This window comes from Culex pipiens, chromosome 2 (genome assembly GCF_016801865.2).
Source record: "Culex pipiens pallens isolate TS chromosome 2, TS_CPP_V2, whole genome shotgun sequence".
NCBI lineage: Eukaryota > Metazoa > Arthropoda > Insecta > Diptera > Culicidae > Culex > Culex pipiens.
The window spans coordinates 168,242,619-168,313,532 of NC_068938.1; the positions used below are offsets into that span (position 1 = coordinate 168,242,619).

Below are 70,914 nucleotides of genomic sequence, written 5' to 3' on the forward strand. Positions count from 1 at the left end.
AAACATAAAACATAAAACACTTAAAGTAAAACCTCTGAAAGAAAAACAAATACAAAAATGAGGTTTTCTGAGTGAAACCAAAATAACGTCAAATATTCATCTGACGGTTCGATTTTTTGGTGCCCAAAAATTAAAACGTTGATTTTTTTCAATTTTTTTTTTAATTTAAGCCTTATTCATCGAAAGATCCATAAACATTTCATTTGGCCTTTCGAAATGTTATTCAAGCTTTAAATGATCAGAATTTAAATTAAACAATATCCAATTTCTAAAAATAAATGGATGTTCAGAAAATTTTACGAATGTTTCACTTTTGACATTGTGGATGACGTGATCATGAGCTTGACCAAAAAACTGGTATGAATTATTTGCCTTCTTTTCAATTTCCAAATTTTACAAGTCGTGACTTAGTTACTTGGCTCACTATCACTACGGTCCCTAACTGTTTAATGAAATGGAAAAGGGTTATTCATTGTTATCGCAAAATCTTGTAACTTTATATTGAGCTTATTTTGATGACATGATAATCGCAATGTTCCTGTTGTTTTTGTGTGGAAACCGTGAATTACTTTAAAATTAGTCAAAATTGATATTTATAAATGTTTGATTTCTATGTTTTCTGTTTAAACCAATCAGTACTTTAGTTCGTATTTGAATGTTGTCGAATTAGTAATTAACGTAGTCATAATCTATCATAATACTAAGTGTTTTCACAAAGAATCTATTGAATAGAAAAATAATGGAGACGCACGGTAATTTTGTATCTGCAGACTATTACAAATGATAAGAAAAGAAATTCCCAAAACTACAACCCAGTTTCCCCCTCCTCATTACACAACACCCATCACAACGTTTGGACACCGACAAAAACATTTCACTTTCTCTACGCTAACTACACCACACATTTACTCCCTCCCATCCATGGAAAACGCCGCGGACACCTGAGCGAGCAAAACATGCGCAGCTGGGCAGGCACTTTTCCACAATTTCCCTCCTGCTGCTGGTGCGCACATTTGGCGCGAGTGTGGAAATATTAAACGTTATGTGTTTATGAGTTTGTGTCTGTGTCGGAACACGATTTCGTGCGGTTCGGGAATGCCTGGCCACGACTTGGACGGCTATTACGCGGTCAGCCCGCCGTTGGGCCAGGTCGGTGGTCGTTCGGACGATGAAAATTAACGCCCCCGCGCGTTCATAGCAGAGTGCAAGTGTTAAGCGAGCGAGAGCGGTCCAGGCGCGCCGAAAGAAGATTGTGATCAAATAGTGAGTGGAAAAGACGTGGCAAATGTGGTAAAAGATGGCGCGATTTGAGGAAAATTATGAGATTCTGGAGTCGGATCGGCTGGGCAGGTGAGTCTTCCTAAATCTTCGGTGGGTCAGGAAACGGCGATTTACGAGAGGGTGATTCAGGTCGTCGATGATGGACACCTGTCAGCCGAGTCAACGGGTGGCCTAATTAGTACATGTTTACTTCCTTCCTCGTGGGGGCGGCTAATTTTAAATTTTCTCGTCTTTTGTTGCACTTTTTTGGAGAAAGTCAGGTATTTTTTTTCTTGTCTTGAAATTGTTTAAACCAATAATATGAGACAACGCGTGGAAAAAATTATCATAGTTTTTGGGTAAGGCTAGTGGTGTCAACTGGGCCGAATTTGGGACTTTATTCTGAATAGGGACAGCAGTTTTTATCTTCACAGAAAAATGATGGTAATATTAATCAGGGAATGGTGCCAGATTTTGTGTTAAAAAATTGTGGTTCACATATTCACACATTTTTTAGGTTAATTTACTAAAAAAGGTAATATAATTCAACCAACCAAATTTTCAACCTTCCAAAATTCAACATTTTTTCTGTGTAGAAATTTGATAGGTTCCAAAAAACATTTGAAAACAACACGGCTCAGATAGGTTTTCAAATCGACGTGATGCTTTTTGACATTGCGAGAAAAACACATTTCAATGTTTGGCCTTGAATAAACGAATAATAGATGAGGCAATGTATACCATTCTGTACATTGTCTCGAACTTTGGTTGAAGTTGGATACCGGAGTCCCGAGTTATAATTGAAAATGTTTACTGTAGTTGTGCATGTACGTGTGTCAAACGCGTTCTGACTAAAATCCCTTTGGTCAGCTGTCGCACATGCTGTATTTTCATTTCAAAAGAGCCAAACATTCAATATTACGCCCTTTTGAAATGTTAGTCTATATTCAAGAAAATTAAAAATATGGTTTTCGAAAAAATTGAAAAATTTCACAAATTTTAACATTAAACATCGGACGAAATCGAAAACATCAATTTTCATGTTTTTAAATCTTTGCATGGTAATATCTCAGCAACTAAAGGTCGAATCAACAAAATTAAAAAAAGCAAAACATAGAGAACTTTCCCAGTTTTTTTTTTAAATATTTTTTTCAAAAGTGGGCAAACTTGTGCATTAATAAAAAAAAACTGCGACTATTTTCAAAAAAGGTACCTAATAATGGCTATAACTTGAAATAGGTGAGCTTTATCAAAATTTCTCTAGAGTGCTTTTTGATGGCAAATTCGATTTTACATCGAAAAATAAAGTTGAAAAATGTTTCGATTTTTTGAAAAAATCAGTAATGATTCAAAAATTCATAACTCGGTCAAAATTTTTTTCACAACCTGGAAATTTCAGAAAAGTTGGCATTTAATGTCCCCAAAAATATTTAAAAAAAGAAAAATAAACACAGTGTTTTTTTTTGCAAATCAAGTTTTAGTGACACAAAGTGAAATTAAAAATGACCAAAAAATTTACCAAAAAAAATCCAAGATGGCGACCAAAATGGCGGTGATTAAATATTGAAAAAATGCATTTAGTAATTTAATAGGCAATCAACCACTCAATTTTGACAAAAAAGGGTCGCAGAACTCGAATTTTATGTTAAAAGTAAGAAAATAAAAAATTATATGGACAAACTAATGATGCAAAATGGCTTCTTTGGGAATACCGAAGGCACCAAAAAAGTTTCAGCCAGATTAAAAAATACAAAATTAATTTCGTAGAGAATTGTTCCAAAGAAAAAAGTAGATATTGTTTGGCATAAATTGTAAATGTGTTAAGAATTAAACAAGTTGAAAAATATGTGTTAAATACATTTAAATACTATCAACGTCATCCAAGTTTACGATATTCCATAAATTTAATGACCTTGAAAAAATCTATGTTCATAAAAAACAGAGTTGTGCTGTACTTCTTGGTTTAACAAAGTTTAATGATAGACATTTAATTGAAGATGAAGCTAACAAAATGCTACGCTATTCCTTTTGCAAATTCCGAAACAACAAGTCACTAGTAAAAAAAATAACTGCGTACGTTTTTTTTTTATTTAAAATATAGGAAATATTTCAAAAAAAAAAAGAATGACAAAGCCAAAGTTGACCCATACCCATTTTCAAAAACATTGGCAAAGTCACAAAAAAGAAGTCAAAAATTAGTTGGATGGTTTTTTGGTGAATTTGTAGGTCAAAGTCCGTTGGGTTGTAGAGGGTTAAACAATATAAGGCTTGATATTTTGTATTTGCAACGAAAAAAATACAATTGTAATTGGCTGACAGCAAACATCGCTTTGTGTCAAATTGTTTCATAACTTGTGCAAATTATTATTTATGATCATTATTCAGGTACCTGGTGGCAAAACGCGACTTGGCACGCGGCGAGCTGATCCTGGTAGAACGTCCAACCGTCGTCGGGCCACACTGGGACTCAGACGTTTGCTGCCTGAACTGCTTTCGTAACTCTTGCACCATTTGCCGGTACGTCGACGTCGATTGACGGTCGCATGAATTGCTCACCTCAGTTTACTAATTAAAATTTGCTTCATTTATTAATAGTCTGTGTCGACGGGCCCCCCTCTGCTACGACTGCACCGGCCATGACGAGGCCGAGTGTCGCTTCTACCGCGAGTCCAACTTGGACATCAACTTCCTGTTCAACCACTTCAATGTCGTCACGTCGGTTCGGTGTTTGCTGCTGTACCGTACTGATCGGGATAGGTTCTGGGAGATGCGACGGATGGAGGCACATTTGGAGGAGCGGCGTGGTTCGGAGATTTGGGACATTCTAAGCAAGTATGTCGTTGAACCGCTGCTTCAAAACGGGGCATTTGACCGGGTTGGGGACGGTGAAGGCGAAAAAATGACCGTAGATGAAGACCTGATTCAGCACTGCTGTGGCGTGTTTGACGTAAACGCATTTGAAATTCGTGGCAACGGAACCAACCAGAGCGTCCAACAGAACTGCTTTGTCCGCGGGTTGTACCCGCGGGCAGCCCTAATGGCCCACGATTGTGTGCCGAACGCGTTCATTTCCGTTGACGGTGAGTCCAACCTGCGGGTGTACGCCGCGGTTCCGATCGTGAAAGGCCAAATGGTGCTCTTCAACTACACCAGATGTTTGTTTGTAAGTGTTGCGATTATTGATATTTTCCCGCGCGGAGTAAACAAACGAGCATTGATTTCTTCTTTTCAGGGCACCTTCGAGCGGCGTGCGCATCTGCGCAAGGGGAAGTACTTCCTGTGTACGTGCGCCCGCTGTGAAGATCCAACCGAGTTGGGCACCCACCTTTGCTCGGTGCGGTGCACCAATTGCTCCGCGGGACTGTGCTCGTACTACAGCAAAGAGTGAGTCATTCGTGGGCGGGATTGGTTTGTCGGAACAGTTTATGATTTTTCTGTTTCTCCTTTTGGATAGAACGAAATGGAAGTGTGACAAGTGTCTACACGAGTTAACGCGGGAGTACGTAAAACAGGTGTTTACTAATGCCAGAAACGATGCCATGGCGCGATGTAAGTATTTATTTGACATAAATTAAATTTTTAAGAGTGAACAACCAAGCTGCTCCATCAAAATTTGATTAACTGAAAACGATTTGGTGGAGACGCCCCTTGTTACTAAACAATTTTAGATTACCATACCTAAATCAACTTTGATCTAACATGAGTTCTCTAATCCTAAAGCTTAATGTTAACTCTATATCCTTCTATTTCAGCTTTTGAGATCCCCGAGCTTGAAGAAGCCATCACAAGACACTCGGCCACGCTGAATCCCCGAAACTCCCTCGTCCTAGAGCTCAAACAAACCCTGGCCGGTGAGCTGCGCAATCTGTGCCTGGCATCTCATCCAGCCAACGTCCCACGACATCTGCTCCAGCGCAAGCTTGAACTCTGCGCCGAACTGCTGGACGTTCTGCGCGTTCTCGAACCCGGAATCTCCCGGCTGACCGCCATCGGTCTGTACGAGTACAACGTCTCGCTGTGGAATGTGGCCAGGAAGAAATTTGAAACAAAGGAGATTTCGGCGAAGGAATTGCTGGTACGAATCAAATTGTTCGGTTTTCAACATTTTATTTACTTGAGTTTATTTATTTAGGATAATCTTATCAAAGGAGAATCAGGTCTGAAGCAGTCCATCAGCATGTTACTGTTCGAGCATCCCACAACTCCAGAAGGTCATCTGACCAAACGGGCGATGCAGGACTTGAAGGAGCTAAGGGAAGAGATCGCGCAAGTTCGAGCACTTGTTGGTTCAAATCTAAAATCTCCGGCGGAGGATAAACCGAGCATCATCGACTAGGTGAGTTTTTCGTTAATCTAGCTTAAAATAAACAACTAGGATTCAACTAAAATGGCGTTGATAATCTCCCGGACCTGTTGAAGAAGCCCTTGGCGGTCCCGACAGTCCGGTGGAACGCAGTACACGCAATGGTGCAAATGCCGTCGAATCTCGCTCAGTCCGGGCTGCGAATCATCATTCGGTTGAATGTGAAGGAAGCCTCCCTCTCTATCGCCGTTCAAGTTTTCGTACAACAGCTGGCAAATGGCGAACTGGTTAATATCACTGCGCTGGTACGAGCAGAGATCTTCCTGAACGTAGGCGAAGCATCCATCGCAGTCGATTCGCGAGTGGATGTGTCGAGCTTTGGATCGGCTATCAAGTTGGTTGCTTTGGCTATCGAGTATTATCACATTGTCGAGATCGATGAAGGACACTTGGAAGGATCCGCTGGGCTGCGCCTGGACGGCTATGTTGTCTGGGTTGATGTCGGTGAGGTAGAACCTGTAATGACGAAAATGGTTTATATGTTAAATTTAATTACAATCGCTGTATGTATCGCTACAGTTATTACCAAATTTAGATGCAACCAAACTTTTACAACAAAAACTCAATTTCTACACATGGGTCGTGCTTAATATTTTAATAGTTCTGAACTCAAACTTTAGCAGTCTACACTCGAGAAAAGGTTGCCAGATCTTCAAACTCGATTACCGATTCAGCGATGAGTCGAAGGATGGGTGCGGACCTAAATTCTGTACAGATCTACGAAAAAAAAGTACATAAATATGACTTAAGTGGTCATAAATTCATACATGGTTTCCAGGTCATTAAACTTTTGATTTTTTTTTGTAAGGTCTTTCAATTACCTTTAGTACCAAAAATCTTCAATTTTTATAATATGATGGTATTAAAGTTGATTCCTGGCAACTTCTCCCAGTCACGAAATATTCTAGCAGGGCTGGTTCTGCCAGAATCCTGCTAGAACGGTGGAACATTTCTGCTAGAATGCTGTAAGAATTTCCAGCTCTGTGGGAACTCTGCTGGAATCCTGCTAGAACGTCGAGACTGGGCTCTTGTGTTGTGTTCAGCAACGGAAGGCAACCTTGGGTTGGTCCATCATGCTCATTTTAATTTGGAACGAAGTTTGAGAAAGTTCTATTTATTTGTAATTTGTATTTATTTTTTATTTGTAAAAATGCCCGAACAACAAAAAAAACAGGAATTTACCGAAAATCTGAATAACATTTTTAGACATTTGAAGGAAATATCTAAGTCAACGTTTCAAAAAGCCACATTAACAAACAAAGCGCAGTTTGGATTGTTAGTGTTTTATAGTTTTGGCCAAATTAAAAAATATAAAAAAGTTATCTTTTCACAAATATAAACCTGTTTCTGATAATGACGAAAAATAGCTAAAGTTCATTTTGTTTTTTTGGAAACTAATTTAAAAGGTTGAATTATGCCTAAAAAGTGAAAAAAGAAGTTTTTATGTTATAGGAACTTCTTTGTAATTTTTCATATTGGATCAGTTATTGAAGTCCGCCGGCTGAAAAACTCTATAAATAAAGAATAAAAATGGAAGTTAAAAAAACGAAGTTGACTTTATAGCTGTCGGCCACCATTGCTAGTACCAACCACTAGTGTCTTCTTTTCTATCTACAAGGACTTCGCCGCCCTGGGCTCCTAAGTATATGAAAGTATGGCACGGAGCGACGGCGCCGAATACCCATATTTACACAAAGAATTTTAGAGCGCCCGCCGCGGGATTCGAACCGGCGACCTCTGAATTGTGAGTCCAGTGCGCGGTCCGATTGATCCACACGGGCGGGACAAAAAACAAATGGAAGTTAGTTTCAATAAAAATATCTTTTTTTAGATGTAGGCAAAATCGCTCATTTTTAGGAGCCGCTCATTTTCGCTCGCACATTAAAATGAGCGGCTCTTTTGAACGGCTCTTTCGCTCTTTTTTCAAAATTTTGATTAAAAGTCTATTTTAATGTATGGAGTGGCTTTCATGTATTTTAAATTAGATTTTTATAAATAAGGAGGGCCTCGCGGCGCGGTGGTTAGCGGCTTCGGCTGCCGATCCCTAAGTTGGTATGGGGCGCGGGTTCGATTCCCGCCTTATCCTCCTGGCCTTCTATCGGATGGTGAAGTAAAACGTCGGTCCTTTTTGCGTATAAAAGGTTTGGGTGACTCACCACACATAACCTTCGGACGCCTAGAAATGAGCAGATACTTGCAACAGAGCCCACAAAAGACCCGGGGGTCGTTAAAGTGGATTACTTTGCTTTTTTTAATAATAAAAAAAAGAAATTCTGATATTTTATTTTGAGAAAATATTATGCGAACTATTGAATCGGGCAAGAGGTATTTATTCTTCCAAAATCTCATGGGCTTTTTAATAGTTTTTGATGAAATTTTTAAATATATACATTTTGAAATGCTCAAATTTGTATTCAGCTAATATTTTAATGTGTCTTTAAGCAGGTATTAGACTATGACAAACAAACGAACAAACTCGCAAACAAACATTTTAAGGTTGGTCGATTTAGTTCTCCAAATGTTAGGAAATAGCCCCACTTATACCTGCATTTTTTTATTTTACAGTACTCGGAAAAGTACATCGTGGGACAATTTTTCACAACTTTGTCATTGAATAATAACGATCAAGTGGGACATGAAGTCGTGATTATGCAGGTTATTTTTTTTGTGTGCTTTTGTGTCGCTGTCCGTATGGGGTGAGTGATTGTGGTAATTGAAAAATAGCATCATTGGAAGTGGGGACGCGAAGTCGTGATTATGCAGGTTTATTTTTTTGTGTGCTTTTGTGTCGCTGTCCGTATGGGATGAGCGATTGTGGTAATCGAATAATAGCATCATTGGTGCGCTGGAAATGGGGACGCTCCAACAAGTGGTATCTGTTTTTTCCTGTTTCTCGTTATATTTTATTCTCTATTTATCTTTGTTTTCATGTTTGTTTATTGTTTGGTCCAACTGGTGGAAGTGGTGGTGGTAATTGTGGTGGTTATGGTGGTGGAATCTTTGGTGGTGGGACATTTGGTGGTGGTACAGATTGTGAACTTATCAATTTACTAACATTGAGTCCAAAACCTCCCTACAAACATCTATACCACTACGTGACGTAGAGATCTCTGCGCATTCTAGATAGATGTTTACTAACATACCTTCCCATCCCCGAGGTTAGCAAGGTACCGGCCAGGAGCCCCTTATCTTACTGGATTGTATTACACACTCATCTAAAGATGAAAACATGGTAACTCCCGTGTTGGAATATTATAACCGGATGAGAGTCTAGTGCTATCATACGTTTAATTACAGTTAAACAGCAAGATAAGCGTTGTGCAGCCATCCGGAATTGTGCGACCTTTACTGCTAATGCTAATGCTAATGCTAAACTTTGTCATTGAATAATAACATTATCAACAAATAGAATACTACAATTTGTTGGAAATTCGAGGAAATATATTTATATAAAAAATACACAAGTTTAAAAGTCAACCCGTCTTATAACGGTTCTTTCAAAAGATCGGAGTTTAAAAAAGAATTGCGGCTCTTTTTTTGTGAGCCATGGTTCGTTCGCTCTTTTTAGTGAACATATCGTGATGAACCGTATGTAACAAAATCAACTATTTGATAATTCAATTAACAATAAAATGTTTACATTTATTTTTTTATTGTTGAATTTCTTAAACTCATTTGCAAACATTTTTTAAAATATTTTGAATGATTTGATGTTGATTTAGAGAGTCATCCTGACGCCGGTGACCATAAAATATTTCTGATTAGTTGTATCACAGACAAATTGACGTAAATCATTGAACATATTTTACCAAAATTCATCAATCACTAAAAAAATTGAATCAAAAAACAACTAGCTCAATCTAGTGGTCAACAAAAGAAACGAACATTGCGACATACAAGAGTTGTGTATCACTTCCTATAAAGCCATTTAACTCTTGTTTTCATTGAAATCCTTACCTAAATCCATTGATTCCTTCTGTAAATCGAAAACTAGCTTGAATCAACTCTTTGGCTATTCTCAGTCTTGTGTTCAGCAAACTGTCGTAGAAATTGACGAGCGCATTCCCATCGAAGCTCTCCAATAGCTGGAACCCTCCTTGGAAAATCACTGTTGGAACGGGAAAACCATGACCATCGAATAGCTACAAAATAAAAATAAATGAAAATTTTAAAGAAAGAAACCGCACGGTTGTTCATTACCTCTAGCAGCAACGGCTGCACGTTAACCTGCAGCAATATCAGTTTCAACAGCTCTGTACCCTTAAACCAATCCAAGATACGATTTAAAGCTTTCTCATCTTTGGAGGGACAAATTATGCACCCTTCCAACTCTTGCGCGAGCACTTTTCGCCGAAGAACTTTAAGAATATTTTCATCACTTTTGAATTTACAATTAGAGTGACTTATTCCAAGCTCGTCACAAACGGCATCCCGCAATGCTTCAATGGCTCGATTTTTGTAGAGTTTCTTGATTACCGCCTTCTTCCCACTACTCAGCAGACCGTAGCTGACTCCATGTGGGTTATACCTACAGGTTAGCTGGTTCCACGGATTGCTGGGGTCGATGGTGACGAGGTTCGCCAAGTGACCACAGTTGACCGCGGAGCTGGCAAAGCATTCTGGACAGAGGTGCTGGGTGTCGAACTCGCACTGGTTGACCAGAAGTTCGGTGAGAGATTCGGGTTCTCTGGGTTGAAACTCAAAAATTACACAAAAGAGTAGGGCCAGAATGTGCAGGTTGACGAGTATTCGCTGGTATCCGGAAGACATATCTCCTCAAAAGGGGTCACATGACAGCAATCTGAAAAGAAATTAGAAAACGTCATGAAGAGTTGTCATGATTGATTGGTATCACTGGATCACTGCCCAAAACCTAATGACCTATTCCGTGGCACCTTTGGACGCCAAGAAACCGTCAATCAGCGGTGGTTAAGCCGCCCCCAAACAGGTTTCAAATTTCACAGAAATAGAAGACTAATGATCTCCTGAGTGTTTCTGCGATACAGATAGGATCGCGTGCTCTCCGTCAGGCCAAGCAAAAGACTCACCTGTCCGGACCAGTTAAGATTGAGTTATGGCCGGCCGGCTTTTCAACGATCAGTCACAAACACACATGTGCAGTGTCTCTCGCTGGGGGCACGCTCGATTGGTGTGAATCATTAGAAGAGCAAAGTGGCTGCGAAGAAACAGTTGGTTCAGCGTAAGCGCGAAAAATGCCGGCTTAGGCGCATGGAAATGACAAACGAAAACAAACATTGCCTTGAACTTAAACGTTGCGATGCAATTAAATTGCAGAATTTCGCAATCTGACCGAAAATGGCAACCTTCAAAAATTGCCCTGATAAGCTTGATAAACTCAGCCGCCAACCAAAATGAAAAAAAAATCGTACCAACAATAACAATTGATTCCAGCCACTGTTGGTCTAGATAAAAATAACGTCTATCGACGCTGGTGATATAAAAATCAAATCACATTTATATGGGCTCGGAATGCCCGAAGAAAATAACAGGCTGAAAACAAAGCGTGAGTTCGCCATGACCAAAATGGATTAGCGCTTTAATCTTTACGGTTTTAAGGCTGAAATGGAAACACAAAGGCTGGCAAAGAGTGTGTTTTTGCGCGTGATTACGCTATGACTTTTTGCGTCCATGGTTTAAGATTTGGTCTTTATCTTTTTCAATTTTAGTAAAATTTAAAAATTTCAATTGCAATTCATTATTTAATGTATTTTAAAATTAATTATTTGTTCTCAGTCAAATTTTGCTAATACTTTAGAAAAAAATTAAGTACGTATTTCTATCGAGCACCTAATGTTGACATATCAGCAATTTGGTGTTTGATAATATGTCAATTAAAAATGAAAATGAAAATAGTAAATAGTTAAAATAGCAAGTTAAAAAATAAATAGTTGAGCGTTTAGTAAATCTCAATTGTGTAGTAGTTTTGAATCGTAATGTGGGGTGAATCGGGACTACAGTCTGAATAGGGACAGCAGGTTTTATAGCACTTAAAGCAGGGGTGCTCAAAGTTTTTGGATGCCGGGCCAAATTTGAAGCTCAAATGAGCTTGCGGGCCATATGTACAAAAATTTTTTTTTATATAATGAAAAAAAAAGATTTATAAATTTGAAAGACTAAAAATACATTTATTCTTTAAATTTCTCTTTTTTTAACATTTCCGTAATTTAAAAATAATAGCAAACGGAAAATGACAGTTTTCCTTCAGTTTTGTTAATATTATTATTGTATTCGGTATTTGAAAAAAGGCATTTAGTTGTATGTACTTGTGTTTTCATTGAAATTTAAAGTTTTTTTTTCTATATTTTGAAAATGGGAACATTAAATTGGAACAATTTATGGTAAGGCATAATTTTATCTTTAAATTGACTGTAACAAATGAAAAGAGTTTGGATTTTTTTCAACAATTAGGCCGATGCAAACATTTAAAAAAAGATTTTGTTCCTCAACGAGGAGAGGCAAAAAAATAAAAGAAAAATACATAAAATTGATTGATGCCAGGATATTCAATATTTCAATGAAAAAATGTTGAAAAATGATAATAAAACACATTTGGATTTGCAACCATAATTTTTAAAATATGTAAGATTCGACGAAAAAAAAAAACATTTTAGCGAAAAACACTTTTTGTTGTTCATTCAGAGTTCACTAAAATTCACAGCTTTTTTCAATAAACCCTAAGCATGCCCAAAATTATTTTAAACGCAGAGGATTAGCATAAGCATAAGCATAAGCATAGGTACTTATTTTAAACGCAGAGGATTGTATTTAAAATGGATTTCAGCTGATTGCACTTAAATAACAAAAGCTTTGAACTATATTTGCAACCGCTTTTTTCCTCCGATTTCAAAATTTAGTCTGCCTGAATGAGATGGTAGTCAATCAGATTCGTTATCCAACTGTCATGAGTTCGAATCCCAAGGTGGAATGTTTCTAAGTGCAAAGTGAGTTTGAAGCCCAGTTTATTGATCATAATAACTTTTAAATTAATATGGAATGCTAATATTTTTGCTTTTATTACAGTTTTATACCTTAGTTAAATTTGAAAGTTTCATAAACATTTCCAAAATGTTTAAGCATTTTGACAATATTTACTAGTTTCACTCACATTGAAACGTGTGAAAATGTTTCAATTAGAAAGATTTTTGAACAACATATTTGTATCGTAAAATAAGAAAAAAAAAATAAATTATTAGTTTTATATTAACAAAAACAAAAAAAAAAAGATTCGCATTACAATTTTAAAATAAAGTTTCATTTTGAAAAAAAAATGAAATCATTTTACAAATGGTCAACGGGCCATTTTACTTGATCATTCAAAATGAGTCCGCGGGCCACAAAATATCACTTCGCGGGCCACGTTTGGCCCGCGGGCCATACTTTGGTCACCCCTGACTTAAAGCTTTAAAATTCGAAAATGGATGTACACATTTTGTTGGTCTGAGTCTGTTCTAACCGAAACCAACCAGAAAAATCAAAATATTGTGCTCCAACATGGTTAAAACTGCTGTCCCAATTCGCCCCATGTGTCCCGATTGACCCCAGTTTACGGAAGTTGATAAGTTTTTCAAACGATTCATGCAAATTCTTTGGAAAATGACCTCATGATTTTGAAGATGTGTAACAAATGTTTACGAGGTTCAATTATTTTCAAACAACATGTTTTAAACCTTATGCATTTTTAAAAAGAACATAAAAGAGAGAAAGACACAAGTGCAAACTGATGAATTGTTGAGCATTTATTAATAAATGTTTAAAATGTATGTCATTTAACAACTATTTTTGCCTTCCTCACTGAGGTATCATCCTGCTCTAAAAAAAAACTTTTTATTAAAAGCTCGAACACCCACCTTCGTGTATATCAGGAGTTTGGAAGAGTACTTGAAGAGAGTTTTATCCTACCGCGGTCCAAACTGCTATGCTGTAGCTATCTTGAAGAGCTCTTGTAGAACTCCTGGAAAAAAAGTTACTTGGGATGTATGTGACCAAAACTCGCACTGAGCTTTCTCAGCACTGGCTGAACCGATTTTGACCAAACCAGTTGCAATCGACTTGGTATACTATATATAGGGCCCCATACATCGCTATTGAATTGTTTGAAGTGCCGGTAACTAGTTCTATTTATATGCATATAAACGATGTCCGAATCATCGTTGGTTAGGTAATCGAAAGACCTTTTCAATGAGTCCACAACATTGATAATCTGGCAACCCTGTCTGGATCTAAAAAAATAGCTGTAATATGTGTCCAAACCACTCATATTACCCATTGTTGGTAAAAAGTGAGGAAAGCATCAACCACATAGGTGGATTAAGTTAATTTTTTATTGTAAAAATGCTACATAAAATCACAGCCAACAACAAAAACAAAAACTGGAAAACTGTTCTATGTAATTTCTAACGGAAATTATTTCGATTTCAAATAAAGTTTTTGACTGAAATGTAAACTTAAAGCAGTACTTCATTGACATTGACATTGATAGGATTTCAATTTATTTTTCAAATTTTACACAAACAGTATGACTTGTCTCAAGATTTATTTTTTTAATGCATGTTCTGGGTTAGTTTTCACAGGTATTTAAAAAACGAAGCTACTAACAATTCTTACAAATGTTTGCCTGAAAGTGTACAAATTGCATTGTCCACGTCAAATTGACCAGTTGACAGGCATCTATTAATGTTCCATGTGAAATTTACAACTTAATGTTTGTTTAACCTAAGTTTATTAACTTTTAATAAAATGTTCATACATGTTTGGTTAAGTAGATGAAATGCTTCAAGTTTGATCAAAATAAATGAGTTTTTTTTCATGAAAATAATAAAAATATTGGCACCAAAATCATTTTGTAGCTTTTTCCAAATTTACTAAGAATGTTGTTGTACTGAAAATGCCTTTAATTCTGAAGATATTACTGAATTCTGTTTCTGGGGTTACATACGTGAAATGATCGACAAAAATTTCACGAGTCGGTATGAGCGCACAATTAAACTTTGTTTTAATCAGTTTTCAAGGCATTAAAATATACATTTTCAACTATGAACAAAATAAATTTGAAGACATTTGGATGCATTATTGCCAAGATATAGCTATTTGAAGTGAGCAGTTAAAAAAAACTGGTGTCGCGATATCTCAACACTTCTTTAATCACACCGGCTTAAAATGTTGGTAGAAACTCGTTAAACTGCCCCCCCCCCCCACTAAATTTTAAAATCGGGCTTCGTCATGCACACGGAATAGGTCTGGAGAGTCTTCACCCTAAAATTTCAGCCAAAAAACATTTTTTCTTTCGTATTGATTGCTCCCCTTTTAACTTGAAGAAGTCAAAATATGTTTTAAGATTTTTATTTTCTTTTATTTCGGAGTATAATAAACCATCAATAACAAAAAAACGAATTGACTTTATAGCTGTCGGCCACCATTGCTAGTACCAACCACTAGTGTCTTCCTTTTATCTACAAGGACTTCGCCGCCCTGGGCTCCTAAGTGTATGAAAGTATGACACGGAGCAAAGGCGCCGAATACCCATATTTACACAAAGAATTTTAGAGCGCCCGCCGTGGGATTCAAACCGGCGACCTCTGGATTGTGAGTCCAGTGCGCAGTCCGATTGATCCACACGGGCGGGACGATATAACCACAGATAATAATTTTCCCAGAATTTTAGTCTAATGCGTAGAAAGATTATATCAAATTATAATAGTACAGTCCAGACTCGATTATCCGAAGGCCTCGGAAAAAAGGACCCTTAAATTAAGGTAAAGTGATTTTTTTTTAATTCAAGACGGCGGCCAATATGGCGGTGACAAAATATTGAAAAAATGCATTTATTATTTAATAGGCAATACACTATTCAAATTTGACTAAAATGGGGACGCAGAACTCGAATGTAATGTTAAAAACAAGAAAATGAAAAAAGGAAAAAAATATTGTTCGTGATTCGATTATCCAAAGTCCCATATAAACCTTCGGATAATCGAAACTTTGGATAATCGATGCTTCGGATAATCGAGTCTGGACTGTAATGCTTCTGAAAATAATTATTTGTCTCTTTAATTTCAACATAATCCTTATGACGGAGCTTTTAAAATACAGTTTAATATCCCTCAAAAACCCCACAAACTTTGTCTTGTTTTTTTCGTTTGTTGACGTTTTTAGCTTGTTTGCTTATTCAGCCTCCTGTGATCAAAATATGATTTTACGTAATTTTTCCCATGCAATCTGCAAATTTTCCGGAATCGGTTCTAGAGTGGCCAACGTTGTCACTTTTTGGCGTAAGAACCTTCCTTGGACTTATACGAACCCAATGCAACAAAGAGCTCCACGATCCGACGTTCCGTATTGAACTGATTCGCGTTCGAACAAAACCGTCGAAATTTTATATATATATAGAAGATGAAATAAAAATAAAAATTAAGTCTTAAAAATAAAAAAGGTAGATATTTAATTTCCAAATAATCTTTATGATGGAATATTCTTCAAACAATTTAACACAATGTTAATCAAAGAATTTGAAAAAAAATGTTTCAATTTTCATAAAATTGTTTTGTTTTGTTTATTAATTCATATATGTATAACGGATAACCCAACGCGAAAAAACGTACTCCATCCAAAAATTCTTATTCCGTGTTGATCTCATCGTCACTGTCAAAGCCGCGTTCAAAATTGTAGCCTGCGACCGTCCAAGGAATATTGAACCCTGCAAAACGTTAACAAGCACAAATTTTAATGAGCACTTACCGCTTGCCGCCGCGTACTGCTTGTTGCAAATCGTTTATCCGGAAGAGTTCTCGCGCGGCACACAGAATCGATCACAAAACAATAAGTAACGTTTTGTCAAGGTTCACCAACAAAAAAAAAGTGTTTCGCGACTCCGTCGAACGTTCCAAATGTGTGTAGAATCAAAACAGAACTTGGACGCGATCGCGACGCACCGTCGGACGTAAATAGAATGAGATTCTGATGAGAACATCAAATTAGCGCGAAACATTTGACTCGCGCGGTTCTCGCGGGACGGAACGAGTGCGAGAGAGAGTTATCGGAAATGATTCGCTCTTTGTAACTAGAGAGAAGTTGTGTGGGAACTGGAAGTTGTTCACGCAAACTTTGAAAAATCGTAAACTTGATTTAAAACAGCAGTGATTCGGTGCATGTAGTTGTGTTATCGTGACTAATGTTTTGGTTTTGAAACAGACTTAGAATAGAGTTAGTACATTGAAAAGTTTTGAGTCATGAAAATTACATGAATTAAACAAGACCCAAATTATTCATTCAATCACCATGCGTTTCCATTTTATTTTATCCTCTGCTCATTTTTACAAGGAGATGCATGGTACTTTACAAAAATTATGTGTAATGTATGATTAATTTTTTTTAAATAGGTGTCTGAGAATAACTTGTAATAATCGTCAATTGGATCGAAATAGGACTCAAGGTCTAACTCCTCACAAACGTGGAAAGAGAAATTCTATTTTTATGTCTTGCTTCCCTAACATCTTAGAATAGAATCTCTGGAAATTCTGAATTGCGAAAAAATGATTAAGAACCCGAAGCTATACAATTATTCCAAGTTCGAATTATTCGATGATGTTCGATTACCCGAAGAGTTTAAGAAAAACTTCGGGAAATCATTAGGAAAAACGTCGCCTTTTTTCATTTTTTATTCTTGAGATTAAATTCGTCTTAATCGACGAACACATATTAGTCAAAATAAAATGTTTTAATATTACCAATATCGCGATCTTGCATTGGGACCATCCATAAACCACGTGGACACTTTAGGGGGGGGGGGGGGTATGGCGATTGTCCACGCTCCATACAAAAAAGTTTTTTTTGTATGGACAGTTGTCCACGAGGGGGTGGGAGGGGGGGGGGTTGAGATTTCCAAAAAAGTGTCCACGTGGTTTGTGGATGGTCCCATTACATACTCCCAGAGATTTTTTGGGGTCATCATGCCTAAAGTCAATGACCTCATCAATTACTCAAATAAGATAACAATTACATTCCAGTCTTGATTATGCGAAGACTTTAAAAAAAGTGACTTTGGATAGCTAAATCTTCGTATTCGGTTTTTTTTTTTTCTTTGCCTTATTTTTGTTTGTCAAGTCTAAGTTTGACCCCTAAACTACACAGAAAAAAATGATGGTATTATTCATCAGGAAATGGTGACGGATTTTGTGGCAAAAAAAGAAGTGTAATATTACATCAGAAAATGATGAATTTTCATCAGTTTCTGGTGAATATTCATCAGATTCACATTTTTACACATTTTTTAGGTAATATTACTCAAAAAAGAGTTAATATTCAACTTACCAAATTTTCAACACGCCAAAATTCATTTTTTTTTGCTGTGTACTCTTAAGCGATTTTTAATTTTTTAATCCAAGATGGCGGCTTAAATGGCGGTGAATCGCGATAAGGGTAATGAAAAATGGAAAAAAATCATTTTGTAATTGAAAATTGACTCGATTATCCGAAGCTTCGATTATCTGAAGGTTTGTATGAGACTTTGGATAAACGAATCAACAATTTTTTTTTTCTTGCTTTAAACATCAAATTTGAGTTTTGCTACCTCATTTTAGTCAAACTTGAATGGTTGATTGCCTATAAAAAAAATAAAAAAAAATACAGTTTTTCAATATTTTATCATCGCAATAAAAAACAAAATATAAATATAGAAATAACAATCCATAGTTTCAGCATTTGCATGGAAAAAGTGTTATAAAATGCATTTTTGCAATTCCGTCGTGAAACTACTTACTTTTCCTGTCATTCTTGAACGACGAAATAGCCTACTTTTCTGTACCAAAAATAACAGAATCGAATAGCAACACTTTTCAAAATAAATGCTGAAAAGTTCTACTTTTCAGCACTCAAATGGATGCTGAAAAGTTGAACTTTTCAGCACTTGTTTCGAAAAGTAACACTTTTCAACATTTTTTTTATTTAAACGATTTATTGACAAAATACATGAAAACTTGACATAAAATTTCACTCAGTGTGTGTTTTTTGGAATTGCAAAAAAAATTGTATGGAACTCGTTGCAAAGCTTGATTTTTTCAGCACTCTTCGTATTTATCCAACTCGGTGAACCTCGTTGGATAAATGTACGGCTCGTGCTGAAAAAATCCTCTTTTTGCAACTTGTTGCATAAACTACTATTTTGCAATTCCGTCGTGAAACTACTTACTTTTCCTGTCATTCTTGAACGACGAAATAGCCTACTTTTCTGTACCAAAAATAACAGAATCGAATAGCAACACTTTTCAAAATAAATGCTGAAAAGTAACACTTTTCAACATTTTTTTGATTTAAACGATTTATTGACAAAATACATGAAAATTTGACATAAAATTTCACTCAGTGTGTGTTTTTTGGAATTGCAAAAAATGTTGTATGGAACTCGTTGCAAAACTTGATTTTTCAGCACTCTTCGTATTTATCCAACTCGGTGAACCTTGTTGGATTGATGTACGACTCGTGCTGAAAAAAATCCTCTTTTTGCAACATGTTGCATGTACTACTATTTGCACTAGTTCAGTTGTTTTGCAATTATTAATTTAAAAAAAATGAAAGAACGAAAACCAGAATTTTAGCGAAAAAAAAAACTTAAACATCGAAAATTTTCAAAAATTCAACGCAGGAAAAAACATCATAAATTGATTTTAGCTGATTGTACTTAAATTTCCATTGAAATTTTGAAGTTTGCTTGAAAAAATATTTTTCCCCTCGATTTTTCGGGCCAATTTCAAATAAAATTTGTACTAGCCTAATCGAACTTCGAATAATCGTGTCTGAACTGTATTGAAATATGGTATCTGTTGCTCTAACAAAATCAAGAACTCTTTCTTACAATAATATGTGGCAATGCGTGGCCGAATGGTTACGCTGTCCGCTTTGTAAGCGGATGATTCTGGGTTCGATTCCCATCTGCTCCAACCTTCCATCGGATGAGGAAGTAAAATGTCGGTCCCGGCCTTGGTTGTTAGGCCGTTAAGTCATTCCAGGTGTAGGAGTCGTCTCCATGCCATAAGTACAAACAACACACCAAACCAAGCCTACTCCGATGGAATCGCTGGCGGCGGTTGGACTCACAATCCAAAGGTCGTCAGTTCAAACACTGGGGTTGTAGGTTCCTTGGAGTAAAAAGAAGTTTGGGTGCTCTCCCCATTCAAGCCTTCGGACTCCTAGGTTCGAGCAGAAACTTGCAATAGAGACCACAAAAGACCCGGGGGTCGTTAATGTGGGTGGTTTGTTTTTGTTGTACAATAATATAGAAAGAATGTAGAAAATAGAACTCTTTCGTACAATAATATAGAATGCTTCAAATTCTTCCACACCTAGACAGGCGACATATCTTAAAATCAGCTTTTACCTTACTTCAAAACACGTTTTTCTACATTAAACTTTCTCTGTTTTTTGTCACTAATATCTACAATAAGGCAGGCAGTCACAAACCACTCTATAGCCAAAACATTGCGTTCCCAAAAATTTCTCCGACTATTTCACAACCACACTAACCCGATATGAAACACATAAAAAAGTTAATATCAGCCGTCCTATCACGAATAGCACCAACTTTGAAGTAAATACATACAGTCAAGTTCAAAAGAGAGGGAGAGCACCCAGCTGAGAGACGAGAATCAACCATGGTGAGAAGCAACGAAACGCGAATCCCCTTGCTTAGTTTCAGAACTCGTTCCCTTCGGACAACACACTTCTCCTGCGCCGCTGTGTCGCGATATCCGAAACTTGCGGCACCTCGGATTCTCCAGAGAGCCTCAGCAGCAGCAGGTCCGAATTTCTCCTGAAAACATTTCGGAGCACAGTCGAAAAAGGAATTCGAGCCGTCTTTGTCTGAAGTTCTTGGTGTTTGAAGAATCGACTTTTTGCGTCGTTGGTTTCAAATTGTGGGATTTTCGAGCGTAAATGTGAAGAAACTGCTAGCACAAGCCAATTGACCTAGTGAAAAGTTGAGAGAATCGTAGTACATGATAGCCGCAGTCGACACGACGCGATTGATTAGTGAATACATTTGCGTATGTGATTGACCAAGTCTAGTGCCAGAGTTGTTCCAGTTTGCTGCTGTGTATGCAAAAGAGTGTGTGTACCCCGTTACGTAAGTGTGACTCGTCCTCAACTAAAGGAACGTGAGGAACAGTGCAAAAAAAAACGAACAGCCGCAGACAACTACGACAGGTCAAGAAACAGTACCCACAGTAGAAGAAGCAACAACAAAAAATCGAAGAAGACAAGCGAAAATTATCTGTGGAGCGAACGAGACTTCGAACAAAAAAAAAAGCAGAATGAGCAATAAAGTAAGTCAACAAAAAGCTTGAACAGCCTCCTCCTCCGCAGTAGAACGAAACAAACCAAAACAACACACATCATCCGAAGTCGTCGTCATCAGCCGTCAGGTCATAAGCAAGGTGTTGTTGTTGTGCAAATCAACACCACCGCCACGGCAAATTCTCGCGAGTTATCCAACTTTACGACTGTGTTGGTAAAGTGGGTTTACTTTTAGGCTGATTCAAATTCAAAGAACATCGTCGCAAAATTCGACTTTACCGAAGATCACCAAACAATACTACCTCATCCTGCAAACAAAAATCAACAACACCTCGAACCAGCCTACCACGGCATCAACGAAACAACAACACTGAATCAACCCAGTCAGCTCCGGCAACCTCGCCGCAGCTTTGAATGGAGTTCAAGTTCAAGTTGGTCAGGTTTTTGCCAGGCAGGCCAGCCAGCAGCTGTGGCTGGGTGCTGTTCGTGCCTCCTTCTCGCTGCTGAGGCGCGTTTGATTGTGTGAGGTGAGGGGCTACTTCTCTTCTGTCAGATGTTGACTTGACTCGACTGTTTCTTCCGATTGGGTGGTGTTTGTTGTTGTTTATCTGCGCAAGGGAGAGGCGTGGAAAAATGGGAAAATTATCTATTAAACATATTTCGATAAAATTTTATCTATTTTTTTTTTTTTTTTGCATGATGAGAACACTTAAAATGTCATGCGTCTCCTTGACAACTCAACTCAATTAATAACTTGATAATTCATGGAAATTCTGGAGTTTTTTGTTAGATTTTCACAAAAAAGTGGATATTCTCCGGTTTTTTAGAACATAGTACTAAATTTTATAGGTTTTCCGATAGTTTACATGATTTTGAACCGAACTGCATCATTACCTAAAATTGGCGAAATAACATTTGGGACGGACTAGCTTCGAGCGGCAGTATTATTAAAGTGCAATTTTAGGGTGTTTTGTGTCAGTAAAAAAGATGGTATTAGTTCTATACCAAAAGTTATCGCTTAAATCTTTAAATTTTACCTTTGAATTTTAAAGATTTATTTTGGCAAGTACTTCTTTTACAGTGTTGTTTCTCAAATGCCTTTGTTGAATTCCCGATTTTATCCCGTCAAAAACAATGTAAATGGGCCAACGCCGAAGTGTAAACAAAGAGCCTGTCCTGCTCGTTCCTAATGTAAACATCCACTGACGTAAGCAGGACAGACTGTTTGTTTACACTTCGGCTTTGGCCCATTTACATAGTTTTGCTTGAAATATAGGCATTTCTTACTCAAAGAACAATTGCAAATCAAAAACTGTTTGTGAAAAGTTAATACTAACAATTGAACATTTAAAAAAAAGCTTGTAAAATTTAAACTAAATAAAATAAAATTTTAGTAAAAATAGAAACTCAATTTTTTTCCAATTTCAATTAGTGTTTATTAGAATTTAACAGTCCTGCTCCAAGATGTTACATTTGCAATTCAGAAATTTAGAGAACCTTTCAACTGAGAACAATGCATAAGCCTTAACAGGGAGGATACATGTTTCTAAGTTTAGATTTTGCTAGCTGCGTTGTTTTTTAGGGAAAATAATTTTTTGAGAAAAAACCCTAGATCTAGATAGAAACTTTATATTACAAAAATACATTAAAATTAATTTCCAAACAAAGTTTTTGTTCATCGGTTTTAACTGAAAAATAGAGGAATGATAAAGAGCTCGTGTGGATCAATCGGACCGCGCACTGGACTCACAATCCAGAGGTTGCTGGTTCGAATTCCGCGGCGGGCGCTCTAAAAATTCTTTGTGTAAATATGGGTATCCGGCGCCGTCGCTCCGTGCCGTACTCAAACACCTAGGAGTCCAGGACGGCGAAGTCCTTGTAGTTAAAAAGGAAGACACTAGTGGTTGGTACTAGCAATGGTGGCCGACAGCTATAAAGTCAACTTCGTTTTTAAAGAGCAAAAAATGACTTAATTATAAATTTGATTCCTTTTTTATTAAAACGCGCCTTAGTATGTTGACAATCCATACTAGTAAAACCATATTGTAAACGGATTTCTTTAAAATTTTGTGATTTTTTATATTTAATTCTGCACAATAATGATGATTTACCATGTTTCCGTTTTTCAATGTTTTCAATTATTATTTTAATTTAATTTCCAGTTTAATGAAATGTTATGCTTTATTTTTCGACATTTTTCAAGAGGCAGCTTTTTGGATTTATGTGTGGATCAATCGGACTGCGCACTGGACTCACAATCCAGAGATTGCTGGTCCGAATCCCGCGGCGGGCGCTCCAAAAATTTTAATGTAAATATGACTATCCGGAAGACAAAAGTGGTTGATACTAGCAATAGTGGCCGAAAGCCTTCGTTGTTTGGTCGTTGCTGAAATTAAGCTCTAGTTTCAAATAGGTTTGTCAACGACTGTTTAATGTTATTTTTTCTTTTGATAAATTTCTATTTATTTATCAAACACATAACATTATGTTTAGTGCTTCGCGATATTTGCTAAACTGGAAAATAATAGCTTTTTTTCAAATATATTAAAATAATTGATTTTATTTCATGTGCTCAAAACGCATTGAATGCGATTGAATTGAAAATAGTACAAAATATTATAAAATTATTCAACAATTACCAGGGATGGAATAATCGAAAAAAATCGCTTGCAAACTTTCTTCACCCGTGAAAGAGAGAGGAGGCAAATCACGCAAAATAAAATCGCCCCCGAACTTCTCCAAGAAAATCAATCTGTTGATGATTTTTTGTTAATTTCCTTGTCAGCACAACTTAAAAATATTTATTTCACTTTGTTTACAGATATTGCCCATCTACAAAATGTGACAGGTCATATTTCGACGTGTGACGTTACACTTACAAGTGTAGTAGTGAAAAAGATGTTCCGCCGAATAATCAAGATGATGATTTTTTTTAGATTGCTTTTACCGATCTTTCGTGCGCGAGAGAGAAGAGCCATGCTCCCTTCGGATTTTTTCTCTTGATGAACGTCCAATGATTTTCTTTTGATGATGATTATTCCATCGCTGGAAGTTACAAATTATTTTTCATGCAAGCATGCTTGAGATTCCTGATATTTCCCTACTTTTTGTGAAACAATTTATAGATTTTATGGCTTTAATGATAATCATTCAGTCTACAATTCCCGTTTAAGTTTGCATGAAAAAAAAAATTATATAAGTTTGTAACAGAAATATCAGCCAGGAAATCTCAGAAACGCCGTTTTCCAACCGGACACCGAATTCTTGTTGAACTTGTTCCAAATATCCAAATCATCTCGCAATACACAACAACAAGTGGAGATGTGTCATGTCCAGTTTACCGACCACAACCTGACGAATAAATAGCAAAACGAGATAAAATTCCTCAAGATACCCTACACTTTTCTGCACTTGCATGTTATAAAATGCCCATCAATTACGCGTTCTCCCCTTTTAGGGCTGCAGGTTACGAAACCGTTTCATCCTACATGGAGAAGAACGCAGCATCCCCACCGGTGATGCCTACCTGTTCTGGGACAGAAATTACGACGCAAAAAACCGGGTTGTCCGCGCTGAAACGAGACGCGTCCGAAGAGTTCAATGTGCTCTCTGGTCAGTCCGCAGTGAAGCTAAAACTTGATTTTTGTTTCTCTACGCTGGATGCCATCGAAGACGCGAAGGAAGGAAGAATCGATAACCGTAAATTGAACTTTTTTTTTGGTTAGCAACCTGCCCTGTGAACGATAAATAAAGATGAGGGATTTGGTTTGAAGAAAACGACAAGCGCGTTGAAAACTGTGCCAATTCGATCGAAAATAGAAATTTTTAACGACTTTCGGACAGAAGGCACCGGCTTTCGAATGTGGCTGCGAATTTGGCCAAGATTTTAATCGAAAATGTAAACAAAAAAAAAACGGCGCTCACGTTTATGAAGTCACCAATAAAACAGGTTTTAATTTGTCGTCAGAGCCAGACCGGGCGGGTCGTGGTTGAGCTCCATCAGCTGATTTCAAGCATAATACAGTCTGGGCAGTGTATATCTTCCGAACTGAGTCATGACCATACCTGAGGTTGGCTTCGTCGGTGTCAATAGCCGGTGCTCGGATGGCCGTGGGCTATTGGTTGGGCTTGTGCGCGTGCGTGCTGAGCCGGTTTATTATCATCTGAGGATGACCCGTTATATTGTTTTGTTTGTTATGAAAACGTGATCTGTGGAGACTAAATATAAATCATTTGGAGAATATTTTTTTATCTCATTTGTGCAATTGATTTATTATTTCTGATTATTAACAATAATGTTAGAGTGTATTAAACTTTATTAAATACACTAAATTCTAAAGCTTCCATTTTCAGTACAACGTACAATTTCCCGGAGTTACAAAATTCCCGAGAAACGGGAAATTTTCAACAAATTTCCCGGGAAATCCCGGGAAATTTGAAATTAAAAAAAAAAATATTCTGATCCTGATTCTGATTAATATTTTGCAACAGAATTGTACAGAACAGCAACTTTAATGGTCAAAATGAGTGTGAGGATTTTTTTTATGGTGAACGCTAGTAAAAAATCATGCAACTTTGAGGAAATATTATGAATTTTCTAATTTTTATGCTGTCTTTCAAATTGTAGGGGAGATGGGGGTGAGGGGAGAAGTCTCATAAAATTTACACAACAGATAATTTTGATCTCAAATTACGTACATATTGTTCTACCAGTAGTCCGTTACAGAAATGACATAAATTAGTAGGTCTAAAAACCAATTTTCAATACTTTTCAGCAATTTAAAAAAAAAATTGAAATCGTATATATATGAAATACGCGGGGTAAGACGGCCACCCATGTGGGGTAAGACGGTCCGTGCTATAAATTAACTTAATAACTTTGCTAAATCCACCCAAATACTTACAGGGTTGGTTGAACAGACTTCTCTGAACATCATAACTATTTTGGTTGGAAAAATAAAATTTCAAATGTGAAAAAATGCTGTTTAAAAAATTCCATATTTTGGCTCAGTGAATTTCATATTATTGCGACCACATTTTATGAAAAACTGTGAGTTTTTACTACAAAACAAACACAATTTGATGCAAAATAATTAGTTTGTGTATTTCGATTAGAATAAGTAAATCATAATTATGTGAACAATATTAAATTAGCGATTTTTATGAAAAGTTGGGTAGGATTTCATACTATTCAATGAGTTTTGCTATATCACAGCAAAGAATTTTGTCGAACCGGTAGTTAACGGCATTTTGATAAAAAATGGATAGTTTTATTGAAAATGCTATTCCTTATCTACAATTATGTTTCAAATTACGGGTGGCTGTCTAACCCCCGGAGGAGGTGGCCGTCTTGCCCCCAAATAACTTATTTAAAAAAAAATTAATAGCTCATCGCATTTTTAAAACTTTTCCGAGGGACATAATCTAGGGAAAACTTCAATTTAACATGAAAAAATATTTGAAGACAGCTAAACATATTTTTAACTAACAAAAATGCCTAAGTTGTTATTTAATGAAAATTACATCCAATTTCTAGTTCAAAAATTATTTGTTTATTTTGAGCTATTTTTATACTATTTCAAACAATATGTTTGGCAAAGGTGACTCCATATACATTATTTAGAATGAGGATCAGTATTGCTACACATTTTAGTAATATTCATTGGTTTACTTATTAAAACAGTGGGGAGGCCGTCTTACCCCCAGCTCCCCTGCCAAATCGAAACAAAATATTAGTCATTTTTGTTAAGAAATATTTTTTAAATCAAAGTGTTTGTGTGTGTGTGTGTGTGTGTGCAGCCAACCAAACGGGACCACGCGGTCGCTTCTTAAAAATTGAGTTGTTTCCATGTATTTTAGATTTTAAATTCTATACATGCAAATAACTCGCATAGGCATTTGGTAGGTGTTAGCTCTGCCGAGCTTCGGTGACCCATTTCTACGCAGGCTAGCCGTGCGCGAGGTACTTCAGCTTGAATCGACAAGCCCCGCCCTAAAGAACGTTTGCATCAATCGGATTCAAACGTTATTTAGCACTTCCGAGTCCTTGTCAAATGGACAAAGACCCAGCACGTATATAGTTTGTAGTAGTAGTATTCCTAATTCTACCAATCCAAAGGACGGGGGATCGAACCCCGGTTCGAGCGACTTTCATGTTTCGTTCATGTTAAGAGTTTCAAAAATTCATATTTCCTGATCTTTCTCGTTTGGAGCAGATGGGAATCGAACCCAGGATCATTCGCTTTCAAAGCGAACACCGTAACCAGTCAGTCACGGCTGCTCCATATTTCCAATTGGAAGTTTCTCACCCGAAAAGCAGCATCATCCGTCAAACCGGCAGCGATTTCATTCACTATTTCGTCACGAATCCGGCGACTTCTCGAGCCGCCTGCATTTTGAGCCGCTCAGAAATCGAGCCGCCAATCTCAGCAAACGTTGCCTACTCCCGCCCCCTTCACACACTACTCAACTCCTTAACATTTTCCTCAGCAATTTTCACAACTTTACAACAATACAAACTTGGAAAATCCACCCATTTTCTCTTGAAGGCCACCTCCTGTATCGGCAGAAATTTCTGACCAAAATATAACAAATGGAGCATGAGCATGAGCATGAGCATGGTTGACTGCCAATGAGCTGCTACTCCGTTATTGACAGATCAGCTGAAGTTACACAATGAACCAACAGATGAGTAGTGGGAGCTAATCATCCTCACTGTATAACCCCTGAAGATCTCTGCTTTAAGTCAATACCGGCGCCCCCCCAAGGAGATGCAGTTCAACAAAGGTAGGAATGTTAGTCCGATAGTTGAAGTTGCAGACTCATCAGACACAGAATTTGTCGCTCTATACCTGTTGACACCGCATGAGACCGTTGAATCCACAGCATCTCCTTCAAGCATCACGGGAAGTGGGGGAATTGTGTTAGTAGGGGAAGGAAAGGGAAGGTCAGGATTCATCTTGGTAGATGATATGACCAGAATGTGAACTGTGAACCATAATCGTTGCCTTCTGAGCTACGACGCTATGAGAAGGACTTATCATTCGCGTATTTTTTTACTTTTTACCGCCGGCGTGCCATCCGAGCAACGATGCTTTGGGATGGGCTTTCAACACGAAATGAAATTTGAATTAACGCATTATTCGGTAACGTACAATTTAAAATAGATCCGTCGTCGTGCCATCCGAGCCACGATGCTAAGGGATGGGCTTTCAAAACAAAATTAAATTTTTAGCAACGTATTATTCGTTATCATGTAAACCTCAAATAGTGCTGATACACCGAACTGTTTCAATCGATTTAATGAAATTCTTCGCGCATGACTTCTTTGCAACAAACTTCCCCACGAATTTACCCAGTCCGGACCGCGAACAACCGGCTCAACAACAGAAAGAAAATATATACACGACGACGCGAAGCCTTCTATCAATAAATTCAAGAATTTTCTATCACTTTCTCGCGGATTCTCGCGCGTCGGTTCTTTAACCGATCCCCCCCACGAACACCACACGACTGAGGGCCAAACTCCCAAGGCCACCACGCGACACTTTTTCAATGAATTCCAGAATCTTCTATCACTTTCTCGCGGATTCTCGCGCGTCGATTCTTCAACCGATCCCCCCGACGAACACCACTCGACTGAGGACCAAACTCCCAAGGCCACCACGCGACACTTTTTCAATGAATTCCAGAATCTTCTATCACTTTCTCGCGGATTCTCGCGCGTCGATTCTTCAACCGATCCCCCCGACGAACACCACGCGACTGAGGACCAAACTCCCAAGGCCACCACGCGACACTTTTTCAATGAATTCCAGAATCTTCTATCACTTTCTCGCGGATTCTCGCGCGTCGATTCTTCAACCGATCCCCCCGACGAACACCACTCGACTGAGAACCAAACTCTCAAGGCCACCACGCGACACTTTTTCAATGAATTCCAGAATCTTCTATCACTTTCTCGCGGATTCTCGCGCGTCGATTCTTCAACCGATCCCCCCGACGAACACCACGCGACTGAGGGCCAAACTCCCAAGGCCACCACGCGACACTTTTTCAATGAATTCCAGAATCTTCTATCACTTTCTCGCGGATTCTCGCGCGTCGATTCTTCAACCGATCCCCCCGACGAACACCACGCGACTGAGGGCCAAACTCCCAAGGCCACCACGCGACACTTTTTCAATGAATTCCAGAATCTTCTATCACTTTCTCGCGGATTCTCGCACGTCGATTCTTCAACCGATCCCCCCGACGAACACCACGCGACTGAGGGCCAAACTCCCAAGGCCACCACGCGACACTTTTTCAATGAATTCCAGAATCTTCTATCACTTTCTCGCGGATTCTCGCGCGTCGATTCTTCAACCGATCCCCCCGACGAACACCACGCGACTGAGGACCAAACTCCCAAGGCCACCACGCGACACTTTTTCAATGAATTCCAGAATCTTCTATCACTTTCTCGCGGATTCTCGCGCGTCGATTCTTCAACCGATCCCCCCGACGAACACCACTCGACTCAGAAATTTCTGACCAAAATATAACAAATGGATTCAAAAAACTCCGTTCGGTGACCGAGATTTCTCCTCAAAGTGTCACTTCTTCACAACACCCAAATCACATGAAAACCTGCAAAAATCCGTCAGAATTCTTGTACCACTCAAAACACTACACTACCGAAAGAACTTCTCGCGGAACTGTCCCGCCGGAAAGTCTAAAAATGGCGAACCGTAAAACGTCACGATGAAAAATTCTAAACGAAGAGAAACCAAAAAACGCGGAGCGCAAATACTTGTCAACCAACGGCGACCAAGGATTGCTGCGATCCTTCTTTTTTAAATCAAAGTGTTTGGACAGTGAAAATCTATGATTCACAACAATAAAATTTCTTTAAAATTTGTCTCAGTGACCATAAAGTTGAAATCATGCAGAAATAATGTTTTTCATGGCAAATTACTCATTTCAGAACAAGTATTTTCAATGAAATATCACTTTTCATGAAAGCACAACTCAAAGTTTTACAATATTTGAAGCGAGTTTTTGAAATATGGTTGCATTCTTTAGGTTTCATATGATACGAAGTTCATTTTTTAATGATGTTCCATGGTTCCATTTATGATATGATTTTAGTTATTTTATAAACAAAACTAGTTTAAACGAATTTCAGCCTAAATTCTGACTTTTTAACAATTTTACCTTAAATTTATATGTATTTTTTAAATAAAACTTATAAAGCTTAGTTAATTAAATACAAACATTGTTTTTTTTCTTTAAAATTTTATCAGCAACCATGATTAATTTGACGTAAAAAAAATTTGAACACCCTTTATCTGATTTTAAAAAGAAAAACTATGACCAGTCACCCCGGAATTGAAACTATGAATTTTTATCGTAACATTTTTTTTAAACACTGTTGATTTTTTTTTTTCCAAAAACAGTGCATGGACTTTGTGTGGCCTACCCAAGTACATGCTTTGAAAATTATAATGTTTATAAAAACCGTACCAGTAGGAAAATATTCTAAAAATAAATTGAAATCCTATCAATGTCACCCCGGTTTACGCTATGTAAAATTGAGGTGAATAGTCACCGATTGTGAATCGACACTCAATAATATGTTAACTGAATAAAAGTTCATAGAAAAAAAAACTGAATAAACAAATTTAAAAAAAAAATCGTTGAATACCAATGTCCAAAAGCCCAAAAACGTAGACAGTTTTCAGCTTCTAATTCATTGTTATAGAGAAAACCTGGACATGTTGTGAGCATTGAAGTTGCTTGTCACCCATGTTTACGGAAGTTTTCCAAAACTTTTTGCGATTGACATCGAATGAATTCTAAACTAGTTTAAATCCTACAAATAGTTTATCTTCAACTAAAATTACAAAAGCTTGAAAATCTAGGTAACCCAACAAAAAAAAAAATATTTAAGTGTGACAGCTGTTTTAGTCAGTTTGTTGCACTATATTTTGATATTTTTGATTGATTTCGGTTAGAACAGACACAAATCAACTGAATACTTACATCGATGTGTATATTTTAAGGCTTTTTCAGGGCTTTGAAAACTGCTGACTGTATTCCCGATTCGTCCAAGTTGACGGAACTAAATGTTAAAAAATGCTGTCACCTCACATTTCAAATTATCAATCTTGGTACGTATGATAAGAAAGCAAACAGTCTTTAAATTGAAGCATAATTTAAAATTCATGAATTTCAAATTCAGTCCTTGAAGACGCCGTTAGTTCAACCTCCCTTCCAGCCTCGTCTGTTGATTTTCAGTACAAAAATCCCATTGATTGTTCACATCCACCTACTCGAGCGCCAATACCTGCGGAAGCGTGCTTCAAGAAGGTAAACAAAGCCGCTCCAATGTGTACATTCGTCATATGGTTTCGAGCTGGTGTTATCACCTCGACGATCGCCAGCAGCCGGCCGTTCTGACGCTCGTCAGGCACGTACTTCAATCGGCCAACCCTGGCAGAGGTATACCGCGTTGTGTGAACAGATTCTCTGTTGTACACAGTGAAAATTGATTTGTCAGAATTAATTTGATTCCGAAATTTTTCCACGGCTGATTCTGTGTGTTTCTGTTAAATGAAACTCTGCTAAATAACTCGATTTTTGTAACAGATAAACCGACTCCTTATTCTCTGATCGTACTCCAGAAGCAGTTTGATTCCTCGTTACGTGTTTGCGATAAGGACGGTTAGCTGCTTGTGTTTGTTCCAATAGATGTTTACTCGCGCAGGTTGTTTGAACAATTAGAAGAGCACTGATGCTACTCAGCAGGTGGATGAGGGTGCTTGATTAGAAGCACGTGTTCAGAACGCACGTGGGCTTCGCTGTAGAGATGTTAGATGTGGTATCTTCAAAGTTTTCAGTCGAGTAAATTTTGTGATACGATTTGAGCAGAATCCCAAGAATGTGCTAATCATGTTGTTTACAGAACAATTCGTCTAATCCAAATAGCACGTTGACGGGGGGTCCAATATAGATTATTTTTACAACTTTTAGAGGCTTGTCTAGCACGCGACAGAAGTTAGTTACTACGCTGATAGAAACTCATTCGATCTTGCTGTTATCAGCCGAACAACAATAAACATTGTACCAATTATCTGCGACCATCTTTGTTTTCGCACAGTGACATACATATTGGAGCTTCCATTTTTAGACGTGTTTTTGTTTTATTTAAAGATAACAGCAGTTTACTAAGAAAAAGGTTTCTTTGAATCATACTTTATCTTCTCAATCTCTCCTTCATTTTTTAAATGTTTGTTATGGGCAGCCTCGCGTCTCCATCATTTTAATTTAATTTAAATAAAACAATGGAGACGCATGGTTGTTTGATTAAATCAAAACGATGGAGACGCTTGATTGTTTATTCTCTTTCTTTTATCCAACTTTCATTCCAGGTCGAGATAACCGGCGGCGACAAGATGGACGAGGAAATTATGGCCGACTTTAGCCAGCGGTTCAACGAGATGCGCCTGCGGAGTCACCTGGTCGATTGCACCTTCAAAGTGAACGGCGGGGACAAGCTGTACAACTGCCACAAGCTGATCCTGGCCGCCGCCAGTCCGGTGTTTGAGGCCATGTTCTACGGGGCACTGGCCGAAAAGCAGACGGTCAAGATTGCCGACATTCGGCCGTGCGTGTTCGAGCGGATGCTGGACTTTATCTACGTGGGGACGGTGGACTTTGACGCGATTGCCAACATTGAGGAAACGCTTGAGCTGTACTATTGCGCCCAGAAGTACATGATCGACAGTTTACACAAGCAGTGCGTCAATTACTTTGGCAACAACATCAAGCCGAACAACGTGCTGAAGATTCTGGACATCGCTTACAGTATGAATCTGGAGGACATTATCTTCTCGTGTTTGTGCGTGCTGAAGCACTTTCTCTCGTCCGGCATGAGTCTCAGCAATATCATCCTGGAGAGTAGCCATCACTTGTCCAAAAGCTGCGTTGATTTAATCCTCGAAGACAACTACGAAGTGAAAGACAACATAATCTGCATGATTCGTGCCTGGTGCATCACCGAGTGCGAGCAGAATCGTCTCGAAATGTGCAGCGACAGTTTGAAGACCGTCCTCCAAGACATCGAGCTCCCAGATAAGCTCAAAGACACCATCGTAGACTGCAGCTTCACCAGCTTCCAGCCGATCACCACCGGCGATAAGTACAGCTGGACGCCGATCCAGCGAATCCACTACAAAGCCGTCCGGCCTCTCATCATCGGTGATGAGATGAGCTTCGAGGCGAGTCTCACCTGCAATCGCTTCATCGTACTCAAATCCCTCTCGGCCAACACCCGGCTAACGCCCCAACTACTCACCCTAGATCTTCAGCGTCGCGACACCTACACCGAAAACGTTACCGTTGAGATTTGCTCCAAGTTCAACAACAAGGTCGAAACGATCTATCAGGAGCAGCACCTGATCTGTGATGTACCCTTCAACACCAGCATGGAAGTCAAGCTGGAGCATCAAATTGTCCTCTTTCCGGACATTGCCTACCTGGTGCGCATCAAGTGGGGACCGGAAAGCCTCGGCTACGAGTACCCGCGCAGTATTCTGTCGTCGTACGGCAAGAGCAAAAACTTCCGGGTCAATTTTAGCGAGAACATCTATCTCGAAACCGATGGTAGCATTTTGAACGGAATCGTTTGCGATCTGTACAAGTGAGGAGGGCTTTCAAATTCTAGCTAGAAGACGAACGCGGGGTGATGTTTCCGATCATCCTGATAAACTATTCTTAAACTACACTATACTGAGATATTCGTTCATCCTATGATTAAAACTTTTAAAGTGAATGCTAACTATAGATATCAATTCTAATAAATTTCAAATTACCTGTATCAGATAATTGACTAAACACATGCTGTGCAGATGTGAAATAAACTCTATGAAAAGTTTGTGAGTGTTTTGGCGTTTTATTTTTAAAATTTTATGTATTAATATCACATTCCTCAAACCATGTTTTTGATACCTAGCTGAGTATTTCAATAATTATGATAATTTTAGTGCCCAAAAAAGTATAGGAGCAATTCCCTGAGGTTTCGGTCATTCGATATTTTGTTGTATTTTTTATTCCGGCTAAAGGCTAGTACGCTGATCGGAAGGAAAGGGGTCAAGAAATGGCTTTACGAACAGCAGAACAAAGGAGAGGGAGCGATTTCTTGAGGCTTTTCTTCACCCTCTCTGACTTGCTTGCGCTGACGCTGATTTTATTCTTGCCCGGTTCCTTCCGAAGTGCGTATACCGCTTAAAACTGTTTTGATGCTTTCGGTATGCCCAAAGAAGCCATTTTGCATCATTATTATGTCCATATAATTTTCCATATAAATTTGGCAGCTGTCCATACAAAAATGAAAATTCGAAAATCTGTATCTTTTGAAGGAATTTTTTTATCGATTTGGCGTCTTCGGCAAAGTTGTAGGTATGGTTAAGGAATACACTTAAAAAAATTATACACGGTAAAAAATTGTGATTTTAAATTTCATTTTTTGTCACTTAAACTTGATTTTCAAAACAAAAACCTTTTTTTTTAATTTTTATTTATTAATTTTTTAATCAGTGTCCATGATGCCCATGATAAAACATTTAATATTATGCCTTTTTGAAAAATAAGTCTTGTTTTAAATATTCTGAAACTATGTATTGTTTTCAAAAGGATCCGAAAATTTCACGAATGTTTCATATTTCAACATCGACATTAAAAAATGATATGGGTTGTTTGGGTGAGACTTAGAAAACATCAATTCTTTTCATGGCAATATCTCAGCAACTAAGGGTCGTATCAACAAAGTTCGAAAAAGCAAACTTTAATTTTCTCAGCTTTTCTAAAATAAACAAAGAAAAGTACAATAATTATTAATTAAATTAATTAAATGAATTATTAATTATTCTTATTATTTTGGGCAAGGAATACCCATACCAAGTTTGAGCCAAATCGAAGATTTTTTGACTGGATCCCGCTAATTTGTCGTGGAATCGCTGTACATAATTATTAATAATTAATACAAATATTTAGGGTACGTTATCCATTAGTGGACCCCTTTCCTATAGTGGACCCTCTGAAGGGGTTTTGATGAAAAATTCAATAAAATCACAATTGCAAGCGTGTTTTTGTCTACAAATCTTTTATTTGGCAAGATCAGCATCATTTAAAACAATGTTGGCTGACATTGACGTGTCCTTTCAGCCAAAATAAGTGTTTTGAGTTCGACATCTGAAATCAGCCATGGCCACTAGCATTTTCACAACAAAACTGCATTTATATTTTATGATTGAATTAACTATCCAATCATTTTTTGACTGATTATTCAACTTCAGCAGGTCGAAATAATGTAAGTTTAAGTAACTTTACTAAAATAAAACGAAGAACTGTTCATTTTCGAGCAAAAATTAGGGGGGTCCAATATAGGACAACGAAAATCCAAACTTTTCCAAAAGTGGACCCCTGTTAATTTAACTTACAAAAATAAAGAAAACTGTGTATTTAAGCAAAAGTTTCTCTTAAACATACAAAGAATGCTTGTTGTAATCAACTTAAACGCATATTTTTTCAATTATGAGTATAAATATAGCTGTTTTTATGTTAAAAGTACCAATATGCTGAAGCCGAAAGAATTTATAATTAATCAAAACTTTAGTTAATGGTACTTAACTAAAGCATCATAGTTGCAGTTTGAAATGATATTTTATAATAATAAATCAATAACAAAACATTATTTTTAAATAAACATGAGTGGTTTTATCAGCAACTGTAAACAAAACTATTTTTTAGTTTCGGTCAATCATTTATGTAATTAATATGGAAAAAAATGCATCAAGATTACTTTTTTTTAAATTATTTTTATGTTTACAGTGGTTTTTGAAACGTTTTCTCGGATCTTTTTCGGAAATAAATGTGTTTAAATGTCCGTTAGGTTTTTTTGTTGTTTAAAGCCAAATTTGTTAACAAAACATATTTGTTCATGATGAAAAGTGAGCAAAATCCAACTTTTATTCATTATATCTATGATTAGACCTACACCATGCATCAAAACATCAAATATCGGTTAAATTTGGTATAAAAATAACAGCTTGCCTATAGTGGACCCGGGTCCACAATCGGATTATGGACCCGGGTCCACTATAAGAAAAGGGGGTCCATAACAGGCAAAAAAAAACTTTTTTTTCAAATGGCTATTTTTCTTCTCAAAAACAAAAAACTGATAAAACAAATAACTACTCAAAATTGTTCAAAACACTCCAGATTCCATTATTTTGTACAAAGGGTTATGAAAAAGTGCTTAAAATATAGAAAAATTGTGAAATATGTGCTTCGGCTCTACTAGGGGGTCCACTAATAGTTAAAATACTAATGGTTAAAATGTCAACAAAGGTCGCAGTTGGGCTCGCAATCCAAAAGTGGTAAGTTCGAACCCTGGGTGGATAGTTTTTTTTTCATAATTTTTTTTTATTAGGTCCTTTTTGGTACTGCATGGGACCTGGTTCAGTGTTGCCACATGCTCGTCTGTATCAGAGGGTCCAAAAATCTGTCTTATCTGCACTAAGCATGGCGAATATCTGTACCATTATCTGTACGGCATAATTTTTTTCCAAAAAACTTGTTTTTAACATGCATTTCGAACAATCTTATGACAACACTAAATGCTGATATGCAACTCGGAAGGAACGCAAAACTCCATATAAAAAAAACGCCCAAGAAACGGTCAAGGAAAGGGTCATGAAAAGATTTTCCTTACGTGTTACGCAACTGAAAAGTAACAGAAACTGAAGGTGGTGTATGATGTTTCTTCGCGCGATGTTTGTTTGTAAAATGTTTTGATTAAAAAAATTAAATATTCAGAATTTGTTTATTTTACTGCAACTGAAAGTTATAAATGTATCAATAATTTTATAATTGATATAATAATATTGAAAATTGCGAATTGCCTTATGATTCCGAATCTCAAAACGCAGAATCTTGAAATTATAAGGACGGATTTTGTATTTTGCTTGAAAAGAAGTAAACCAAACAGAAAATCCATAAACACACAGATTCAAAAATACAAATATTAAAATTACCATTTCTGGATTTTTTTAAAGGTCCAATGAATCAAGTTTTCAGTTTTTGCTTTTTGGGTGTTTTTTAATACCCCTGGAAAACTGATAATTTGGTTGATTGGACCTTTTCAAAAAAACTCCAGATTTTAAAATTGAGAAATAAAAAAATCTTAGATTTAAAAAATATAAAAAGTTAAAGTGTATGTATTAAAAAAAAACAAATTAATAGCTTTAAAATTTTAATAATTCAAAATTATTCAAATTAAAAAAAATTAATTTAATAATTCAAAAATTCAAAATCCTTCAAATTCAAGATTATAATCCAAAAATATGAAATTCTGAAATAAAAATCTAAAATTTAAAAGATTACCCAGATTTAAAATTAAAAAAAAATCGAAGAATTTAGAAATTTAAGAATTTAAGAATTGAAGAACTGAAGGATTGAAGAATTTAAGAATTTAAGAATTTAAGAATTTAAGAATTTAAGAATTTAAGAATTTAAGAATTTAAGAATTTAAGAATTTAAGAATTTAAGAATTTAAGAATTTAAGAATTTAAGAATTTAAGAATTTAAGAATTTAAGAATTTAAGAATTTAAGAATTTAAGAATTTAAGAATTTAAGAATTTAAGAATTTAAGAATTTAAGAATTTAAGAATTTAAGAATTTAAGAATTTAAGAATTTAAGAATTTAAGAATTTAAGAATTTAAGAATTTAAGAATTTAAGAATTTAAGAATTTAAGAATTTAAGAATTTAAGAATTTAAGAATTTAAGAATTTAAGAATTTAAGAATTTAAGAATTTAAGAATTTAAGAATTTAAGAATTTAAGAATTTAAGAATTTTTTAAGGACGAATTAGGACAGATGTGTAAGTCCTGTTACTGCACAATATTTAGAAATAAGTTTCGAATAGAACAGGCACAAAACAACAAAACATTGTTTTCCAAATTTTAAGCTTTCAAGTTAGACTGCAATCCATATTCATACCATTCAGACTGTAGTCCCGATCGACCCAGTTGACGGTACAAACATAATTTATCGAAAACTTCCAATTCCTTCCTTGCCCTGATACAAAGTGTAAACTAACAGGATATCGTTACCAAATAAATTACAATTACAATTAATAAAATTTACTTTGGCCAGATTCTATTCATTACATAGTTAAATGTGAAATAATGACTTTACCTTTCAAGAAACAAATAATAATGTTTTGAAAAAAGAGGCTTGCATTTGTCAATATTTAGGCAACCACAAGGCGGTTGTAAATATTTTTCAAATTTAGTGCATGTGCAGTATTGAATGCTAGCAAAATAATATTTATTATCAAACATTTTTTTATTTTTTTTGACAAAACTTGCCTAAAATGCAATAATCAAGTTTTCAGATTTAAAAACAATCATGTTTTTTCATATGTTTTAAAAATATTTTCAAATTAATAAAAAGAAATATAATAAACTTTATGCCTCATTATTTTCAGTTGGATTCAATACAACTTTTATAAATTTTTTGAAGTGTTTTGGATTTTATTTTACCTGTGTTCTTCTTCATTTTAAAATATTTTTTGAGAAGAATGGGAAATGCTGGAAATTATGTTATAACTTTATTAGAACGAAATGCTATGCTATGAATTATTTTTATTGGGTCCTTGTCGGTACTGAAACATGGTTAGCAATGAGTCTGCTTTTGTAAATACAGTTCTCTTAAACCTAAGAGCAACTACAGAGGATCTTGTGTGTAAATGTTAGTGAGAGGGAGCCAATTACCCGCGGCGTACTGGGGGTTAGTATTGAGAGAGATTGCTAGTTCAAAATATTCCAGCAAAACTGGATCTAAGATCGTTAAAAAATATAAGCATGATCCATTTCTAAATGTTTCAAAAGTTAAACCAGATTTAATCAATGAAAAGTTCTTAAATGTTGAGATAATTGCAATAACTTAAATATTCAATAATTTCATTTTGAATAGGAATCTGTTTTATCTGAAAATCTGTACAAATCTGTACGGTGACCCAAATATCTGTCATCTGTACGTACAGATTCTGTACTCAGATCTGAGCTGAAAATCTGTACCATGACAGATAAATCTGTACATGTGGCAACGCTGGATCGAGTCGGCTTTTGTAATTACATTGTTCTTAATGCTAAGAGTAATTACAGAGGATCTTGTGTGTAAATGTTAGTGGGAGGGGAGCCGATTACCCGCGGCCTACTCGGGGTTAGTAGGGAAGGGATTGATGTTAAAATGGGTTGAAAGTTCCTTGGAGTAAAAAGAGGTTTGAGTGCTCTCCCCATTCGGTTCGAGCAAACCTGTGGGTCGTGAAAGTCAAAGATTTGTAGTTGTGATTCTATTTTTTCATAGTTTTATTTTTTCTATTACTTTTTTATAAGAGGAATTAAAATTTGTTCAAAATGCTAATTTAAATAAATAATATAAAAGGAGGACCCCGTGGCACGGTGGTTAGCGGCTTCGGCTGCCGATCCCTCATGTGTGCTAAGGGGCCCGGGTTCGATTCCCGCCCATCTCCTCTGGGTGTTCTGTGTTTGTCCCGTTTAGTTAGTAAATTCAGTCGGAAAAGACGGTGTGATGTCTATAAAAAAAATAATATATTAAAATGAATATATAAATATAATATTAAAATGAGTAAATATATAAATAAATAATATATTAAAATGAAACGAAATTTTTTCAGATGATACTGTTCAAATGACGGTGTAACGAGAAGCGGTGCAAGTCAACCAAATCCCGCATTTTATATTCGTGAAGTTCCGCACCACCCTTGACAGTTACACCGCATTTCGCGTCACGCGAGGAAAAAAATCAATAACATTGCGCTGTCAAAACTTTTACAAAAAAAATCTCGCGATACTGCAAGCAAACACACATTCACAAAGGGAGGAGAAAATTTTAGTGAAATTCACAGATTTCAACCGGAAATTTCGTGCCGTCACCGTGAAAACCTGCTTCCGTCAGTGCTATTAGTTGTGAAGATTCGCTCAGAACAAGCAACCAGAGTTGTAAAACGTAAAAACCAGCAAAACTTTCCTTCTCTAGTCAAAATCGTCTGCGGGGGGCAACACCAGCAGCATAAAAATGAATATGAACATAAAAATGCCAGATTTCGACGTGAAAAAGTTCGTCAAAGATGCGGGCTCGACACTTTCCCGTGTGGTTCAGGTTGGTATCGAAAATCACGCTCCATTTGGTTGGAAATTCCATCTTGGTGCGATTACGGAATCCAAGGGGCAGATCGATTTATCGATTTGTTTGGATTTCAGTGACCTCCCCGTCTAGAAAGTGCCGATAGATTTCTCTCGTTCGGGGGTTGGTTCGATTTGATTAAGCAGTTTTGTTTTCCTCTTTCCCAGCTCACCGAGGAAAAGCTGGGCACGTCGGAGAAAACCGAAATGGACGCACACTTTGAGCACCTGACCGAACGATCCGATTGCACCCGAACGTGGACGGAGAAGATTGTCCGAGACACCGAAGCGGCCCTCATCCCGAACCCTGCCAATCGGGTGGAGGATTACATTTTCGAAAAAATCGAAAAGCAAAAGTCGAAACGGCTCAGCAATCTGGAATATCTGGGGCTGGACATGATCGAGGGTGGAGGTGAGTTTGGCCAGGACGGTCCCTATGGCAGTGCACTCATCAAGGTGGGACAGGCTGAGCAGAAGCTGGGCTCAAACGAGCGCGACTTTATCGGATCGGCCGGGATGTGTTTTATTCAGCCGCTGAAGAAGTTCCTCGAGGGTGAGATGAAGACCATCACGAAGGAGAAGGGCATTTTGGAGAGCAAACGGTAAGGAACATATTGCTTCAAGTTTCGCCAAATATCATCTAAAATCGTTTCTCACGTTTTAGATTGGATCTGGATGCATGCAAGAATCGGGTACGAAAGGCTAGGAGCATGCTGGGACAGCAAACGGTGAGAGATTCATTTGCACTAACCTGGGGGGTTCGGGGTTAACTCGGAAACGCTTGCTTCCAATAATAACACAGTACTAACAATCTGTTACGACTTGTTGCAGAAATAGTCAATAACTCTAACTTCATAACCTAACTGAAAGAGCTTTTTATCTGCCTTGCAATAATTGAAAACAATTTTGAAAAGTTATCCCTATTTTGCTCCTACTGAGTGGGGCAATGGTTTCTTCTCCCGCCGATCCCCGATCCTCGACGATCCTTCTAGTGCTTGCTTCCTCGGAAGTGGATCTGTCATTCTCAAAAGGGTCATTCAGGGTTGTTACGGACGTCGTGGACTTCGATTTCTATGAAGAAAATTGAATTTTCTTCCGAAAAAGTTGTTAGTATTTTCTAAGTAGTTTTTAATAGTTTCTCATTTCGAAATAATCTTCAAGAAGAGATTTTTTTTAAATGTATTGTTGTTCTAAAAAAAAAATTACTTAACTCAACTCATTTTTTTTAATATCTGCTTACCAGCTATGAATATTTAATTTCTTTTGTGTTATGAGAATTTTTTTTAACATTATTTATTGTTTATTTTATACTGGATACATTCAATTTTTAATCTTGTGACTACTGTACATAAATCCCAAATATGAAGCTGGTTCTCCACTTTTGATAGGTTTTTATAGCTTTTTTTCTTTTCTTTTTTTATTCAGGTTTAAATTTTTTTTAAAGAACATATGTTGCTAAATTCAAAATCAAAAAGATCTGCAATTAAGAAGATAAAAAATAGAATTCAAAATTCAAGAATTTAAAAGTTTAAAAAAATATATATTGCAAACAATAAAGAGAGCAGAAAATTAATTTCTTAAATTCTTAAATTCTTAAATTTTTAAATTTTTAAATTCATAAATTCTTAAATTCTTATATTCTTGAATTCTTAAATTCTTAAATTCTTAAATTCTTAAATTCTTAAATTCTTAAATTCTTAAATTCTTAAATTCTTAAATTCTTAAATTCTTAAATTCTTAAATTCTTAAATTCTTAAATTCTTAAATTCTTAAATTCTTAAATTCTTAAATTCTTAAATTCTTAAATTCTTAAATTCTTAAATTCTTAAATTCTTAAATTCTTAAATTCTTAAATTCTTAAATTCTTAAATTCTTAAATTCTTAAATTCTTAAATTCTTAAATTCTTAAATTCTTAAATTCTTAAATTCTTAAATTCTTAAATTCTTAAATTTTTAAATTCATAAATTCTAAAATTCTTATATTCTTGAATTCTTAAATTCTTAAATTCTTAAATTCTTATATTCTTAAATTCTTAAATTCTTAAATTCTTAAATTCTTAAATTCTTAAATTCTTAAATTCTTAAATTCTTAAATTCTTAAATTCTTAAATTCTTAAATTCTTAAATTCTTAAATTCTTAAATTCTTAAATTCTTAAATTCTTAAATTCTTAAATTCTTAAATTCTTAAATTCTTAAATTCTTAAATTCTTAAATTCTTAAATTCTTAAATTCTTAAATTCTTAAATTCTTAAATTCTTAAATTCTTAAATTCTTAAATTCTTAAATTCTTAAATTCTTAAATTCTTAAATTCTTAAATTCTTAAATTCTTAAATTCTTAAATTCTTAAATTCTTAAATTCTTAAATTCTTAAATTCTTAAATTCTTAAATTCTTAAATTCTTAAATTCTTAAATTCTTAAATTCTTAAATTCTTAAATTCTTAAATTCTTAAATTCTTAAATTCTTAAATTCTTAAATTCTTAAATTCTTAAATTCTTAAATTCTTAAATTCTTAAATTCTTAAATTCTTAAATTCTTAAATTCTTAAATTCTTAAATTCTTAAATTCTTAAATTCTTAAATTCTTAAATTCTTAAATTCTTAAATTCTTAAATTCTTAAATTCTTAAATTCTTAAATTCTTAAATTCTTAAATTCTTAAATTCTTAAATTCTTAAATTCTTAAATTCTTAAATTCTTAAATTCTTAAATTCTTAAATTCTTAAATTCTTAAATTCTTAAATTCTTAAATTCTTAAATTCTTAAATTCTTAAATTCTTAAATTCTTAAATTCTTAAATTCTTAAATTCTTAAATTCTTAAATTCTTAAATTCTTAAATTCTTAAATTCTTAAATTCTTAAATTCTTAAATTCTTAAATTCTTAAATTCTTAAATTCTTAAATTCTTAAATTCTTAAATTCTTAAATTCTTAAATTCTTAAATTCTTAAATTCTTAAATTCTTAAATTCTTAAATTCTTAAATTCTTAAATTCTCAAATTCTTAAATTCTTAAATTCTTAAATTCTTAAATTCTTAAATTCTTAAATTCTTAAATTCTTAAATTCTTAAATTCTTAAATTCTTAAATTCTTAAATTCTTAAATTCTTAAATTCTTAAATTCTTAAATTCTTATATTCTTAAATTCTTAAATTCTTAAATTCTTAAATTCTTAAATTCTTAAATTCTTAAATTCTTAAATTCTTAAATTCTTAAATTCTTAAATTCTTAAATTCTTAAATTCTTAAATTCTTAAATTCTTAAATTCTTAAATTCTTAAATTCTTAAATTCTTAAATTCTTAAATTCTTAAATTCTTAAATTCTTAAATTCTTAAATTCTTAAATTCTTATATTCTTATATTCTTGAATTCTTAAATTCTTATATTCTTGAATTCTTAAATTCTTATATTCTTGAATTCTTAAATTCTTAAATTCTTAAATTCTTAAATTCTTAAATTCTTAAATTCTTAAATTCTTAAATTCTTAAATTCTTAAATTCTTAAATTCTTAAATTCTTAAATTCTTAAATTCTTAAATTCTTAAATTCTTAAATTCTTAAATTCTTAAATTCTTAAATTCTTAAATTCTTAAATTCTTAAATTCTTAAATTCTTAAATTCTTAAATTCTTAAATTCTTAAATTCTTAAATCCTTCAATTTTGGACCATTGAAGAAGAACTGCTGAATTCTTAATTTCTGTACCTTTTACAAAATGAAAAACTGCAGAATTCTAAAATTATTAAAAGTCACAATTATTGTCACCATCTTAGTTTTCAGAAAATCCGAATTTGTGAAATTTTGGAGTCATATTTTAGGTTAGAGAAATTTTGAAAAGAAAATAATACAAATTTCGTGCTTCGATTTTATGGTTTAATGATTTTTTGTTGTTTTGCCTTTCTTATTTTATGGTTGGACATCATTTTCATCTTCGCAAATATGACAATTCAGCATGAATTTTAATAGGAAAATTCGCTAAAAATTCACACTTCATCGATTTTCGACGCTCTATCGATTCACCTTTACATTTTAATTTAAATTTCTTTTATTTTTTATATCTCTATTACTATATTGAGATAATTTATATTTTTGATTCCTTTTTTTGCCAATATTATTTTATAGTCTTTCTCTTTGGTTTGGTTTCATCGCAGCAAAAAAAAATGTCCATATAATTTTCGGCGTTTTAAGATTTTACGTCCTGATATTCAGCCTCATAAACATAAAACGAGTTTAATTTTTGTTCCAAATATATATTTTTTTAAATCATTTTGAAACTCTCTTGTAAGTTTGTCGCGAAATTATTTTTTCTAAATATGGCGCGGATTTCGCGCGGATTTGGTTTTGGAACAGCGCGGATTTTTTCCGACTTCTCCGTAACAACCATGCCGGTTTTTACTTTTTAGGATTTTTCTGAATTTGAAAAATTCCGTGTTGACGGTGTCTAATCCTGGAGACTATGCCTGACTTTTTATAGGATTACTCGGAAACGTTTACCTAATATTGTCAAAAATCAAGCAAAATCCGGGGGTTATCATGATTCTTAATTTACAAGGGAAAGGTTTTTTTTATCATGGAATTATAGTTTCATACATTTTCATGTGATGTAATATGCTTATTACTAACTATTTATTATCCCGTTCCATTTGCTACCATCAGTTATTAGAACAGGTATTTACAGATTTAAAAAATGTTTCCCAACACGAGTTTCCAGTTTTCTCTTTCAAAGTTCCTTTCAAACGGTCCTTCTGTTCTGTAAGCTTATGATTTCCGGTTATGTGCTACAACGTTTTGCTTTTACTAACTAGGTTGTTCCAGCAATTTTGTTAAAGCTATCAAAACTATATATCTCAGTATTGTGGTGTTTGTTACTTGTTGACCAAGAATGACCAAACCGTCCCGGACTAGACGCATTTGACGTGGAGAATACAGCAAGCGTACCATTTTCTAATGACTGACCTGTAACGTCTTACTAAATCTGTTCCCGTTGTTCCCTTTTTCCAAACCAACAAAAAAAAACTATTAAAACAAAATAACAATTAACAAAAAACTCACAAACCCGACAACAGAAGGACGGAATTTCGCCCGAGGCTGCTCTCGAACAGGTACAGTTGGTCACACTTCGTACTCAACTAAAAAAAACGCTTCTTTTGTGTTCCGTAGAGACTTCATAGACGATGTGCCGTAGCTCGGCCTTTTCATCGGATGTTTTTTTTTCTCATTTTCGATTTGTAGATGTTTTATTTTTCGTAATTGTTAGAATGCACGAAATTAATTATAGAGGATGAAATTTGCTATTTTATTCAGTTACTGATTTCCCCTTCTCAACTATTCCTAGGCGGAACGTGACCTGCGAGTGGCCCAGTCGGAATTTGACCGCCAAGCGGAAATAACGAAGCTCTTACTGGAGGGAATCAGCACAACCCAGGCCACTCATCTGCGCCACCTGCATGCCTTCGTCGAGTCCCAGGTTCGCTACTACGGCCAATGCAACAAGATCATGAACGACCTGCAGCGCGAACTTGCCAGGTAGGCGCCCCCAAAAGAACTCCCTGCAGCTTCCACCCTCCCCCCGTTTCTGTTCTGTCCCCTCCCCCCTCAAAACACTTTGTGCCTTGTGACGAGTTCCAAACTTACACGAAAACCTTTCTTTCTCTCCATGTACATGTCTAATTCTCTCTTGCGCGTCACACGATCCCTCACACACACACACAAATGGCCCCCTCTTTCCATCCATCCAGCTCCCGTCCGACGGCACCTCGGCTGCGCGTCAACAGCGAGGACGTCGACCTTACCCGGGGTCCTCCCTACCTTAGTTCCTCGCAGGAGGAAAACGGCAGCGGCCAGCAGACGATAACGTTGCATCCGGCGGCGCACGGCGCCCCACGGGTGGCCCGCAAGCCCAAGATGCCCCCGGCGGCGTATCCCGTCGTGGCCGGGGACACCGTTATCGCCGAGCTGGTGGCCAACAGTGACCCGAATGATATTTCGGTGCTTTAAGTGCGAAATGGCTTATTCGAAATCAAAATTTACTGACGAGCTTTCCTCTTTAAATTTATTCTAATACAAAATTACCCCAATCTAACTATCATATCCCGTACAAATAGCCTCGGCATCTCGTCCATTTTTTACAAACTAAAACATCGTAAAGCAAATTAAATATTGAGGTTCGTTAACTTCCGGACTGTGTCTCCTTCTGTGAATATTGTACCTTGTCCACCGAGCGTGTCTGTAATTCTTCCTCCGTTTAAACCAAATTTAAATGTCTAGAAGTTGAGTGTTAAGTAGTCTAGATGTAGTCTTTCTTCAATGCTTCTTAAAAACATTACTAACTTTAATCTGGCAGCTAAACAAAAATGGTTTAAAGGTATACATTAGCTAGTAAACGTTTTGAAATGTCATGTAATCGGGCAAAAGTTGTTCCGTCCACTGATTAAGCTCCTAGGAAATGAGTATACATATTGTTCGTTCATGTGCAGATGTTTCAGTTTTTTTACCTGCAGAGGACGCAATAGTTTTACGATTCTTACATTGAAAAAAACCAACATAGCAAAATCAAATTAATGCTTTTCCACGTGAGCTACTCCAAAATTTTTGTCCACAAGGGGAGGGGGGGGGGCGTAATAGATTCCCAAAAAAGTGTCCACGTGGTTTATGGATGGTCCCTTAGAGGAAAACTTAAAGCTAGATCACAGAATGATTTCATCTTTTGACGTCGAAGAACAGCGCTGCAAGAGGCAGCTTATCCATTGTACACGAATTTAATCATGAGCTCTCCTAGAGCCATGAACTGTTCTGCCTTGTTACGGCAGGCACGAAAACGGGTTAACATTTCCCCCGCGAGAGCGAAAAACTCTGGCAGGGTAAATAGGTCATCTCCGGACACCGCTGCTTGTTCCGGAACCGTACTACCGCTCGCCGCGGTCACGCTTGCGTAAGAACCTCACCAGCCGGGAGGAAACGCTGGAATATTCCGGTCAGCCGCGCCTTGTCCAGCTGCAGGAACGGTTGATCTTGATCTCGGAGGTGGCCGGGTCGCTGGAAGCTTTTTTTCTTTTTAGCCTGCTTCTCGAGGTAGGCCTTTCTCACGGCACAGCCACGGAAGTTTGCTGTATGATTGCCATCGCAGTTCACGCACTTGACACGAGACCGTTGCTGCTGAGCGTCGCTTTCTCTCAGCCTTGCTTTCTGGGGAAGGTTGCACTTCTCCGTGAAATGCATTTCACCGCACTTAACGCAGCGCGGTTGGAGGTTGCAGTTTCTTGAGCCGTGGCCGAATTTTTGGCAACGGTGGCATTGGGCTGCGTCCGTCGAGTTCTTAGAAAAGTACCTCCAAGTCACCCAGAAGCCATCCAACGTTTTTATCCGCCGGAGGTCCTGAAGCTTGACAGTACCACGGTCGAAGTAAAGTAGGTGCAGCACGTGGGTACCCGTCACCGTGGTCGTTCTTGAGAGCACCTTGATGTCTCGGGGGTGAACTTTAGCGTCCGCAAGGTGTTCAGCCAATTGGTCCACTGGCCGATCCATATAGCCTTGCAGAACTATTTTTGTCGGAACTGTTTCAGCCGGGTCAAATGTGAAGAATTTCACGTTGTGTGTTTTGAGGACCATCAACACTTTATCGAAATTTGCTCTGAGCAACGTGATCACTTGCACATTCTTCTTACCGATCTTCAAACAGTAGGTTTGAATAAATAGCTCATCCACACGATCAGCTAACGTGTCGACGACATATATCGGCGGAGGTCTTCTTTCCTTCGCCGAAGTTTTGCTGTTGGTTTCTTTCTTCGAATTTAAAAGCTTATAAATTGTTATTGATTTTTTTGATTTTTTCCTGTTTTTTCCATTCAAAAAAAATCTTTTTTTAATTTTTTAAATTTTAGAATTTTAGAGTTTTAGAATATAAGAATTTTAGAATTTTAGAATTTTAGACTTTTAGAATTTTAGAATTTTAGAATTTAAGAATTTAAGAATTTTAGAATTTTAGAATTTTAGAATTTTAGAATTTTAGAATTTTAGAATTTTTGAATTTTTGAATTTTTGAATTCTTGAATTTTTGAATATTTGAATCATACACAAGAGCAGACATACAAAAATCTCCAAAACACGCATTCAAAACTTTGCCCCCGGCTTGCCGGTACTTGTCGGGTATCAGAAAATGAGTACCCGACAGGTACCGACACACATTTTTCTTCTACAGATGAACTTGAGATCAAATTTGATACCTGCTTTGCTACGCGCGGTGGGAGACTCGGGGGCAAACTCGAGAGCAAATTTGGTGGGAATCACATCGGGTAGCAAATGGTTTACCTTTCGACATTTTCGAAAAATGAAATTCTTTGAAATTTTCAATAGGATTAAAAAGTTTAATAAACTTTTAGCATTTCTAGGCATTAATCAACACATAATTATAGATTTTGAAAGTAAACGAGAGCAAAAAATGATAAAAACCCATATTTGCCCCCCCCCCCCGCGGTGGGCTTGTTTCGGTGGCAAATTTGCTACCCTAGCGGTGGGGATGACGGAGTTTTTTCAAGGTGGCAAATTTGATCCCGGTATTCATGAGCCGGGTGCAAATTTGATTTGCACCCCAGCGCTGGAGATGCCCTAACTCAACCCGGTTTCAAAAATACCCAAAAAGCAAAAACTGGAAATTTGGTTTATTGGACCTTTAAAAAAACTCCAGATATGTTGCTCACCATGAATTCACATGAATTTCTAATCGATTTGTCCCATTCGTCTTTTCCCTCGATTTTGAAGCGGAAATCAAGTTAAAACTAAATGTTTTGAATTCGAAAGTCGAGTCACAGACAAACAGACGTAATCTCTTTTTAATTCCATTAATCAGGAATATAACGGCTGATTTGAATTTAAATTAAGTTTTCGGATCAACCACCAGGCATGGGATGGCGCTGCAGTCAACTCGCAGCCACTTTCAGCTAGTGCGCCCAAATATTTATGGTTCTGTTTTGCCAGTCCGGCGTCGATTTGCTCTTTTCACAAAAAAATTGTCTTCAATAGTTCAGGAACATTTAAAAGTTGCAAGAAAATACAATAGGGTCCTAAAGCCCTATATTAATTTTTATGTACAACGGTAAAAAACACGATTAAAAACCATTTCTGATCCTTGTTCTGATCACTTTTTTTCATTTGCAATGCAAAAATGAAATCTGTATGTTGAGAACGAATTTTCAAACCGATTGAGTTGTAGATATTGCTTATGATACTTCAAAAAAGTTCACACACAAAAAACTAGAGAACCTGGAGCTTATTAATAAGCTCCAGGTGCTCTAAAAAACTAATAACCATTGTAAACTTTTTCGGAGAACAAAAATAGCTAAAAATTACATCCTAAACAAAATAAAAATTTAAATTTTCGAAAAACTTGCATTCAATCGAAAAGTACTTTACACAGATTTGAATATCGTGCACAGTAATATTTTTTTCAAAGAGATCAGAAAGTTTGCTATGAATTTGCTGCAAAAACATTGATGACTTCTTCTTAAAAAGAAACCAACAGAAAAAAGTTTTCAGTTTTTGAAAAGATTACTTTTCGGCAAATCGACAATACTGCAAAATGATTTTTTAATAACGCGTTACGTTTTGTATTTCGTCGCTTTCTCAAACACGACACAATATTTTTGCAGTCTTTCTGAGGCAATTTGTTTGTTTTGTTCCCATCTACAATAAGCTTCAAAAACATTGCCAAAATATGCAGGCCAAGGATTGATACCTAAGAGCATGCAATGGCACTGACCTTGTTGCGTGCTCTTCGGTTGACGTCCACGTAAGGAACATCCTGGAAGGAGCGTAACTAACTACATCCGTAGTTCTGTTAGATCATCCGAATTATCTTGATCAGAACAGTATAGCTCTGGTTCCTTGCGAGTGTCCTATTTTCTTACCTCCACGTTGGCTTGGTTTTCATGATGACCTAGCTGGTGGCCTGTGGAAACGGATCGTAAACCTTTGACCACCACGGGTCAGAGTCGAGACGGCTAAAAGAAAGGGGCGCGACAATGTGGGAAAGGGAAGTAATTTGTGATTGTAGACGGTATTGTTTTGATTCGCAGTATGTTGAGTCAACTGCTGTGGATGTACCTGAAACATCGCACAACGGGGTTTCTCTTCTCTTCATTCTCAGCTACCACCTATCTCCTATTTTTATTTTGCTCTTCTGATTCCCAATTCTTTACTGATTCTTCTATTTAATATCCAACATTTGATTTTAATTTTACTAACTTTTGATTCTTTTATCTCTCAAAGCTTTTCCACTCTTTTCTATCAATTGATACTGCTGTAACAAACTTTGTTTTGTTTTTTTTCCTTAAAAATATACTTTTCCTTAATGTACTAGTAATATCAAGTCTATTTATCATTCGCCTAATCATTTTTGATTTTATTGCGAATTTATTTATTTGAATAATTCTTTATCTGTCCTATAAATTATCATTACTATAATCTAAGCTTGTTTTGTATCTCTATTTATTAACTATTGTCTAATTTTACATCTAATACATCTAGCTTCTCATTTTTATTCTTCAAAATACGCTTATCATTCTCTTACTATTGATACTTGATTTTTATAAAATAAATTCTCTTTTACTGTCTATTGTTTTCAATCTTCACCCTTTTTTTTCAAACAAGTGAGGTTTGAGCCCTTACTCAATTTATGGAATGGTTAAAGGATTAACACAAATATTACTATTGTATTTTTGGTAAACTTTTATAACATGCTTAGGACCAAAAATTGTAACAAAACACCGCGACAGAAGAAATAGCAACAGATAAACAGACTCAACAATAGGGAAGATTTCAGGAGAAAACAATACACAGTAAATAAAAATAAGTTTTTGAATTCAAACTAAAAATAAAACAGTTTTTGCTTTAATGAAAGTTGATAGGCACACTATAAATGGTTAGGCGCTTATACTTACATCAAACCCTACGTAATGTACCACCCCCGGCCGAGTTAAAATGCGTAACCGGAAAAGAAGTTGTGCATGCCTGGCACGAACACTCAAAGCGTGTTCTAGCGTGTTGCTCGTACTGACTCAGAGCAAGGGTGAGATGTAGGTGTAAGGGCAGTGCGTGTTCGTCGGGAACCTAGTGCATAAGATCGGTCAAGGCCCGTTCTTACACTGAAAATTGCGAAATGGCGAATTGCGAATCTACAATAAGCTTCAAAAACATTGCCAAAATATGATGTCGTTTTAAAGTAATCGAAAAAAAACACAAAGCGTAGCGCCGGCACACAATGCGAGGTTTAACAATTAGATCAAAAACAAAAATGCTTGATTAGACTCGAAACTGGGCTTTCACGAAAAATTGTGAAAAGATTCAAAAATCTTGACTTTGCATTAACATTTGAAAAGAACTTTTCAATTCCGTTTCGACGGTGGCATGAGTGGTTTTGTCTGAATTTTTTTTTAATTGATTCCTCGTGAAATTTTACGTAACATACAAAAACTTGGAGGATTTCGAGATTTTACTTTTTTTCTGTAAAAAAGAATGTACAGTAAAAAAATGCTGCAATTTGGCGAAACGACATAATACACCTTTTTAAACTTTGTTTAAATTATTAAAATATATATATTCAACTTCTTTATAGGTAGATTACTATATGGTCCCAGAATGAACTCAATTGTGATTGTTATACATTCATCAAGCGTAGAAATATACAACGACTAGAATTAAGCGAGATTTAACTGTTATGTGATTAGTCATACCTTAACTGTTATTTTGTAATTTTAGCCTAAACTAACTTTTAAATATAGCTCATTATCGTTGATGTTCAAAGTTCATTTCGCACAAAAGTTTACCGTTCTCCTTTAAAAAGTGCGCCGCACTGCTGCCGTCTTCCAAATGCTCCAAAACACACACCCCTTTGACACATTAAGCTCCTCCTTCCTTCGCTCACAAAACTAAGCTCCTCCCCCTGAACACACCCACACACTCACACTCACATTCCAACGCCCACCGTCCCCCCGAAAGTATATCATCCGCACCCCGTTTTTCCAGCCTGGGCGGCCCGCAGCCGTACGTTCCGGTGGCCGGCTACGAGGAGGACGACGAGCTGGCCGGTCGCCTCAACAGCGTGGACCTCTCGGGCAATTCCGGCTACAAGCGGGCCCGCGTCCTCTGCTCGTACGACGCCAAGGACGGGACGGAGCTCAATTTGACGTCGAACGAGGTAGTTGGTTGCTTGGATTGGCAAGTTTATATTTGCTGGATTGACACTGTCACTTTTTTGTAGGTTATCTTCGTTTGCGAGTGTAATCCACCAAACAGTGACTACATGAACGGCAAGCAGGGTCTGCTGAAGGGGCTGGTTCCGAAGGCGTTCCTCGAGCTGTTGGATGACTAAATTGCGATTAGCGTGTAAAAGAGAGTCTGGATTTATTTAGTGATTATTCATTTAAGGAGTTTACTTAATTTGCGAAGCGAATCTGAATAACAAAAACATGAGATATTTAGGTATTATTGCGTTATTTTAGAAATTTTTATATTGTTTTTTTTTCATGAGTTTTTTGACGATGAGTGTGCAAAAGTTATTGCCAGTTTTTATTAGAGTTTTTAGAAGTGCTTAGAGGCGATTCAACCGTTGTTACGCCTGGTTGCGTGTTACATTTATAATAACGAGACAAACAAGAAAAGCATATTGTTCTTGCAACAGCTTCTAGGCCAAGCACACACACCAAAACTATCATACCCAATGATCACCGGAAACCCAGCTTTTCGGCACCGAGCAAACGGCGTTAATTATGCGAATGTGTTGAAAGTCGTCAGACAAGTCACTATTTGGTCAATTATTTTTAAAACCGCCGCCACTATCGAACGCGACAAATGAACGAAAACAAAACGTAATTGATAACAACAATAAGAGAACAATAATATTAACAAAAATTGAACAAAAATGGTAAAGACAAACATTCCTCCTCGTGAAATTGGAACCCAAAACACGAAATCCATCCCCCTTTTACCCTCACAGCTGAATAGCAAAAACGCGTGTGAAGTGAGTGTTTCATCTTCGTCGTGATAAAATCGATAGCTCTAAATCGAAAACTGTTAAGAAATATACTGCTTTTTAAACTGAACAGATACTCAAATTGCAAAATAAACTCTCTCTCTCTCTCTCTGGACAAGAAACAAAAAAAAAATCTAACCTAAAACAAATCTAATAAACAAGCACACAACGCAAACATACATATTTGTTTCTCGTCCGTCTTTCAGAGGTGTATATTGGAGACGCGGCGGGAAACCAACACTCAAATCGAACATGTTATTTATTAAAACTTATTACTAAGCTAACACAAATACTAAATATACTTATCAAAGGTGAGATTGGGGTGAACTATGGAAAAAAACAGTGCATTATTTCCATAAACCATTGAATTACTCGGTACACTTGCAAAAGAGAAAATTAAAAAAAAATATTCATATTATTTGAAATCTCTTCCACTACACACGTTACTGTTTATCGAGATCAAATCTAATAATAACGAAAGCAGAAAAAAAAGAAATCTTTATCGCTCGTTAGTCTGTATTTTTCCAAAATTGTGAATATTTAATCGCTATGAAGTGAAATAAAAAGGATAAAAGTCAGCAAACAGTGTAACATGTGATCCGAAACACTCCCTGGCTTTTTGTAGAACCCGCATTTAGCGATTTTGTTAGCAATTAAACATAACAATATAACATAATTATGATTTCGTTAAAAGAAACATTTTCTAGGACAACTATGCGTAGAACTGCGACGATGGGACTAACATACTTGGTATGATTGTGTCACGTTCCCCAGAAATATTCATCGTAGTGATTCCAAAATTTCCTAAAATTTCAAAAAAATCAAAAATTTAAAAAACTTTAAATAAAATTTGTACCAGCCTAACCTATTAGTGCATCGTACCAGCGCACCAAGACATGCGTCGGCTCGGCTTCGTGTCTGGCACTCACCCGTGGCATGATCCCAGCGTATGAGCCAAGCTGGTTCACACGGTACGAGTCGAGGTACGTGCCGTCGTACGCGCCGTGGTATTGAACCCGGTTTGCCGAGCGAGCGTGTCTTGGTGCGCTGGTACGATTAACCAAAATACTATCGGCTCGAGTGAGTCGGGTAAACCGAACAAAGCAGCCGCAAAGCAAAACCGAGGTACAAGCGAACCGCGTGTGCCGGAAGTTTGCTCATTATTGATAAATTGCGATATACTTAGATCGAGAAATCGCAATCGTGATGCAAAAATAAAGATTGAAATATTACGCCTGAGTGCAGTTATTACCATGAAATATTTTAATTCAATATTTCATCAAATATTTTAATTCAAATATAGAATAAATTTAAAAATCCTTCTAGGATGGGACTCTAAGTCATTTCCTGGACATGTTTCTTGGCAAATCTTGTTGCCCTACATTCCTGGAGCATAAAAATACAACTTGGGATAAGGCCATGTGGATGAAAACAAAAAAGTCCCCTAGAGCACAGTACACCCACTGGAACATGCCCAATAATAATTTTTGTTACATCCAAATGTCTGTATCTTCAGGAAAAGTTTGAAATATGATTAAGATTCAAAAGATTAAAATTGAATGTATCCAGTATAAAAGAACAATAAATAAGCATAAAAAACATAACTCAAAACTTTAGAGGAATTAAATATTCAAAGTCAGTATGTTTAAAAATGAGTTGCGTGTGGTTCTTTATTTCTTGAATTTAATTCTTTAATTTTGAATTCCATTTCATCATCACTATTTTGCTTACATTTAGATTACACAAAATTAGACTTCTTTGGATCATTTTTAAATCATAGTTCCGTTTAATTTTGAGAAAAATAAAAATTTAGATAACAAATACTAAAGTGAAATTTTGAAAAAAATTCTAACCTTACAATTTTTTTTAGAATTTTAGAATAAGAATTTAAAAAATTAAGAAATCAACAACTCCAAAATATCAGAATCTCAAAATTTTAAAAATTTAGAATCTTTATGCTTTAGAATTTTAGATTTTTTTTAAATTTTCGAATGTTCGATTTTTTAAACTTTTGATTTTTTAAATCATTCTATTTTTCTGACAAAATGTATGTGTTTCTCTATGGTAAGCAAACGACCATTTTAGAACAAAATTTCTCGAATCGCGGATTTTGGTTTTGTGCCCTAATGAAATGTTTGGCTCGAAATGTCTTAGGATGGTGGGGCAACTGCCTCATATTTGGTCTGCGATCAGCAGAGAAGCGAGTCAGACGTGCGTCCCTCACACACCAAAAAAAGTGCTAAAAAGTGCAAAAAATGCCTCACGGCAAGAAAAAGAGGCGGTCCTTACCAGAAGGATCGGCAGATTTGAAGAAGCTAAAGAATGCCGAAGCGCTACCTGCAAAGCCAGGCAGTTTGGGCAAGGACGCTCAAAATTCGTCTGGAAACCAGTTCGCTACCCTCCCTGTGGACGTGAGCGAGAAGGAAGAATTTGAACGACGGGAAAAGTTGCCACCCATTTTTGTGAAAACATCGTCATCGGATTCGGTGCGAAAGTGGCTGACCGGGTTTATCAAATCTGGTGCTTTACGAGCTTCCATTCGCTTGTGTGCTGATGGACTCAAAATTCTGCTACCTACCAGAAAGGATTACAACTACGTTCGGGATTTACTGAACAACACCAAAATTGAATACTACAGCCATGACGATCCAGGTAAACGCCCCATGAAACAGGTCCTCCGAGGCCTGTACGACATGGATGTGAGTGTGCTGAAAGAAGAGCTCAAAACTCTTAAGTTGAACGTGATCGAAGTCTTCAAGATGACGAGACACAACAAGGACATCAAGTATCGTGATCAACTGTACCTGGTTCATCTCGAGAAAGGATCGACAACGCCGTCTGAGCTGAAAGCAGTTCGGGCAATTTTCAACATCATCGTGACTTGGGAACGTTATCGTCCAGTGCACCGTGACGTGACACAGTGTTCGAACTGTTTGCAGTTTGGACATGGTGGAAGGAATTGTTTCATCAAGAGTCGTTGTGCAACCTGCGGAGGTGAGCACAAAACTCAAGCTTGCGAAACAATCAACGAGAACATCGAAGCTAAATGCTTCAATTGCGGCGTCGACCATTCGACCAAGAATCGAAGCTGCCCAAAACGAGGTGAGTTTGTAAAAATTCGGCAGCAAGCGACGACGAGGCACCAACCAAATCGTCGCAAAACATCACCAACTTTCACGGACATGGATTTACCTGCTTTGGCGTCACCAGGAGCGGGATCTGTTCGAGTGATTCCAAATCTGCAGCCATTGCCGTTGAATCAGCGGCGAAAAGTTGCAGAGAATACAACACCTGTTTTCAGTCAACAACCGAGGGAAAACCAACCAGCATCAACGGATGAAGGCAGTAGTGACCTGTTTTCACCACAAGAACTTCTGCACATTTTCATCGAGATGACAACAACACTGCGTAGTTGCAAAACTCGTGCCGAACAAGTAAGAACGCTTGGAGGACTTATCTTAAAATACAGTTCGTAGTTTACTCGTTCTAATGATTTTGAATATTTCAATGAATTTTCTTTTTTTTTGGTTTTAAGCTAGGATTAGGTGTTTAAGTTATTTTTTTCTTTTTTACTCAAATGTATTCGATTAAATGCAAAAATGTAAAACAATTTGAGTTAAATAAATGAGTGTAAACAGTTAATAATAAAACAAAAAAAACAACAAAGATGAAGAGCATTTAGCCATACCACTTAGAATGTAAATGAAATGTAATTATCATAAGAAAGTTCAATAAAGACATAATTAATTAAAAAAAACATGAACTACGTTATTCAACGACATTCCGGTGATGTCACGGCATAATTACGTTTACTTGTTTTAGTATTAATGAAACTTTACGGCTTGAGTGGCATTTAGTATCTTAACTGTTGAAAACGATTTATAAAAACACAAAAAAAACATGACACAACTCCTGAAATTTTCATAAAATGATGACCATTTCTGAACCAGCTATTAAAAAGGATTTCGATTTTGCGCCTTAGATCAGGTACCACTCTCACCATCGGCAATAAATACTCCATAAACTGTTTCACTTTCAGTCCATTTATTTGAAACTACCACATTCCGTAACTCCTATTTGTTTAATTATCGCAGCACAACCAATGGGACAGTTCCAAACAAACGGATCGCACACTCGCCGCACTGTCTTCTCCTTGTTGTTTGCCTTCCTCTTTGTATCGATAAATATACAAACGCCTCCTCCACCACCCAGACACATCCAGCCAAAAGAGTAAAGGGTTTACTTCTTCTTGGACACACCGACGGTACGTCCGCGACGGCCGGTGGTCTTGGTGTGCTGACCGCGCACACGCAGGCCCCAGTAGTGACGCAGACCACGGTGGGCACGGATCTTCTTCAATCGCTCCAGATCCTCACGCAGCTTCGAGTCCACATTCGAGGAGGTCAGCTGCGAGTACTTGCCGTCGATGATGTCCTTCTGTCTGTTCAGGAACCAGTCCGGGATCTTGTACTGGCGCGGGTTCGAGATGATCGTGACGATCTTCTCGACCTAAAAGAGAACGGAATTCGCTGATTAGTTTCAAAACTGATGAACGTCCGAAGGTCCGGGACCACTTACCTCCTCGTCGGAGCACTCTCCGGCACGCTTGAACGGGTCGACATCGGCCTTCTTCAGCACGACGTGAGCGTAGCGACGGCCAACACCCTTGATGGCGGTCAGCGCGATCGGGACGGTGCGCTTGCCGTCAATGTTGGTGCTGAGCACACGAAGAATGTGCTGGAACTTCTCGGGGATCACGAGCGACTGCCGGAAAGAAACAAAGATATTAGACACTTAACCTCGCAAAAAACGTAAACAAATCGCGGTAGGCCGCGGAAGGAGTTCGGAAATGTTGGTGCCCCGATCGCAAATAAGGTCAACTGCTTGGATTGTCATCAAATTAAACTTGGACTACAGAAAATCACTGATCTTTTAGCACGCAATCAAGCATTCCCAAGCATCCCAGCAAACATGTCAACAAATTTTGTTGCCACCTCCTCCGTTGCTTCCAGGAGCGAAAAATTGCGACCTGTCAAACACCACCAAAATCTATCATTTTCAAGCTCAAATCGCCCAAAATCCCCGCAATTTCCACCAACGTCCCGTGGCACCAACTTTTCCGAATCGATCGCGACATATTTCACACAATTTCACACGAAATTTACCATTTTAAACGAGATATTTTTCAGAACACTGAAAATGTGTCTACTGCACTCGACTGGCAGATGCCGGAAAAAGAGCGATTCACTGCTTCCGGCGCGATCTAGTGAAGTTTGAGAGCTGTCAAACGGGGTAGGACAAGGCGGTGTGTAGAGGTGAAAATGTATTTTATTGTGCACTTTCAATTTTTTTTCAAAATTACTGTTCAAACTTGTTTGATAGAGTCGAATAATCAACACATCAACTTTTTTAATATAAAAAAATTATATATGTTACTAGAACCTTGATTAAACCCTGTAAATGACCAATAAAGCGAAAAATAACGATTGTGTTTCCGTAACCACCTTTTTATGTTGATTTTTTGATATCTAGAGCAGTTTGAATTGACAGTTGGCGGGAAAGCGAGTTTGCGTTTCATGACAGTGCTGTCAGAAATTCTTAAATTCTAAAACTCTTAAATTCTTAAATTCTTAAATTCTTAAATTCTTAAATTCTAAAATTCTTAAATTCTAAAATTCTTAAATTCTTAAATTCTTAAATTCTTAAATTCTTAAATTCTTAAATTCTTAAATTCTTAAATTCTTAAATTCTTAAATTCTTAATTTCTTAAATTCTTAAATTCTTAAATTCTTAAATTCTTAAATTCTTAAATTCTTAAATTCTTAAATTCTTAAATTCTTAAATTCTTAAATTCTTAAATTCTTAAATTCTTAAATTCTTAAATTCTTAAATTCTTAAATTCTTAAATTCTTAAATTCTTAAATTCTTAAATTCTTAAATTCTTAAATTCTTAAATTCTTAAATTCTTAAATTCTTAAATTCTTAAATTCTTAAATTCTTAAATTCTTAAATTCTTAAATTCTTAAATTCTTAAATTCTTAAATTCTTAAATTCTTAAATTCTTAAATTCTTAAATTCTTAAATTCTTAAATTCTTAAATTCTTAAATTCTTAAATTCTTAAATTCTTAAATTCTTAAATTCTTAAATTCTTAAATTCTTAAATTCTTAAATTCTTAAATTCTTAAATTCTTAAATTCTTAAATTCTTAAATTCTTAAATTCTTAAATTCTTAAATTCTTAAATTCTTAAATTCTTAAATTCTTAAATTCTTAAATTCTTAAATTCTTAAATTCTTAAATTCTTAAATTCTTAAATTCTTAAATTCTTAAATTCTTAAATTCTTAAATTCTTAAATTCTTAAATTCTTAAATTCTTAAATTCTTAAATTCTTAAATTCTTAAATTCTTAAATTCTTTAATTCTTTAATTCTTTAATTCTTTAATTCTTTAATTCTTAAATTCTTAAATATTTAAATAATTATTATTCAATTCAATTCGGTTTTATTGGTGAATAATCAAGATACAATAAGTTCTTTTGAGATACATTACAGAGTTTTTGAGTTCCTTTCTGCTGTGTGTTACATCATAATCCATTTTGGAACTTGATTGCAGACTGGATTTTCGCCATGTGATGTGATGATTATCCAAGCCCAAGTTGCCTAGGAATCGATAATTGGGACTAGAACCAATTTCACCTGAACTAGATTCTCTCCACCGTGGCAGACGTCCATTGCCGGTCGCTCCCATCTCCACTTCGCACCAGGGACAAGGAAAGGGATTTGGAAGACGGGAAGTGTTGATGCTCCACTTTTTTTCAGAGTATTAACGTGAAGACTTCCATCATTGTCATGATTTTTCGTTCAAAGTTATAAATTTTGTGTCGCTTTCAATATTTTGACAAAATTCCTTCTACAGGTTGTTTATAATAGTGCCCTACACATGCTGATTCCTTTTGGTAACGATTATCCCATTCCTTGTAAAGTTATGGAAATCGTCATTAATCAATGATTGCCAACTAGGACGTCAATGACTGTGTCACAAAATTATATAAATTTTGAAACACAATTGCTTTAGATCAAAAATTCCTTCAGTGGCTTCATGAAGGCAACAACCGGCACATGTTGATTCATTTTGGTGCAGAAATTCGTTAAATTGAATTTAATACAGAATATTTTATAGTGATGATCAATTTTCTTCGAAAATGCTCAACGGCTTCACCTTAAGGTAAAACCTCCACGGTATCCTCAAGTAAGTTTCGCTAGGAGTTGAACGGCTTTTGGGAAGATGAATTGGTCTGAGGAGCCACCCAAGGCGAGTGGTAAAGACCGATTTTGCATTGTTGTTCGAATTCTTCGTGTGTTCTCATTTCTAATGGGAAAGCTTTCAATTCTTCTCATCTCTTATTGGATGAGTTCTATCAGTCGCCCAGGCTATTTTTTACGAAGTAATTTTAGATTCAATTTCAACTGCGCTTGCAATCTTGCATGCAATCTTGTTTGAGTTCTGATATTCAATTTACATTAGGCTTGTATGCAGATCGGAAGGAAAGGGGTCAAGAAACAGCTCCTCGAGGAAGGTGGTGCAATTATATGGACGTTTTGAAAATTTCGTCGTTTATGGACGCCCCCTGACTAAAATTAGAACAAATTTCTGAGGATGGTGGGGCAGTTGCCCCACCCTGTGCACGCTAGTGCTCAAGCTAGCAATGCTCCACGGTTAAGGCTAGTATGTAGATCGGAAGGAAAGGGGCCAAGAAACGGCTTTACGAACAGCAGAACAAAGGAGAGGGAGCAATTTCTTGGGGCTTTTATTCACCCTTTCTGACTTGCTTGCGCTACCGCTGCTGCTCATTAGAAATTTTTCTTGACCGGTTCCTTCCGAAGCAAGGGGCTGGAAACTCTAATATTACTTAGGAATACTGAGTATATTAACGATATTCCAGTATACTTGTTAGTATACTAACCGAAAAGCAATAAACTGTTAGTATTTTAAGATACTCTCAGTATATTGGTAAGCATACTGGCGATATGTAAAGGAAATAATAAGTATACTAACATATATTTTGATATACTGATTAACATAATAATTATAGCTCTAAGAGTTTCCAACCCCTTGTTCCAAAGTGCGTATACCGGAGTGCGTATAAGTGGAAAGCATGTTTGCTCGCCAATCCTAAGGACAGGGGATCGAACCCCGCCGTGAGCTTCAAGTTTTTCATTTAATTCAAATTTTAAATGAGTCCAGAACATTCTCGTTGGGAGCAGATGGGTTTCGAACTCAGGACCATTCGCTTGTAATGCGAACATCGTAACCATTCAGCCACGACCGCTCCCCCCATGGGATCCTTCACAGCAACTGCACAGAAAGTTTAACTCCACGTTGCACACACTCTCACTTTTAATTTCTCGATAGGACATATTAAAAAAAAACTCTGGAAATGCTGGCCATCTGTCAAAAAGTACGAGTTTGTTTGTTTGTTTTTTTTTTGTCATAGTCTGATACCTAGGTAACTTATCGCAAAAAAAAAGTCTGGATGCTTTTTTCAGGAAGGTGCTGTGTCCTATCCCTCGCCTAGACCAGACCAAAATCCATGATAAAGCTGTCAGACCAAATCTGTCAGACAAAGACCCTTACCAAAAATCATGATTTTTTGAGTTCCAAATCCCACTTTTCATACGATTTTTTGAGTTCAGGTACTACAACCATAAAAATGGTTATATGGGTTGAACTGAAAAAATCGTATGAAAAGTGGGATTTGGAACTCAAAAAGTCATGATTTTTGGTAAGGGTGTGTCAGACCAAAGAGCAAAAAGTAAACAATCTTGGTCTTCGACGTAGGTGCACACAAATCAAGAAAAGAAAATTTGAAAAAGAATTTTATTTTTTTAATTCAATGACTGGTTTTGGACTGCAAAATTGAATGTACGTCAGAAAATTATTAAGAGCGAGTTTTTCACCGATGTGAAACAGGTCGTATCAAGGTGCTCCGATTTGGATGAAACTTTCAGCGTTTGTTTGTCTATGCATGAGATGAACTCATACCAAATATGAGCCCTCTACGACAAAGGGAAGTGGGGTAAAACGGGCATTGAAGTTTGTTTGTTATTAACGTTTTAAAAAAATCAGTTTTTAACAGTAATTTGCAAAAGCTATGAGAAAAAGTCAAACCAATCCTGGATGTCTATAGCACATTTTGAAGGGCTTCAAAAGACCTTTCGAATGCATCTAAGAGAGTTGGAATTGATGAAGTTTTACGGAAATGCGAGCAATTTTAAGAATTTTCATGTGTTTTGGACCTCAAAATTCAATGCCCGTTTTACCCCACTTCCCTTAGTCGTAGAGGGCTCATATTTGGCATGAGTTAATCTCATGCATAGACAAACAAACGCTGAAAGTTTCATCCAAATCGGAGCAACTCGATACGACCTCTAGAACAAACCGAGCAGAATCTACAAATACTGCCTCTTAAACCGTGCGGCGGCCTGTACACCGACAAGGAAATAAGCAGTTAAAAGCTTTATTCCACTTTAATTTTTGATCGCGTTTTCGGTTTACACCTGAACAATCTTCAAATTATTTGAACGGATTTGTGATTCCTCTCTTTCCATCATTCCCTTGGTTTTTTTCTCTGTTTTCAGTTTGTCTGGCATCCCTGCGCTCAGTTTACCATAAACGCAAAAAATTGCGTTTATGGTGAGGTTTATAGCAAACTCCACTGACATTTCAACTTGTGAGAAACGTCAATCTCGCAACTGGCATAAGTTTATTTACGTTTTGTCGAGAGCTTCGACTTCTAATTTTTCGCAAGACTACATTGAGAAATTAAATTATAGGAAATTCTCATTAATTTAAGATCGTTTTCGCCATGTTCTCCATCGTGGACTTTTACGGCAAGCAGGCCAACTACAGCTGCGGCTACTGCAAGCAGCCCAAATCCTGCCAGTCCCACGGTAAGCTGAATTGAAATGGATTCTTCACGAAGGTGACTAATCGTTGGCTCCGCTCCAGGAATGTGGGCCCACTCGCTGACGGTTCAGGACTACCAGGATCTGATCGATCGGGGGTGGCGCCGGTCCGGGAGCTACTGCTACAAGCCGGAAATGGACACGACCTGCTGCCCGTCGTACACGATCAAGTGTGACGCGCTGGGCTTCCGGCTGAACAAGTCGCACAAAAAGATTATCAAGCGGGTCAACAAGTTCCTGCGGGATGGCCTGAAGGGGGAAGGGGATGTTGAGACGGGGCGGTTGAATGAGGGGGAGGGTGGTGGCAGTGGTGGGGATTTGGAGATGGGAGAGGTGGCACGGAATCCGCGGAAGGAATTGGCCGTTGGCAAGTTGAATCTTGTTGGGAAGGTCGCGGAGGGGGAAGTGGCCACGGAAGGGTTGGGCGTGAAAGAGTCTGTTGTGAAGGCGGTGGGCAGTGATTCAAACCTGTCGGCCAAGTCGCAACCTACCAGCCAGGGCAGTCCACCGAAGAAGGCTAAATTGTTGAGGATTGAGCGCAAACGGGAGCGGTTGATCCAGAAGGGCCTGTCGGCGGAGGAAATCGCGAGCAGTATGAAGGCGGCCAAGGGGAAGAATGTGGAGAAGAGTCTGGAGGATTTTCTGGATGAGGCGCCGAAGGAGGGCGAAGAGGCGGCGCATCGATTGAAGGTCAGTTTTAATCTTTGTCCTAAAATTCTCTTTTTTACCACGTTTCCTCTTCCTCCAGGTAAAGCTAGTTCCGTCCAGCGAGGGCGCCTCCAGCGTCGAGTATAACCTGTATCGCGCCTACCAGACGGCAGTGCACCAGGATCCGCCGGACAAGCTCAAGATGGACCGCTACAAGCGCTTCCTGGTCATGTCTCCGCTGAAGGTGAGCGCCCGGAACCGGCAGCTAGTTTTAACGGATTTTTCTTCTTTTCTCTCTCTTTTCCTCTTTTTGTTCCTCCCGCGATTGGCTTTTTGAAATTTTCGCCCCGTAAAAATTGGCCATAATTAAACCCGGCGAAGCTCGTCACGATCGCCACCGCCAGTGACGAGTTTCGGCGCACTTTGGACCGCTCGTTTGCGCTGTACAGCAAGTACCAGACGGCGGTGCACAACGATCCGCCCGGTGCCATCGGCGAGTACCAGGACTTTCTGGTCAAGTCACCGCTCAAGGTACGATTGCGCTTGGCTCTCTCCGTTTCGTGTGTCTTTTTTTATGATTTGTCTACCCGTTTTTGCTTAATCTCTTATTAAATTTTAAAATCAAATAATTTTCACTAACATCTCTAAATCCTATTCCAGATGCTGCCAGGCCAGAGTGCCCCCAGCTGTGGGCTCGGCTCGTACCATCAGCAGTATTGGCTGGACGATCGTCTGATTGCGGTCGGCGTGATCGATCTGCTGCCCAGTTGCGTCAGCTCGGTGTACTTCTTCTACGATCCGGAGTTTCGCTTTCTGTCGTTGGGCACGTACGGGTCGTTGAGGTTAGTGCGCTTGGGGAATTTCAAAATATTAAAGCAAAAAGTATCAACAAAATTTAAGCCTAACAAAACTTTACAAAATATCTACAAACTCATGAGGATATTAATTTTGACAATTCTGTAAGTCTTTTTTCCGTGATTTTCAGACGTGCATTTGCACGCTCTGCACTGGCACTTCAACTTAAAAAGTTACATAGAAGTAGAAAATTCCAAAATTTCATATTACAGAAAATTCACTAAATTCACTAAAAAGATGATTTTCAATCACTCCTGAAAGTTTCATGAAGATATTTCGTGACTGAACAGAGTAAGAGACGATTCAAGTTCACAACTTTGCCATGCGCAGAGCGAACTGTCGTGAACGTTTTTCTCTAAACACCGAGTTGATTTACGGGTGCCACGATATCTCGAGATGGGATGGACCAAATTGGCTGAAATTTTGGGATGAAGACTCCCAAGACATATCCCGTGTGCATGACGAAGCCCGATTTTTATTATTTCGATTTTTTTTAAAATACAAAAATCAAAAGCTGACGACTTTTTAAATGAAAACCATCAAAAACATTTTTATCTTTTTATTAAATTAAGTTTTTGAAAATTGGCCTTCGTCATGCACACAGGACCAGTTTAACGAGTCTTCACCAAAATGTCGAGCCGATTTGGTCAAAGCAGTGTTGAGATATCGTGGCACCCGTTTTTTGAAACATCTAACTTAAAATAGCTTTATCTCGGCAATAGTACATCCAAATGTCTTCATAATTATTTTGTTAATAGATTAAAATGTATATTTTAATACCCTGCAAAAAGATTTAAAAAAAAATTTAGGTGTGTGCTCATACCAACCTCTATCATATCTGACGATTTACATGTATGTAACCCCTTAAGAACTCATACCAAGTTTATTGCTTGCTACTCGATGCACAGTGCTTGAGCTATTATTTAGCACTCAAAGGTAGCTTCTTATAAAAGTTTGGGCGTTGCAAATATTTTCTGAAGTTTATGTCCCTCGACTTTGTGGCAAATGGGCAGTATTCATGATTGCTGAGAGTCGCAGGACTCTCGCCCTTTGCTACTAGTAAGTATCCAGCAAAGCAAAGGGTATAGCATGCATTTGATACTGTCAACTCCCATTCGGCTGTGTTCTCGTCGCTGTCATGTTGTAAACTGGAGCCGAGGGAGGTCCTGTTGTGAATTCTAGTTGGAGGTGGTCCGAAGATCATTGAAGAAGGTAGAATTCGCCATCACCCAAGACACGAAGGCACGAAGGATAGACCATGTCTTGGAGGGTGAAAGGATGATAGGATTTAGTGATAATACCACAATTTTAATATTTGTCTTTCTCTCTTATTTCAGACAAAATGTCTGGTCCGAGTCCAAGGTGTTGCAGAAATCTTCCACCATACAGAATGGGGTCTTCCTTCTATCATTTCCTATATTCTGAAAAAGGTGGTGCCCCGAATGTGGACATATAGTTTATCACATTTACTCCATACGGTGTGAACGTGACATGCTGTATGTTTGCTCTTGGTGCATTGGCTATTTTCAAAAACAAGCTAGATTTTTCCTATTCTTTTAAGACAAAATTTAGTAAAATCTATCCATCTATTTATTTTTTATTGCTATAACTTGTCTCTAACCCCATAAACTTTAACTACTCAATTATTCTTACTTGGAATCGCAATACATTATTGTAGAAATGTAACTGCTGAAAATAATTTGGTAAGAAATTTGGGCATAACTGTTAATATGATTAAAGGTACGTTCAAACTGTTTTATTATATATGTTAGCTATTCAAGTTTGTTTGTCTTGTCCCATATTTCACAACTTCAGTTGTTTTCTAGTAAGCTTCTCGTTACAAGTTGGTAGTTCTGAATGTTTCTCTATTCTTTCTTTCTGTGTTAGTCTGTTATTCAATGTTTGATTTTATTTTACATTGTATTAATCCCTTTTTTTCTCTTTCTCTTTGTCTTTTTCATGTACCTTGCGAGCATACGATGACCGAAAAAGTCATTGTATCAGCCAACGGTGTGTATTTCACAGTGAAAAGATAATCATGTCCAAAATTAAAGTAGACAAAGCCGCGAAACAGAACAAGTATTTTTATAAGTGCGTGAATAACAATCGGTCGTTGAAGCTCAAAAAATGTGAGAACAATATCGCGTCGTGGTTAAGTGATAATAAGGCGAAGAAAGTAGACGACGATTCCGCATGAAGAATATAGCGGAAATTATGTGTTAATTGCACAATGGATGAAGGTTTGAAGTTGACACTATCAAAAGGGAATGGTAAGATGCAATAGTAATATTGCTAGGTTTAATAGTGTCAAAAGGTAAGATCAAGGAATAAGGATTATATGAAACTATATTGTCATAATTATTGTATTCACTGAAAATTCTATCCACTTTCTACCCCCAATGTGTCCTGCACTGGGGGTGCCTGGGGTAACTTCGAGTTGACCTGGGCCGCCCGAGGAATTATGTCGTAGGTGGTTCGTGTACTTCTCACTCACCTCTCCTCGCGGCAAGGTTTTCCGTAGGTCTACACTCGAACATGCAACATGGGACAGCATGAATCTTCAGCTGAAGCCGGACGAATGTATTCCGAAATTACAGAATTACAGAAGTTTATGTCCCTCGACTTTGAACAAAGTAGGAGGAGGGGTCCAAAAAAAATAGCAAAGCCACAAAATTTAAATTACACGCTTCGGTTTCAACATTTGATTGAAAAAAGTGATTAAAAATGCATTATACACCTGTCCAGCTCTTTTGCAATCATAAATTTCTAAGCATTGATGAAAATTTTATTTTTGCGAAAAAAACAAATTTTTGCGGTGCTGTACATTGTAGTTTTATAAAACTTCAAAATATTTTTAAACGATCCCAAACATGCTAAATACGATAATCAATGCAGAAAAATGCATTTTAGGTTGTTCTCAGTTGATTAGACTTGTATTTCCATTGAAATTTTCATGTCTCTTGAAAAAAAATATTCCTCCCTGATTTTTCGACCAATTTTGAAAGGGGGGAGGGGCGACATAAACCTTTAAAATATTTGCAACGGCCTAAATACTACATATTTTAGAATGCTGATTAATATCAGTAAACTTTGGCAGACGGCAAATCAAGCAAAACAATGAAAATGAACTCGAAAAAATATGTTTGAATTTTCCCAAAATTCTAGCATTTTTTAATCAGCCGTTATATTCTTGATTTATGGAATTAAAAGAGAGATTCACGTCTGTTTGTCTAAGAATCAACTTTCGAAAAGGGCAGCGAATGACCAATAAAGTTAAAGCTGCTAGAAATAAATGAATTGACACTAACAATAATAACTTTCAAATTTTCAACTTAAAAAAAAAGTTTTAGTTTAAAAATCACATGGTAAAAAAATATAATACCTTCGTTTTGTTATTCGCGCCTGCCCTCAGGGAATGTTCCGACGGGAGAACTTTTACCGATCCAACAAACCTCATGGTTTTATTGTCGACTCTCTGTCTGTCGATCTTCTCGATATCAATATTGCTCCATCTGTATTTTTTTTTTCATTTGATACCTCCCGCTTTCGACGGTCCCTTCAACATCGACACTTAGAGAGTAATTTTATATGTTGAACATGACAAAGCCACGATCTGGAAATCTCGAATATGTTTTTAACAATCTTGGACTTGAAACAAAATAATTTATATTTAATAAAATAAAGTTAATTCCACGAGCTTCATGCAAAGTTCTTTATAATAATGGTCATGTGTAACATTTACCACCTGCACTGTTTTTTTGCGGTATCTTATTAACTTTGTATTTTTATTACCTATATCATTTTCTCCTATTTCAAAAGTAAAGGAGCCATTAGACTTTCACAAACAAACAAACAAACTAGACAAGACACGCACCTTTTTGGCGTTTGACAGTTTGCCTGCTCCGCCATATTGTTTGCGGAAAAGTTTGTTAACAAGTTGCGAGTTTGGCAAACAAACTATTTTTTCAAACTTTAACACTGGAGCAATTCTCTGAGATTTCGGTCATTCGTTTTTTTGTTGCATTTTTTAATTCGGCTGCAACTTGTATGAAGCTTTCGGTATGCCCAAAGAAGCCATTTTGCATCATTAGTTTGTCCATATGACTTTCCATACAAATTTGGCAGTGAGTCGTGTGGAGTTCGTGGGAGAGATCGATGGGTGAATCGAAGTCGCGCGGTTCCGCGAAAATGTGCTAGAATATTCTGGAATTCATTGAAAAAAGGTGTCGCGTCGGGGCCTTGGAAGTTTGGCCTTCAGTCGTGTGGTGTTCGTGGGGGAGATCGATGGGTGAATCGACGCGCGAGAATCCGCGAGATAGCAGTGGAAGTTTTTTTTTAAATTTATTGATAGAAGGCTTCGCGTCGTCGTGTATAGTTTGAATTTCTGTAGTTGAGCCGGTTGTTCGCGGTCCGGACTAGACAAATTCGTGTTAAAGTTTGTTGCAAAGAAGTTGTGCGCGAACAATTTAATGAAATCGATTGAAACAGTTCGGTGTATCAGCACTATTTGAGGTTTACATGATAATGAATAATACGTTACCTAATATTTCATTTCGTTTTGAAAGCCCTTCCCATAGCATCTTTGCTCGGATGGCACGCCGACGGTAAGAATTTAAAAAATACGGAATTGAGTATATAATTAAGTCCTTCTCATAGCGTCGAAGCTCGGAAGGCAACGATTATGTTTCACTAGGGTGGAATCGAAAATTGGTTTCTTCAGCAACACATTTTTTGGGTCCCTTTTAGGGTCCCAAAAAACCTCCCAAAATTTGGGAGCGATTGGTTAAGCCCACGATTGGTGCAAAGCGAAAGAAATTTGTATGGAAATTACTATGAGGAAACTTGCATTTTCACATTTTTGAAATTTAAAAAATCATGTTTTATTATTTTATGAAACTAATACCGTAGAAGTATAGCCCTGAATGTCCTTAACAACTCTCTCCAAGACAGTATGGTGCTAACTTGTTTCTAACAAAAGTTACAGAGCGTTCAAGAGAGACATTTCGGAATACTCGGTAAAAATCATACCTTTTGCCAACACTGCCAAGTCAAGTGGAAACTTTCTTAAACTATAATATGTTTGAGGAAATTGGGTGCAATTTAACTAAATAATGTCTTCTGAACATTTCTTCATAACGTTTATACGTAAGGCTCTTCAAATCTAAGATCAATCGTGTTTATTTAGTATTTCATGGTTCCTTCGGCAATGTTGGCAGAAAATGCGAGTTTCACTGATTATTTCAACACACTACTTTTGAAAACTCTGTATCTTTTTTGTGACGCACTTTAGCACCATACAGTCTTCGGAAGAGTTGTTCAGGACATTCAGGGCTATACGGTGTTAGTTTCATAAAATAATAAAACATGAATTTTGTAATTTCAAAAATGTGAAAATGCAAGTTTCTCCATAGTTATTTCCATACAAATTTCATTCGCTTTGCGCCAATCGTGGGCTTAACCAATCGCTCCCAAATTTTGGGAGGTTGTTTGGGACCCTAAAAGGGACCCAAAAAAAGTGTTGCTGATTGGATTTTTATCATTTTAAATTTTTCCATATAACTAGATTCCACCCTAATGTGTCACTTTCTGGTCATATCATCTACCAATAATAAATCCGGATCTTTTTAAAATTGTACGTCACCGAATAATACGTTAATTCAAATTTCATTTCGATTTGAAAGCCCATCCCAAAGCATCGTTGCTCGGATGGCACGCCGGCGGTAAGAAGTATTTTTTTTAAATAAGTGCCCATGTGCCTTTGAAAGAAATATTTTTGAAAAGCTGAGAAAATTCTCTATATTTTGCATTTTTGAAACAGGAAAATTGATGTTTTCTCACCCACCATTTTTCAATGTCGATATCTCAGCAACTAGTGGTACGATTTTCAATGGCAAAATATGATACATTCGAAAAAAATTCTGATCTTTTTGAAAAATTATTTTCAAATTTTTTGAATCAAAACCAATTTTTCAAAAGGGCGTAATATTAAATTTTTGGTCCAAAGCGCTAGGAATTGACCCCAAAAATATACAGGTTAATTTTGTTAGCATGTTTGTAAATTTTGACAAAAAATTTACTCGAAAGAACATCCTTTATCATTTCAGGATCAAAACCTAGCGCTTTGCGATGTTCTACAAAGTTATTCCCAGGATCAAAACCTATAAGAAACTTAAGAATATGAATAAAAGTAATATTTGAAAATTCCGGTTGATGCGCTCGAAATTAATCAATTTTGATTTTTTCATA

General features: G+C 36.7%; 6 protein-coding genes across 13 annotated transcripts in view; 4 read left to right on the plus strand and 2 right to left on the minus strand.

Moving 5' to 3' along the window:
• Nucleotides 1–932: 932 nt before the first annotated feature.
• On the plus strand, nt 933–5,648 carry LOC120427761 (SET domain-containing protein SmydA-8-like). The gene is made up of 7 exons (XM_039592671.2): nt 933–1,350; nt 3,646–3,777; nt 3,856–4,423; nt 4,493–4,644; nt 4,715–4,809; nt 5,013–5,335; nt 5,393–5,648. Exons 1-7 carry the CDS (start codon nt 1,298–1,300, stop codon nt 5,594–5,596), a joined length of 1,527 nt encoding a protein of 508 aa, XP_039448605.1. The 5' UTR covers nt 933–1,297; the 3' UTR covers nt 5,597–5,648.
• Nucleotides 5,632–20,171, minus strand: LOC120427763 (uncharacterized). 3 transcript variants are annotated; one of them, XM_039592674.2, is made up of 4 exons: nt 20,013–20,171; nt 9,824–10,424; nt 9,581–9,765; nt 5,632–6,079 (listed from the first exon to the last, which is right to left on the minus strand). In XM_039592674.2, exons 2-4 carry the CDS (start codon nt 10,391–10,393, stop codon nt 5,632–5,634), a joined length of 1,203 nt encoding a protein of 400 aa, XP_039448608.1. In that variant the 5' UTR covers nt 10,394–10,424; nt 20,013–20,171. The 3 variants fall into 3 exon arrangements, with proteins under 3 accessions (XP_039448608.1, XP_039448607.1, XP_052563478.1); XM_039592673.2 differs by lacking the exon at nt 20,013–20,171 and adding an exon at nt 16,379–16,613; XM_052707518.1 differs by lacking the exon at nt 20,013–20,171 and adding an exon at nt 10,672–10,910.
• Nucleotides 20,172–20,326: 155 nt separating this feature from the next.
• Nucleotides 20,327–33,845, plus strand: LOC120427762 (kelch-like protein 25). The gene is made up of 2 exons (XM_039592672.2): nt 20,327–20,955; nt 32,341–33,845. Exons 1-2 carry the CDS (start codon nt 20,944–20,946, stop codon nt 33,613–33,615), a joined length of 1,287 nt encoding a protein of 428 aa, XP_039448606.1. The 5' UTR covers nt 20,327–20,943; the 3' UTR covers nt 33,616–33,845.
• Nucleotides 33,846–39,807: 5,962 nt separating this feature from the next.
• On the plus strand, nt 39,808–53,079 carry LOC120427766 (endophilin-B1). Of its 4 annotated transcripts, XM_039592679.2 has the most exons (7): nt 39,823–40,159; nt 40,351–40,784; nt 40,847–40,910; nt 45,243–45,278; nt 45,512–45,702; nt 52,195–52,366; nt 52,430–53,079. In XM_039592679.2, the coding sequence occupies exons 1-7, from the start codon at nt 40,076–40,078 to the stop codon at nt 52,538–52,540; spliced, it is 1,092 nt and encodes a 363-aa protein (XP_039448613.1). In that variant the 5' UTR covers nt 39,823–40,075; the 3' UTR covers nt 52,541–53,079. The 4 variants fall into 4 exon arrangements, with proteins under 4 accessions (XP_039448616.1, XP_039448618.1, XP_039448613.1 ...); XM_039592682.2 differs by lacking the exons at nt 52,195–52,366; nt 52,430–53,079 and adding an exon at nt 45,915–46,309 and having other exon boundaries at nt 39,808–40,159; XM_039592683.2 differs by lacking the exon at nt 45,243–45,278.
• A 4,148-nt stretch (nt 53,080–57,227) lies between these two features.
• Nucleotides 57,228–58,521, minus strand: LOC120427769 (40S ribosomal protein S18). The gene is made up of 3 exons (XM_039592689.1): nt 58,366–58,521; nt 57,779–57,964; nt 57,228–57,709 (listed from the first exon to the last, which is right to left on the minus strand). The coding sequence occupies exons 1-3, from the start codon at nt 58,366–58,368 to the stop codon at nt 57,440–57,442; spliced, it is 459 nt and encodes a 152-aa protein (XP_039448623.1). The 5' UTR covers nt 58,369–58,521; the 3' UTR covers nt 57,228–57,439.
• A 4,429-nt stretch (nt 58,522–62,950) lies between these two features.
• Nucleotides 62,951–70,914, plus strand: part of LOC120427767 (arginyl-tRNA--protein transferase 1) — a 10,738-nt gene continuing 2,774 nt past the window's right edge. The window contains exons 1-5 of one of the 3 annotated variants that reach the window (XM_039592688.2): nt 62,951–63,150; nt 63,209–63,855; nt 63,914–64,057; nt 64,195–64,344; nt 64,474–64,655. In XM_039592688.2, the coding sequence (XP_039448622.1) occupies nt 63,066–63,150; nt 63,209–63,855; nt 63,914–64,057; nt 64,195–64,344; nt 64,474–64,655 (1,208 nt within the window). In that variant the 5' untranslated portion in view covers nt 62,951–63,065. The remainder of the gene's footprint in view (nt 63,151–63,208; nt 63,856–63,913; nt 64,058–64,194; nt 64,345–64,473; nt 64,656–70,914) is intronic. The other 2 variants (XM_039592686.2, XM_039592687.2) reach the window with 2 other exon arrangements.

What these genes read in the sequence shown, in the direction of transcription:
- LOC120427769 (XM_039592689.1), bottom strand. An exon ending in GAGAGTGCTCCGACGAGGAG is followed by an intron (nt 57,710 to 57,778) that starts GTAAGTGGTCCC and finishes GTTCTCTTTTAG; the next exon opens with GTCGAGAAGATCGTCACGAT.
- LOC120427766 (XM_039592679.2), top strand. Translation starts at nt 40,076, where the DNA reads ATGAATATGAACATAAAAATGCCAGATTTCGACGTGAAAAAGTTCGTC. An exon ending in GGCATTTTGGAGAGCAAACG is followed by an intron (nt 40,785 to 40,846) that starts GTAAGGAACATA and finishes CTCACGTTTTAG; the next exon opens with ATTGGATCTGGATGCATGCA. An exon ending in CCGAGGCTGCTCTCGAACAG is followed by an intron (nt 45,279 to 45,511) that starts GTACAGTTGGTC and finishes AACTATTCCTAG; the next exon opens with GCGGAACGTGACCTGCGAGT.
- LOC120427763 (XM_039592674.2), bottom strand. Translation starts at nt 10,393, where the DNA reads ATGTCTTCCGGATACCAGCGAATACTCGTCAACCTGCACATTCTGGCC. An exon ending in TGCAGCCGTTGCTGCTAGAG is followed by an intron (nt 9,766 to 9,823) that starts GTAATGAACAAC and finishes TTTATTTTGTAG; the next exon opens with CTATTCGATGGTCATGGTTT. An exon ending in GAAGGAATCAATGGATTTAG is followed by an intron (nt 6,080 to 9,580) that starts GTAAGGATTTCA and finishes TCGTCATTACAG; the next exon opens with GTTCTACCTCACCGACATCA.
- LOC120427761 (XM_039592671.2), top strand. Translation starts at nt 1,298, where the DNA reads ATGGCGCGATTTGAGGAAAATTATGAGATTCTGGAGTCGGATCGGCTG. An exon ending in TGCTCGTACTACAGCAAAGA is followed by an intron (nt 4,645 to 4,714) that starts GTGAGTCATTCG and finishes CCTTTTGGATAG; the next exon opens with AACGAAATGGAAGTGTGACA. An exon ending in AAACGATGCCATGGCGCGAT is followed by an intron (nt 4,810 to 5,012) that starts GTAAGTATTTAT and finishes CTTCTATTTCAG; the next exon opens with CTTTTGAGATCCCCGAGCTT.